This window comes from Cibotium barometz, chromosome 23, assembly GCF_041138505.1.
Source record: "Cibotium barometz isolate CiBa-2024 chromosome 23, ASM4113850v1, whole genome shotgun sequence".
NCBI lineage: Eukaryota > Viridiplantae > Streptophyta > Polypodiopsida > Cyatheales > Cibotiaceae > Cibotium > Cibotium barometz.
The window spans coordinates 12,863,344-12,935,432 of NC_141068.1; the positions used below are offsets into that span (position 1 = coordinate 12,863,344).

Sequence of the window (72,089 nt, forward strand, 5' to 3'; positions counted from 1 at the left end):
AATTATTTTAATGCTTTACTTTTTTGCGTAGGCTCGGACCGAGGTAGAGAGCTCTAGAGCTGAGGCACAGCATCATCAGATTATGGAGCGGATTGCCCAGCATAGGGCAGAGCAGTTGATGCTGCATGTTCGAGAGTTTCGCAGATCCTCGGACGTGACAGTGCCATACCTACCTTTATATCCATGGCCTGTCCTCACAGAGGTTTTTCGACGACCTCTCTCGCAGGATGCACCACCCTTCCTACGTGATGCGTGCTGCGCTTTATGTATCGAGGACATTGATAGTACTAGTGGATATGCCCTGGGATGTGGACATTTTTTCCATTTGTCTTGCATCACCCCCAAGAGCTAGTACGTTTCTCAACATGCCCCTCCTACCGTGCACGCGTCGACCTAGCGACATACAGAGTTCTGGGCATCGATGATCTTCACCCAGGCCTCATTCGAGTAGACGCTAGGACAGGTAGGCCTATTGATTTTACATCAACTATTTGACTTGGGATTCGACGCCTTCGACGATAGAGATCAGGAGCCTGAGGTGCCTCCAGAGATTGAGTGGAGCTCACATGAGTTTGATGCATACCAGAGAGTCCTACATGAGAGCCAGATCACAGCATATGAGCGCGTGGGTGGTGCTGGTCCTAGTGGCACCTCGGGTGATGGTACTAGCAGCAGTGCTGCTTCTCATGAGCAGTGTGTCCTTACAGAGCAGAGGAGCTTACATGAGCAGAGTGGCAGACACGTACTCTTGTAGATTATAGATTTTGGGTTTACAGACAGAGATGTCTTGCATTAGCACCACGACGTAGAGAGAGAGAGAGGGCTATAGCAGCTTTTGGGACTCGTGAGCTCCCGAGTACACCGGCACCAGCTCACGATCCTACCTTTGAGAGGCAGACCTCGCCGCAGACATTTGATGACCCCCGCAGCCGGCACAGCCTCCTCGACGTGCACAGCAGCCTCAACGCGCACGTCGACCGGCAGTTAGAGATGATGATTTTGATTGGGTTGCCGTTGATAGTGACTAAACTCAGACTAGCTGGGTTAGCTCACTTACATTGTACTTAGATTTTTGGACAGTGACTAATCTCAGAGTAGCTGGGGTAGCTCATTTTCATTCTGATGTACTTATTTGATGTTTATATCATTATGAGTTTTTTCATTATTGAGTATCATTACATTTTAGTTGATGTTCTTGATTTTATTATATTTTTTAACACTTTGGCTATCATATTGTTTGTTGAAAATCTCCATGCCATAGTACCCAAACATGCTCCGATGGGGACCAAACTTTGCAAGCATGGGGGGGACCCACCCCCACATGCGTGCAAAGTTTGGTCCCCATCGGAGCATTTTTGGATTGGTAATTAGCGCCCAGTCCGGATTTTTGAAGTCTCTTGGTGCTTAAGAGGCCAAGGAAAATCCGGGCCTTCCCCATACCATCGTACACCCAAACATGCTCCGATGGGGACCAAACTTTGCAAGCATGGGGGGGGACCCACCCCCACATGCTTGCAAAGTTTGGTCACAATCAGAGCATGTTTGGATTGGAAATTAGTGCCCAGTCCGGATTTTTGAAGTCTCTTGGTGCTTAAGAGGCCATGGAGAATCCGGGCCTTCCCCATACCATCGTACCCAAACATGCTCCGATGGGGACCAAACTTTGCAAGCATGTGGGGGTGACCCACTCCCACATGCTTGCAAAGTTTGGTCACAATCAGAGCATGTTTGGATTGGTAATTAGCGCCCAGTCCGGGTTTTTGAAGCCTCTTGGTGCTTGAGGCCATGGAAAATTCGGGCCTTCCCCATACCATCCTACCCAAACATGCTCCGATGGGGACCAAACTTTGCAAGCATATGGGGATGGGTCCCCCCCACATGCTTGCAAAGTTTGGTCCCCATCGGAGCATGTTTGGATTGGTAATTAGCGCCCAGTCCAGATTTTTGAAGTCTCTTGGTGCTTAAGAGGCCATGGAAAATTCGGGCCTTCCCCACACCATCGTACCCAAACATGCTCCGATGGGGACCAATCTTTGCAAGCATGTGGGGGGGTGGGTCCCTCCCACATGTTTGCAAAGTTTGGTCTCCATCGGAGCATGTTTGGATTGGTAATTAGCGCCCACTCCGGATTTTTGTAGTCTCTAGGTGCTTAAGAGGCCATGGAAAATTCGGGCCTTCCCCATACCATCGTACCCAAACATGCTCCGATGGGGACCAAACTTTGCAAGCATATGGGGATGGGTCCCCCCCACATGCTTGCAAAGTTTGGTCCCCATCGGAGCATGTTTGGATTGGTAATTAGCGCCCAATCCGTATTTTTGAAGTCTCTTGGTGCTTAAGAGGCCATGGAAAATTCGGGCCTTCCCCATACCATCGTACCCAAACATACTCCGATGGGGACCAATCTTTGCAAGCATGTGGGGGTGGGTCCCCCCCCCCACATGCTTGCAAAGTTTGGTCTCCATCGAAGCATGTTTGGATTGGTAATTAGCGCCCAGTCCGGATTTTTGAAGTCTCTTGGTGCTTAAGAGGCCATGGAAAATTCGGGCCTTCCCCATACCATCGTACCCAAACATGCTCCGATGGGGACCAAACTTTGCAAGCATATGGGGATGGGTCCCCCCCACATGCTTGCAAAGTTTGGTCCCCATCGGAGCATGTTTGGATTGGTAATTAGCGCCCGCCCAGTCCGGGTTTTTGAAGTCTCTTGGTGCTTAAGAGGCCATGGAAAATTCGGGCCTTCCCTATACCATCGTACCCAACCATGCTCCGATGGGGACCAAACTTTGCAAGCATTGGGGGTGGGTCCCCCCCACATTCTTGCAAAGTTTGGTCCCCATCGGAGCATGTTTGGATTGGTAATTAGCGCCCAGTCCGGATTTTTGAAGTCTCTTGGTGCTTAAGAGGCCATGGAAAATCCGGGCCTTCCCCATACCATCATACCCAAACATGCTCCGATGGGGACCAATCTCTGCAAGCATGTTGGGAAGGGTCCCCACATGCTTGCAAAGTTTGGTCTCCATCGGAGCATGTTTGGATTGGTAATTAGCGCCCAGTCCGGATTTTTGAAGTCTCTTGGTGCTTAAGAGGCCATGGAAAATCCGGGCCTTCCCCATACCATCGTACCCAAACATGCTCCGATGGGGAAAACAGTGTTGCACAAAATGTGCATCATGTGAACGATCATCACTGATATAGAAATGATGCTCTCGAATAATGACACGTGTCTCGAGGGTACTTGCTATCCCATCTACATGAGCCTCTGCATGTCGATAGCTAATGTGGACCATAATAGCAACCTGGTGAGGTAAGCAATACATACGTTTAGGACACAAAAAATCAAATAAGTAATGTAGCTCAAACATAAAACAAATATTACAAAATATAACCATTACCTGCTCTGAGAAGTAATACTCAGATTGTATCTCCTGAAAAGGTGTGAAAGTGTAGTTCTCTGCAAAATCAATCACAGAGACGACCACACCAATAGGAAACTCTGCTAGGTATGCGGCACAATGACTGTGCTGTATGTAGGGGTAGATCTGCTCCCTAAATGTGGCTGTGAAGTGACAACGTGGTGTATGTTTGTCCACGAGCTGCAACTTCCTGGACTGTCCACCACTCTGGAGCTGGTGTATCACATACTCATAACATTGCCATGCCACTATCTCTTGGTCACTTGCATCAAGATCTACCATCTGTAGATGTGCAAGTGAACCACATGATGTTGTAATTGCTCTCCACACAAGGCATCCTATGGAACTGGGCATCCTCCGTGCGTGCACATAAAAGAGAGTGGATGAAATCACGTGGACTACGAGGCAACTCTCTATGCCCACTAAGAGAACGGAACACATCATAAAAAAGTTTGAACTCAACATGGTAGCGACAACATGTGTCACGCTGACGTGAGTACCTCACAAACCAAGGCTTACACCCCTCAAATGACCTTTGCCCAATTTTAAGCTCTGGATACGAAGCCACAAACTGAGAATACAACTCAGTTTGGGTCATTTCAAGAAAGCAAGCACCGTGCTCAATGAACACTCCTCTTGTCACTCTCTTACGCAAAGCTTTCTTGAAAACTGGTGAGGCACGACAATTCTCCTCCCAAAAACTTTCTATCAAGGTTCTAGTGGTTTCATCTAGTAGGCGATCATGCCTAGCTATACGACCACTACTCGCCCACAAAGCACCAACCTCATTGGCATCTAAACTTTGTCGTCTAATAGACCCAACTCTAAGTGCGTGTGGTGCTATGGAAAGGATGCGAGATGTGGCACTAACCTTACCCTTCATTTGGGAGCTACTTATGGCTGCCACAATAGCCCCTCGAGCAGCCAAAGCGTCCGCAGAGTTCCTCTTCTTGTTAACTATATAGGAATGACGAACACTTTGTAGCACCGCCATGCCAGCTCTCCTCTCTCTTCAACCTCCAATGTCGGAAAGCGCCCTGCAGTTGCCCATGTTGGGCAGATCAATCAAAGCATCAAGCACACATGCCTGTGATGATGAAGGCGTGAGGTCTTTGAAATAGGAATGGAAGATTGCATGGGCACGACGATGTGCCCCCTGACTTTGATAGTTCTTTCCTATCCACACGAAGGGCACCCAAAGGAGGGGGTGGGTTCTTGTAGAAGAGAGGACTCAAGAAGGGCGAGTTCATGTGGATTATCTAAACTAAGGGGTAGTGGGGGGGAAGAGGGCGAAGGGAGAGGAAATGGAAGAGGAGGAGCAAGGCTTGGATCATCGCCAACGGAAGGTGTTGCTCGTTGATGAAGGCGTGAGGTCTTTGAAATAGGAATGGAAGATTGCATGGGCACGACGATGTGCCCCTGACTTTGATAGTTCTTTCCTATCCACACGAAGGGCACCCAAAGGAGGGGGGTGGGTTCTTGTAGAAGAGAGGACTCAAGAAGGGCGGGTTCATGTGGATTATCTAAACTAAGGGGTAGTGGGGGGGAAGAGGGCGAAGGGAGAGGAAGTGGAAAAGGAGGAGCAAGGCTTGGATTATCGCCAACGGAAGGGGTAGTGGGAGGGAAGAGGGCGAAGGGAGAGAAAGTGGAAGAGGAGGAGCAAGGCTTGGATCATCGCCAAAACGGAAGGTGTTGCTCGTTGACGTTGACTCAAGAAGGGCGGGTTCATGTGGATTATCTAAACTAAGGGGTAGTGAGGGGGAAGAGGGCGAAGGGAGAGGAAGTGGAAGAGGAGGAGCAAGGCTTGGATCATCGCCAACGGAAGGTGTTGCTCGTTGACGTGCTCTCTACTCTCTCTTTCTCTCACGAGCTACCCTTCTCCTCTCCTCCTCTTGAACTTGGTGGATGGGGGGGAGTCTAGTCCTATCACGTTTCCGACTTCTCCTCTCCTCCTCTTGAACTTGGTGGATCGGGGGGAGTCTAGTCCTATCACGTTTCCGACTCCTACGACTTTGAGAATCCATTCTCAAGGAAGCTAAGAGAGAAAATATTATAAAGGCTCAATGATGGGATAGTACTAGAGATAAGTGTGGGATAGTACTAGAGATGTGTGATTATATAGGAAAAATAGATTATCCACTTCAAATCTCATTGGATTTCCTATCTAAGATTGATTGGATAACTAAGATAAACATAAAGATAATTGAAGAAAAACTATTATCCACTTAAAAATCAATATTATTAATAATATTTATTAACAAGTCTAAATATTTATCATTACTAGATATATAAATATATCTTTAAAGATATCTTTTATTTTATAATTATATAACTACTTTTTTTAATAAAGTATTTTTTTCAAATTTTATTCAAAGGTTTATTCTACTTTAAAATTTTTTAAGAAATATTAAATTAAAAATTTTATTTTTTTAAAATTATATAAACTTTAATAATAATATTATTGATCTAATCCCAAAATATAATCCTTTAAAATTAGTGATTTTAAATTCTTTTATTTAATAAGTTATATATATTTTATTATTTAAAATTCTATATTCTATTTCTGTAAATTACTAAATTAACTTTTTCAAAAATATGTTTTTGAAAAAAGAGGGGAGGTGGGAAGGAGGTGCCACGTGCATGACACGTGGCATTCTCTTGACATGTGGCACTATTATGGTTGATGTGGCAATTCCATGATGTGGCACGCCATGTCACCAAGTGCAAGGTGGCATGCTATGTCACCAAGTGCAAGGTGGCATGCAAAGGTGGCAAGATGATGTGGCATTAATGATGACTAGGATGATGAGGTGGGGAGTCAACTAGGTTGACCATGTTGACATGGAGGGTGGAGGTGGCAAGCTGAGGTGGCAAGCTGCTTATGTGGATCCTCTCGATGCTCATGTGGACATAAAGTGGCATGCATATATAAGATTTGTGCCTACCCAAGCCTCACACATGGAATGAAACCTAAGCTGTGAAGTTTACCAAGCCTAGATTTCCAAACCTAACTAGGATTGGTTTTAGACTTGAAAAGGGAAGAGTGGACACAATATGGGAATTTTCACTTGGGAGGATTGAAAATGGACCTTCCCATACTCAAATCAAGCCAAATTTTTTTTAATAAATTCATGGCAAAAGAGTATTGATCCCTTGAGTTTTTAGATTGAAAGATTCAATATTTAATTTTCTAGAATTAAATTACTATTGATTTAATGGGTCTCTACTGACAGCTGACAATCATAATAAATTTTCCAAAGTAAATCTACAAAAATCCAACCGTTAGATTTGTAATTTTACCTTATACCCACATTATACTAATCTTTTCCAATCTAATCATCACTAGATCCATACAATTTGAGTATTTTAAATGGTAGATATGGTGGGAGGATAAAATAGTATGTTTTTAAACAATTCTAATACCTTTTAAATAATATAGAAAATAGTAGAACACATCAAAAATTACTCGATAAATCAAGTTAAGCTCTATGTTATTTGTATTTGTGATATGCAAAGTGGGAACATCATATGAGTAATAATGTAAAAGTTATAGGCAATTTACTCACATTCACTGTACCTGTCTAAACCTAGGACAGGGCCTGTATACAAACTTGGTTCCCAAAGAAAAGGGGATTTGCAATTATTGGATATTCGATCAGATTATAGTTTTGGGTGCCCAACTTTGCATATGATGTTTTGTTAGAAGACCTTGAAATGAAACTCCTTGGCTAACTATGAGAGATTGGCTATTCTTCTTGAAAAAAATGCCTGTTTTCCAGCTAAAGCCAAGGACGCCCACTACATGAAACTAGATAACCTCATCTTGCAACCACCCTCCTAAACTTTTAAGTGAGGATTTTCATTATTTTAAAAAGGATAAGCTCTTTTATATTTCTAAAAAACCCCTCTTATAAAAGCTATTTTTACTATTTCAAAATTTATTACATCACTGGGGGATTTATCAACCTCTAAACAAATGGAATCGTCTAGTTGGTCCCACAATTATAAACTTCTAATGAGGAAGGTACATACCTAAATGGTTCAATCTAGACAAATATTTGTATAAAGTATACTGGCATCTGTGATTCTTATAATCTTTAACTAAATTTATCCTTTCCATAATCATGGCTAGACATACGTTTGAAGCATAATAGGGTAAAAAATCAATGTCGATATCTATACTAAACTTTACTTCACTTTAATCCTAAACATATCTCCACATGAAATGAGGTTGATACAGTCGATAGCTAGAGATCTATTATTGGGCTAAATGTTAAAATGCGACCACAATAATATCTTGCTCTTATGTGGATGTCAAACTTTGAGAGCCATTACTTCACTTTTTAGTTACACATTTGAAATTTGCACAGAAATTCATGGACAAGGAAGAAAGATATTATAATATACTTTTATTATGTCAAGTTTGATTAGGTACAAATAGATGAATCTCATTATCAGTCCTAATCCTCTACCCTATCTTGATCTCTCTCCTCAATCCTCATCCAGATATCCCTATGATACTCTCTCCTAGACTAAGTCATGCCATGATAAACGTGGTCCATGACTCGAGGAGGGGCAAAAATCTAGGATTGGGGAATGAAGTAACTGAAAATACAAAAAGCTCACATAAAAGTCCTAAAATTCCTAGGCATAGGCCCATATAGTCTAAGTTGAGCTATGGTCCTCATCGTGAAACAAATCATAGCCAGAGAAATGTTCTCCTAGATCATCATGCCTTAACTCTAATAGGTGGTATGATGACGTTATGAGTGAACCAACAATGTCGCCACTCCACCCATGTCGAAAAATAAATCTCCTCAAAATGCTGAGCTAGAACAAGTCACTCGCCGCCGTCAACTAACAAAAACAACCAGATAGTAAATGCTCATCCTTCTCGGATAATACAAGTATCCTAGAAATACATGATCGGATCATCTACTACATCATTTGAAAAACAAACCCAGTAAAACAACCCAGTAAAACACTATAAGTTTCATTTTCATAATCATGCTCTAATACCAATTTTGAGGACCCTCACCCTTTATATTTATCAGTGTATGGCTATAGTGGAGGACTCATCTCTCGAGGGGGAGAGTCTCACCTGGGGGCTTCACACAACAATGACCTACCATTTGGATATCTAGCAAAACACACTTTACGCAGTTGCACTAGAAACTCCTCACACTAGGAAAAATGTATTGATTCCTCTTGATGCCATGTCTCCCTTATAATTCTCACAAGTAAGAGGCGATCGGTGGCTTACCTCGGCTCTCCACCAATGTCTTCCTCCTAGATTATAAAGGTGGCAGCCTCCTCGACGCATTCCGACTAACATTCCTACATTCTAATTCAATAATTTCCCAATTTATCCCAAGTCTTTAAAGTTTAAAGCATCTTTTGGTCTCATTTAGAAAGCACCTGTGTATTTTATCATTTTTTTACTTCAACCAGATCCATAGGCTTAGCCTAGATCCCACACAATCCCTATGGGCCTAGCCTATTGCTCTACCACTAGGCCTATAGAGCTGGCGAGAACTCACACACCCATAATTGATATTCCTTATTCATTACTCATGCGCCCAACTAAAAGTAGTAAAATGGTTCACGTATGCACTCCATGACATACTTTTCTTTTGAAAACCAAAAATTTATGCCGTACTAAAAAACATACATAGTGAAACTCTAGAATACAAATAAAACAATATCAAATATGTCTATATATCTCCTAGCACCACGACCATGATCCTCGAATGAAGAAGGTATGCACTATCGAGCCTAAACACACTCTAAGACCACTATGACATCTAGCGAGAGGAGCCCACAAGTCTCACACCTAAATCTTGAAGTCATCAAAAATCATATAGAGCTGCTTCTAAATAACCATAAAACTACCAAGGCAAGAACACTTCAGCCAACCAATGCACAAGAGCTTCGTAGTAGTGATAGACACTCCCTAGACACTCAATTGCCTAGTATAACGGAGCCACCTCTCATCCACCATCACACCCACCATGTCAAGAGCACACCCATCTCCTCCTGCCGAGATGGGTCAAGGTCGCGAATGAGAATCTTCACACAACACGATTCACCACTCATATGATATTTGTCAAATACATGTGTGGTACCTTCACAGGCTTCCATAATAATACATACAAAATAATCAATATAGAAAACATGATAAAATAGTGATACATCAAACATGCACTAAGACTTAGTAAACCTTTACAAGCTTGACGAGACATTCTATGCTCTCCATTAAATCTCCGAACAACATTTCTCTAGTTTTTCATGATCCTCTTCAATAACTTGATCCAGTATCATTTAAGTCCCATCCGGTGATTTGCTTCAAAAAGATAAGTTTCTAAGGTCTCACTCATAACTCTAAGGATTCTATTTTATCTTCAAGAGCTAATTCATCTCTTAAATTTTTGAACACAAACATTTGTTCTGTTTGAGCCTCACACAATCCTAATTTTGCATTTGTGGACAAAAGGATCACTTGAAATGCATTCAAAGGTAATTTCCTAAGTGCTGTTGACACTCATTGATGTTGGAAACACATGCATTTGAATAATTCGTAGAAGTGGCTCTTGCAACACTTTGGATCTAGTTTTAGTTAAATCTAAGAAGTTAATTTAGTTATAAATGCTCTAGACTAAGCCCAATTTGATGACATGCGTAGAAAGCCTATGTTGAGAGCTTTTTAAACAAGCCATCAACTACCCAATTTTGATACCTTTTGATGGTCAAATTACCAAAATTCAACCGCATGGGGATAACAGATAGAAGGGATGGATTAAACCTAAATTGACTGTAACATTATGTTACCCATTCCATTACTGCAACAAGATAAAGAGATTACTTCTAGAGTGAAATAAATATGCTCAATTTGGTGTCGCAACAAGTATAAAAAAATAGAGAGTAAACAGAGCTTCATTTGTGGAAGATCTTTATGTCTTTGTGAAGTTTATCTCAAGAGCTAGCTATCGGGCACTATAATCAGAGGTCATTTGCTTGGTGAAATTGCATGCCATGCCAAAAAGTATAAGGAAAACTCCTCTTTTGCCATCACTTTGGGAAAGAGGCAATGACAAATGTGGAGATGAGCACAGAAGTGATACATCATTGTAAAATAGATAAGGAGACAATGATAATTTGAAGGCTCAAAGAAAGGTAGCATGTATGAAACAAGCTCAAGTGAAAGTTGTGGATGGTGTTGCAAATGTGCCTAACACTCAATTGAGCAATGAGATGCAATATGTTGCAATGATATTTAGGTCAATAATGGATGGAGAGGTTCTAACTCAATAAAGAAAGCGATCAAAGGTGAATTTTCTTCTCATGGAGAAAAGATTGAGAGAATTATTCATGCTCATAATCATGTAGAAGGGAGGAAGAAATTACACATTGATGGGTCTTCAAAATAACCTAATGTCAACTTGAAGTCAACCCCAATACCACTATGCTTATGGATGATGATAAAGATGCCTATGCCATTAAAGATGGTCATGACAAATAAGGAGAATCAATCTCTTCATCACTAGAGATTTTGATCTTCATCTAGATATTCTTGAAGAGGCAAACAAGTGGTATTTGAATACATGCATTTAAATGGAAGGTTTGATAGACGTATAACAAGAGGGTGTGTTGGTGATGCTCATGACAACAATGATGATTTCAAGGGTATTAAATATAAAGTGGTGTTTACAAAGTTCAAGAGGGTGTGTTGGCAATGCTCATGAGAATAATGCTAAGTTCTAGGGTAAATTAAGTACATCAAAGGCCATGTGAAGGACATTAGGGCTGATGTTAATGCTCAAAGGCCAAGCACTCTTAAAGAAGCTATAATGTTGGCAAAGATATAGGAAGAAACGTGTGCTCAAAGGACATAAGGGCTAATGTTAATTCTCAAAGGCCAACTAGTCTTGAAGAAGCTATGATATGGGTGGAGATATATAAAGAAAACTATGCTTTGAAGGATGGTTATAAGGCTTCAAGTAGAGAGAATTTCCCCCATCTTCCTATGTGAAAACCATGAGAATTTCTCCTTCAAATATGGTCATTAGGTACCCTACCATTTATGGAAAGGAGGGAAACATAAATTTCTGATTGAGTAGTGACGCTTTAAAGGCTTCACAAGTGGGAATGGGAAGGCCTTTAATGGCAGAAGCAAGAGGAAGAATGTCAAAGAGGACCGACTCAATAAGCCTAGGAGAAAAATATTATGTTTTAAATGTGGTGAGAAATGACATAAAGACCATGCAAAGTCATGCAAGGCTAGAAATGCTCCTCTCAATGGCATACTCATCGAGATGGATGGAGAAAATCATGATAAAGAAACTTAATAAGTTTGTGCAATGCAATGAATCAACGGGAGGAGAAGAAGATCATGAAATTGATGGGGAATTGCCTTTTGATCCCGACGTACTTGATTTGGGGAAGTATGATGATGGATTCCCAACTATGTGTACTTTGGATGATTCATGTAAGGATACCACTTTGTGTACACTATCGTATGGTGCCTATGTGGGGTGCAAAAATGCTCAAACTTTGAGGCTTAAAGATTACATCAAGGGCAAAGTCCCACATATCCTTGTGGATAGTGGGACTATGCATAGTTTAGTGATTCATTATCAAGAATGTAAGCATTATCATTGGCCATATCAAAGGTGCACAAAGATTGGATTAGGGACATCCAGGAAGAGTACTTATTGGATGAGGAACCATCACTTATGATGCAAAGATTATAGCATGGTACATGTGAAGAGTTGCCTCACTTTTGCATGAGAAATGGTCTCATATATACTTCAAAGATAAATTCTCTCTTGTTTCCCACCTTGGCATTCAAGTAGATGGCAATGAAATGCATTCTTTGCCCATGCGGGTCATATTGGGAATCTACAAGATATATGATGCCGTGAGAAAGAGTTTCCATTAGAAAGGGCTATGGAAGGATATGCATGCTTATGTGTCCAACTGTTTGCCATCCAACAAAGACCCTACACACATAAAGAGGGTTGTTTGCTTCAACCCTTGCCTATTCTGGAGGACAAATGGATGCATATTGAAATGGATTTCATAAAATGAGTCTTCCTATCACCAAGAAAGGATGGGATATTATTTATGTGGTGGTTTGAATATGTTGACAGAGGCAGCCCACTTTATGGAAGAAAAAAAAGTGAGATATTCGGTGTCACAAGTGGCACATCAATTCATGGAGAATATGTTTAGATTGCATGGGGTGTCATAACAAGATAGATGAACAAACCAAAAAAGACCATATTAGGGAGTTTAAGAAAATCCCATTACTTTGGGAATTTTATTTTCAATATAATTTTTGGTGTATCTTCAGTATACCAAATCAAAAGTTATCGGAGAATGTGGACTTAGAACCTACTCTTCAAGAGATTTGCAACAACAATATTTTAGATGAGCTGGTTTTGACAAAAGTTTAAAAGGGTTCACCGTGCCCCCATTTTTTTATCTTGAAAAACGGGAATTAAGATTTTTTCACACTCCCTAATATGGTCTTAAATATTAAAATAGCTCTCATATCATTATGCACTTTTGAGATGACGAGATAAAGAACATTCCCACATTCTAGATAAAGCATCGACAAACACATTATCTTTTCCCTTTGTGTATGTGATCTCAAAATCATAATTTTTCAATGTGGCCAACCACTGCCTTTGCCTAGGAGATGAGTTTGGTTGAGAAAGGAAATACCGCAACACACTACTATGATTACTTCTTACATACAAATGACTCCCATAAAGGAAATGATGCCACTTCTTGATAGCATTTCCTTGTCATTCAAATTACGACTCTCATATAAGTAATCACACCATGATCTTGGTATAAAACTGCCCCAATTCCTTTCCCATATGCATCGGCCCTCACGGCGGTGAATGGCTTAGAGAAGTCCAAATAAATCAAACTAAGGACTAAATGAGCATCCTTTTTAAGTTCCTCAAAGCTCTTGTTTGATATTGCATCCAAAATAAGGCTTCCTTCTAAAGCTTGTCTATAAGAGAGGCTATAATTTCTACATATCTCTCAATAAACCTTCTATAGATAGAAGATAAATCCCCTTAGTTGAGTCACATTAGTAGGTGTAGGCCACCTCTTCACACATTTAACCTTTTTGGGATTTACCTTGATGCCTTCTTTGCTCACAATATGACCAACATATTCAACTTCATGACCCATAAAAGTATATTTTCTCTCCTTTGCATACAAGTGGTTGTTCCTCAACACCTCTAACACTTCTCTAACATGCATAAAATGTTCATCCTCATTCTTTCTATAGATGAGGATATCATCAAATAATACCAATACAAATTTGAAGAGGAAGGGCTGCAATACTTTATTCACAATTTGGAAAGTAGCGAGTGTATTGCACAACCCAAGTGGCATCATCACCAAGGAAATGAAATAGCCTTCCTTCTATTCTAAAAGTATTTTTGTATTAATCACCTTCCTTCATTCTAATATGATGGTACCCCAACCTCAAATCAACCTCAGAGAAGTACTTGGCATCCTTAAGTTCATCAAGATGATCATCCCATCCATACCACCCATCCATACGAGGTATTAGAAATCTATTCTTGATAGTGATCTTGTTGAGATCACAATATAGTCAATGCACATACAGAATGTTTAAACAAGGTATTAAAAATCTATGCTTGATGGTGATCTTGTTGAGATCACCATAGTCAATGCACATATAGAATGTTCCATCTTTCTTCTTCACCAAGAGTACATGTAAAGAAAATGGTGATTGACTTCAATCAATCCATCCCATATCCAAGAGTACATGTGAAGCAAATGGTGATTAACTTCGTTCAATCGATCCCATATCCAAAAGTTCTTTGATTTACCACATCAACAAGTGCATCAGGATTGAAGGGCGATCACAAGCGATCACAAGTCAGCCAATGAGACCAAAAAGATTCCCAAAAGGAGGTTGTAAAAAAATACCCGAAAGTAGGCCACATCGACGGAGCCTCCTTCCAAGAAATTTTTTTAAAGAACTTGTGAATATTTTCTTTTAAAAAAATACCCGAAAGGAGGCTGCACAGCCTTCCGGGCATTTTTTTTAAAGAACTTATGAATAGTAACTATACGTATATCGTTTGTCAAAATATATGATGGGAAAGTACCATCGGAGGGCGGCCTACCATTTGTAATCCCTTTGATTCATTAATAATCTAATCATGATGTATGGACTCTGGAGGAGAATATACATTCCAGAAACCCCATGGGTCCGCTTGCTCCATATATCACCAGCGTCATTAATCTATACATAACAAACTCTCCCAAAAAAGTATATATTATCAATTTGTAAATGTCTCCTTAAGATGTTATGTTGATCCAAACCTTGTTGGTATAGATGAAAGCCAACTCCCAAGTATCAACAACCTCAACAATCCCCAAAGGGAGGCCCCAAAGCAACTGCTTATGGGTGCCAAAAATCACCCTAAAAAGCTATCGTACTTACAATGCTAAGCCAAAACGTGGCAATAGCCCACAGCACTTAAGGACATTATCCTCAAGCCAAATCATGGCAAGTAGGGACCCTGAACACTAAAGCTAAACCTACACCAAAGCCCTGGTGGTGTTGATCCTAACAAAGCTATTAGAAGCCTAGGCTACTATGAAGAGAACCCTCACATCAAGGTCCCAAAGCCAAAAGTAACCTTGCCAAATAAACATCAAATCCCAAACTAAAGTCTATATCAAATATCAAACTTGAGATATAGTGGAGGCCCAAAGTTGTGCCTCCAACATCACCCCCAAAGCTTAAGCACGTGTGGAGAGCCAAGGCTACCGTTCTTACAAAGCCATAGGTTGAAATATTCCCCCTAGAGAAGTTGGAAGGTCTCCCAAGAACCAAGCATCATATGAGACTGACCAAAGTCCCCAATCGACGAGCCATTTAAGTGCCCACACCTAATTGCCCACTCCCATCACAAATAGATGAGCCACCAAGGTTGTCAAATCAATAAGTGTGCCAACTGCTAACCCAATTGGCACCACAAGCACCCCCAAGGCCAAATTTGATTTAGGTGTAACAACAATGGCATAAAAATTTATCATCATGGTTGAGCTCACAAGGTAACCTATAACTTCATTGTATGCATGTAACATATGTAACGTATCCTCTCCAACTTAAATTTACAAATAACATATACTTGGGAATGCTTATTTTTTAAAAGGAAAAAAAAAAGTCAAAGAGAGCGGAAGGGACGGAGCAAAAATGACAGAGGAGGTAGTAAATGTGATGGTGCCACAGTCCCTTCAAAAATGTCAAAGAAAACAAACTTGAGTGGGAGAAATACTGAAGAAAGTGGCTTAAGAAGAAAGAAGAAGTGTCAGAGAATAGAGTTGGAGAAAAGATCAAAGTCAAGGCCAAAAGTTGTCAAAAACTAGCCAAAAACAGTTGGCTCACATTGGATTTGAAATTTCATTCATGCCATATTCAATCAACTTTTACCCTTATGTGCCACATTCAATCATCTTGAACATGTATGTGCGACATCATCAAAACCATTTGGGGGTTATATTTCATTCATGCTAGTTTTGATCCTCCCTATCAATTCCCCATCAATTATAACTATGCCCAAGTCATCAAATTCTTCTCCATCACTTGTATGTTCTCCACACATCGAATTCCCCTATCAATTATAACTATGCCCACGTCATCAAATCCTTCTGCATCATTTGTATGTTCTTCACACATCCGATCCCCCCTATCAACTTTAATCCTTATGTGGAACATTCAATCATCTTGAATCTCTATGTGCCACATCAAAACCATTTGGGGGTTAAATTTCATTCACGCTAGTTTTGATCCCCCCTATCATTCCCCATCAATTATAACTATGCCCACGTCATCAAATCCTTCTCCATCACTTGTATGTTCACACATCCAAGCTAAGATACCTGGGGGGATTCACTTGAAAATATGTAAATATATCACATGAGTTCACTAGGATGAGTTTTTTATTTCATATTTTTAGGATAAATTTACTAAAAAAGTACTTACAAAAGGGTTTTTTTAATATCACATAAGTTTACTCAAAGGAGTTTTTCAATTCATATTTCTGGGATAAATTAACAAAATTGTACTTAAATGGGGTTTTAAACGAATAATTATAAAATTTAAAGTTTATATAGAAAAAGGCATCATTATACCTACTTAAAATTCATAGACAAAGGGATTATTAAAACACCTCTTGAATGCACGTGATATAGGTTTTCCATAGAGAAACAACCCATTGTTGCACCACTCTCATTGACAAAGGCTGAGTACAATGATGCATGCTTTACATCATGTGAGGCATTGTGGTTCAAGAGGATGCAAATTAGAGCTCACATGAAATAAAGCTCAGAGGGGACCTCTTAGGAAAAACTTTCATCCTTGAATTGGTTTCATGTGTGTAGGATCACTAAAACCCCTAATTATTTGAGGGGTATACATGTGGAAGCGTAGCTTTGAAGATTAGAGGTTTGACAGCTTAAGGGTATCCTTAAGGTCTATGAAAGTTTATGGAACCAAAAATTATTCAAGTATGGAGACAAAGTATGAGATTAAATTTTATGACAAATGGAGAATGTTGCATAGTTTCTTGTGAGCATACTCCAAGATAATTCAATGTAAGATTGCAGATTTACCAAATAAATACTTAAAGCATATTATTGGTTGTACATGATGATGTAGTGACAATGGTAGAGCCATGTCATGACCCCTTCAAGTTGGACCATTCTGAGTGGCCGACCATGAAAGTTAAGCAACGGTCAAGGCCTTGATCTACCTCATAGTTGACGAGTCATGGGTGAGCTCCTTGTGGGCCTTAGTAGGTGCACCGCTCGGGGGCCCGCACGAAGCAACACATGAGGGTGTGGGCTTATTTGTAAGCCAACTAAGTAAAGCAGCCCTTAGGTGTTGGGCTCGTTGGGTAAGGAACCTAGAATCATCCTTAGTAGGGAGAAGTAAGAGGGAAGTGCGAGGGAGGTCATGGTAAGCAAGGAACTTTCCTCATAGGTTCAAGATAAAGCTAACAAGCAAGTTGCCAAGGACAAGTCATAGGCTCTTGAAGAAGAATTTATGAAACTATAACTCTATAAATAAGAGATTTAAGTGAACCATATGACTGTTATTTGAGTGTGCTATTAAAGTGTAACGAGATGGAATTAAATTCAAAAATTAAGTGGTGAGTGAAGAGTGCATGTGTAAGGGATTAAAAGATTTTTTCTCGGACGTGTGAGTGAGTATGCAATCAAATGGGGTGTGTGAGTGAAAGAAAACGGAGAACTTATTCTCCATATAAGACTTCTTCCTGTGAACAAGGAAAATCAAATCCCTAAATCTGAAACTGAATTAAACCAACTCGAGGTGGAGATCTTTGAGAAAGAGATTAACTAATCAAATAAATCAAAAATTTATTAAGTTACCCTAAGAAAATGGCATAAAAAGGAATTAGAATGTTAGGGTACATTGCCAAGATTGCCCAAGTGGGGAGCTGGTAGGGACCCACTGTACTAAGTGAAATCCAACCCTTTAGCTAGATGTGGGGGTGGGGTCTTTACACGGCTAATTTAGTGGGGCTCCCATTGACCTGAGACGAAGGAGGGGGTCAATTGGAAAAAGATCTAAGAAGAGAAGGAGATGTGATTGCCTCTCAATGACAGCTTGCATGATAGTGGTCGCCCACACCATATGGGTTAAGAGGTACCTCTATGCTGCCAATAGTAACACCATGTCTAGAGGCTAAAGAGTGAACAAATGTATAGAGATCATTTCTATAACACATGTTTATGATAAAGAGTAACCAAATGTATAAAGATTATTTCTATACAGAGATGGAAAAAGGTGTGAATCCATAAGGGAAAATCTTTAACCCTTGGTACATCACGGTCTGGATGCAAATGCTCACGCCCATAGTCTTTGATACCATTGAGGATATCTTAAAGCTAGGGTACACAAGAAGCAACTAAAGTAGCATAGGTTAGTGGTGTAGCCACAGAGGCAATGGAGCTACCATTGAAGCATAGCAAGGAACTTAGCCTACAGATGGAGCTACCATTGAAGCATAGCAAGGAACTTAGCCTACAGATACAATGGTGTATTCTTGAAATGACACACTCTCGAACACAACACACCACTAAATGTGTCAAGAGATGTGGAGATGCATGTGTTCCTTACACAAAAAGGCAAGAAGGCAAAGGAGATCAAGCCTAAGCTAGAGAGGATCCAAGCTATCGAGTAAAAACAAGGTTGGTGAGGAGGGTACAACTTGCACCTCCTTCACCTTTGTCAAGGATCCTCAAAGACGTGCTAAGCCTGAACATACCACCTTGAACGCAAGCCCAAGATGGTATGTTACTACCTCTTATGAATCTAATGGGTATTTTGACTATTTTACTAGAGTGTTGCACACTTCCTTAATGATAGACCCTTCTTGAACACAATCACTCTAGATGATGCCAACCTAAAAGGTGCCGAGCAACAATTGATGAAGCTAAGACACTTGATGGAGCGGGCCACCAATCATGTATTTGATAGAAGGAGAAAGAAGGTAACCTCAATATAGGTAGAGCAGAAGTTATCTGTGAAGGAAAAAAAGTGGTCTCGAGCGAAGGCAAGATGGTTGGTAGCCAATCAAGAAGTGGATCTTGTCATTGGTTGGTTGGTGTGCAATAACATTTGTAAATCGACCTATTAAGTTTCCATAAGAATAGATTGTAAGTAAGGTCCTCAAAATACAAGGATGTATATTAAAATAGGCCAACAATAACCATAGGATGATTGGATATAGGGTAGGGTTGGCGAGATTATAACCCAAGGGATTGAGGGTGGTCCCCCATCATTGGCATGGCAATGAATTACTACCGCTGGTGTTAGTGTTCATTACCTACATCCCATTAAGAGTTGAGAAAGGTGCCCAAAAGGACACTTGAAAAGTTGAATGCTACTTGGTTTTGACATTAAAAAATAATTTTTAAATATTGCATATCATGAAAAGGGTGTACATTTGCCATGTGAATCAAGCCTTGATTTTGAAGGGTGAATTCTCTCTCTCTCTCTCTCTCTCTCTCTCTCTCTCTCTCAAAAGTGAAACCATAAAAAGACTTCCTTATGAGCCCAAAATGGGTTGGTCCAATTAATCTAGAAAGGCCTCGTGAGTCTTCTTTGCAAGATCTTTGCACCTCTTCGGCCACAATTTATACACTTTGCTCCTTTTGTGATAGGAAAATAATCAAAATATTCTGGGCTTAGGCTAGTCACATATAAATTTCAAATTATATATGCATTTCATGGACACATTTTGGACAACTATTATGGACTTAGGCTAGTCACATATAAATTTCAAATTACATATGCATTTCATGGACACGTTTTGGACATCACCCATAGCTTACTCACATCCTGCATCCATTATACTTGGTTAATTTAAGATATAGTTGGTTTGTCCTATGCACCTTACTACTGCGGACAGTATAAATGAGGTCTTCTTGTAAAGTAAAGATCGCTTCATTTTCTCTAGTATTGAGATGAAAGAATCACCCTATATAGGTATGCCAATTGATTTGACAAGTCTCCTTAGCTTTAGTTTGTTGTCTGGATTCTATAAGCATATCTTTCTAATAAATGATACTTTGATAGTTGATGGGTACTGGATAGAGATTGTTGGGGTTGACCAATTATTGTAGTTGCAAGTGCTAAAATGTAGGGGTGGGACGTGGGCCATCTCGGCTACAGTCTAGCAAAGGATGGTGCAAGTTGGAATCCCCCCCTCCCCCTGCTCCACAAGATGGAGGGGTGCGAGTAATGTGTCTCTTTGCAAAAAAAATTTAAAAGTGGTGAAATGTTGATAGAGGTGGAAGCCAATGGTGGTGATTTATGATGATGACTAAAAACACACACCAACCTACTGTTAAGAAAAGCATATTTTTCCCAAGAAGTAAAAATAGGGAAACTTCTTGGCCTTATGAGTAATGTGCCTCTTTGCAAATTTTTTTAAAAAGTGGTGAAATGTTGATAGAGGTGGAAGCCAATGGTGGTAATTTATGATGATGACTAAAAACACACACCAACCTATTGTTAAGAAAAGTATATTTTTCCCAAGAAGTAAAAATAAGGAAACTTCTTGGCCTTGCTCGGTTTTCCTTATAAAAATTTACACATCAATTAGTTTTATAATTAAAACTTTCAAAATCTAAGCCATTAATTTTCAAGGCAAGCCAAAATTCAACCGGTTCAATCTTATCCCCATGAAAGATACACTTTTTTTTCAAGCATTGCACCATCCTACCTTTCTTAGAAGACCTTGCTGTAGAGTTGAGAAATTATCATGGTAATTAAAGGAATACATTTTGTTAAATTTAAGTAAATATCCCAACAATTAGGTTAAAGGGCCCATGCTCGCAAGTTACACCTTACAAATTTAAGCTTATAAGCCCCTCTACCCTAAACCAAGTTAACCTTCTGCTTACTTCCCCGCGCCCCTTCTTCCCCTCCCAAAAAAAAAAAACCAGAAAGGGGGCACTATGACATAAACATAAATGGTTTATGCCTAGTAAAGTGTATGGATGTCACCTCCCTCTACCCACTCCCATAGTGGAAAGTGATGGCACCTAATTTCAGTACTACCCACTCTCTTTATTTTAAAAAAAAGAAAGGGGAGAAAACAAAAAGACTTGGTGCTGTCTTACGGTCAACCTGAATCGATCTTTATGCTTGCTTGTTGTTACCCTTTTACGTACTTGTAGGATTTCGTATCAAATGTTTTTTTTTTGCCAATAACTTTATTAAACAATGAGAATTAGCTTAATTAAAGGACAGTAGTAAAGACACAGTCTTGTCGAAAATCACTAGTCTCGACTCCCCTCGACAGCTCCACAAATTCCTGGCATTTTCTCCCGACAGACATCCATGAATTCGTTGGTGGTGCTTTGCATGTTGTGGGGCGTGGGCGCTGCCGTAGCAGAGTATAGCACCAAGCTTCCGGCAGGACGAGGCCGGACTCTGGCGGCGCGTCCCGGTAGCAACGAGGCTCTGCTTCTGCTGGCCTTTAAGGCGGCCGTCACCGGAGATCCTTCGGGCGCCTTGCTTAACTGGACGAACGCGACCACCAACGGGAGCACTTCATCGCCCTGCCTGTGGCGTGGGGTCACGTGCGACGCTCAAGGGTCCGTCGCAGCCCTCAATTTGTCCGGCCAAAAGCTGTCTGGCTCTATATCAGACTCTCTGTCCAGGCTGCCCCACCTGGCCTTCCTCAACCTCTCGGCCAACAATCTAACCGGCCCTATCCCGGTTACGACATTCCCTTCTCTCACAAGCTTGGACCTTTCCAACAATCTCCTCACAGGACCCCTGCCTGCAACGCTTTGCAATAATACGCTTAATCTCACCTTAATTGACCTCAAACAGAACAGCTTATCAGGCACAATTCCTCCCACTCTAGGTAATTGCACTTCTTTAGTTAGTTTATCACTCGATACCAATAGCTTATCAGGCCCAATACCCCCGGAGTTGGGCTCACTTTCCGAGCTACAAACCCTAGATCTCTCTTTCAATCAGCTTAATGGTACCATACCCACCATTATTTTCACTAATTGTACCAAATTAATCACACTTGCACTCTCTCTTAATAAATTGAGTGGTCCTCTCCCAAGGGAGATTGGTGAGCTCAAAAGCTTGCAGAGTCTGTGGCTCGGTAGCAATGGTTTCTCTGGAAGCATCCCTCATGAGATAGGAAATCTCACCAAATTGACACTTCTCCATTTAGACACCAATAATTTCACAGGAACAATCCCTCCATCAATAGGGCAGCTTGCCTCATTAACGGTACTCCTCAGCCTTTCAATAAATCAGCTGTCAGGTATGTAATTCTTGTTTTGAGTCTCTAATTTTGTTTTGGGTCTCTATGTTCGCCATAATCTTATTTAGCGTCTGTACTAATCTTGTCTATTTTTCCATAATCTTGTTCCGGGTCTGTATACGCTTGTCTGTTTAGTCATAAAATTGTTTTGGGGTCTGCATTATCTGGACTAATTATCCATAATCTTGGTTTTGGCCTGCATTTATTTGCCTATTTTAACCATGAAAGGATGAAGACCTGCCCTTTCGTTTGCAGGTCCCATACCACCTCAACTTGGCAACCTCAGCAATCTGAGAATAATGACATTGAGAGGGAACTCTCTTAATGGCACAATACCTGCAGAGTTGGGCAACATGCGTAGCCTTCAAGGGTTATTTTTGGAGGACAACATGCTGGAGGGCACCATACCAGTAGAGCTTGCAAATTGTACCACTCTGCAAAAGCTGCGCCTGTTCGGCAACCGCTTGAGCGGCTCCATCCCGGACACTCTGGGAAGCCTGCAGTACCTTTCCGAGTTCTATGTGCATGACAACATGCTACAAGGACTTATTCCTGGCAGGCTCGCCAACCTTTCCAGGTTGCAAGATCTCTCCCTTGGCTTCAATGCCCTCACCGGTCCCATCCCACCATCCATTGCAAGCATGACAACCATAGTATTCAACTTCTCCATGCCTCACAACTCCCTCAATGGTACCATACCCTCTGGGCTGGGACAAATGATCCATGTGGAGAACATCAATCTCTCATCAAACAATCTATCCGGAACTATTCCAGCAAACATAGGGGATTGTGTGAACTTGATGCAGCTCGATCTCTCCAACAATTCACTCATGGGTGAAATACCAGAAAGTTTTGGAAATCTAGGGCTTCTCCAAGTTCTCGATCTGTCGGAAAATTCTCTTTCTGGCACAATTCCATCGATTCTAGCTAGTCTAACACAATTGCAATACATTAACCTCTCTTCCAATAACCTCACAGGGCAAATCCCTACTTTTGGAGTTTTTGCAAAGATGAACGCATCCTCTTTTCTATCTAACCCAGGTCTATGTGGTACTCCTTTAACCCAGGCATGTCCCATATCAACGCCAGCACCTCAACAAAAAGGGGGCCTTAAGGTAGGCATCAAGATACTCATAATAATCTTGGGCTCCCTTTTTGGGCTTGTGCTTCTCCTCTTTCTCATGAGCTTTTTGAAGAGAAGAAACATGGTCTCAGCCTCACCCACCAGCATGTTCTCTGCATCAGCCTTGGAATACAGCAAACATCTCAAACAATTTTCTGCTCAAGAGCTTGGGGCTGCAACAGAGAATTTCAGTGAAGCAAGGCTTATTGGCACTGGGGGGATGAGCAAAGTTTACAGGGCAACAAGAGTGACCTTAAGTTTGGCACCTACAATCAAGCAAGTGGATGCAGCAGTGAAGGTGCTTTCCAATGATCACAGGCCAAGCTTCTCTGTAGAATTGGAGACATTGGGATCCATAAGACACCGCAATCTCGTGAAACTCCACGGCTTTTGTGATGATGGGAACCTCCGAGCCTTTGTGCTAGAGCTTCTCCCGAAAGGGTCCCTTCAAGACTGCCTACATGCAAGTGATGCCTACTACTTGAGCTTCTCCTTGAGGCTCCACATTGCCCTTGGTGTGGCTCATGGGCTTGCATACCTTCATCATGGTTTGTGGAAGCAGATAGTCCATCGTGATGTCAAACCCAGCAACATCCTCCTAGATAATGACATGGTGGCCAAGGTGGCCGACTTTGGGATTGCCAAGCTTCTAGGCCCCGATGAAGTTCACTCGAAGGCCAAAGGAACTCCGGGATACGTTGCACCAGGTATGTTTCTTTATTTGGAGAGGTTCGTTCCTTTATTTTTCATTGCAGACCTCTTGGCATTTTTTTTGGGGGGTGGGGAGTGGTGGTGGGGGAGGGGTGGTTGTGTGGGGAAGATTTGGTTGGAATATGGGGGGGTTGTGCGGGGAAGATTTGGTTGGAATATTTGAATGCTTTGGGCATGGTAACATCGATGCGTTGGGAAATACCAATGTCTGTTAATTGTGATGTGTAGAGTATGGAGAATCTACAAGGGTGGATGCAAAAGGCGATGTGTACAGCTTTGGGATTGTAATGTTGGAGATGCTGACCAGGAAGAAGCCCACTGATACCATGTTTGGCAACATGGGAGTTAGCTTGCCCAATTGGGTGAGAAGTGTATACCCTGATAGGTGCTCTGAAATTTTGGATCCAGAGCTTCTTGGAGATGAGTATGTCGTATCTGAGGATGAAGCCATCAAGGCAATGGTTGGGTTGGCTTTGGCTTGTACAGAGATGAAACCTGACAACCGGCCAGACATGGAGACTGTGGTAAAGAAGCTTACCTTCGTTGATTTGTTTCTCTCGAATAAAAGCTCTCTTGGACAAGAAGAAGCTGCCATTTTCAAGCGGGTACGACTTGGCAATCCACAACTTGCTAGAGATAAGAAAACAGATCACACATGATCCAAGAGGGATCTGTGACAGCACCAAAGTGGAATGTTGGGATCTGCTGAACCCAAGATGACATGTTAACAGACAGAGAGTCTTTTTTATTAAAAATATGACATGATTAACATTGCGGAGAGGGCATCTATTCAGTCCCAAAAAAAGAGTCTTGAACTTGGGCAATTTTCTGGTCTAAATCTCAGGGTGCCATATCTAGAATATCCAAAAAAATTGGCCCTTAAATTTATAGACAAGGCAAAAATGCAACTGATTTTTTCCAATTTTACTAAGACACTAAAGGATTGTTTTTTCTAGCACTTGTTGCTACAAACAAGGCCACCTTAAGTAAGTTTTCCTTTGAAGAATGTTTTTCTTGTAGCTATGCGTTGTTGGGCACATGCCAAACAGACGCACGTGTTATAGGCTGTGAGACATGTTCCTAATTAGCTCATAGACTAACACGATTTCATGCATGTATTGTCAGATGCATGAGGCCTCGTATACATGTCTCAAGGGTACTAAAGACATTACATAGGAGGTATTACAGGCCAATTTGCGCAAGCCATAATTGTTGAAATGGGTAGACAAAGATGCACTTTGATAGCTCATCCTGCAACTATACTTCCTCCTGAGCCTTCATAGATTAGCTATAGGTTTAAATGCAACAGCCATCCTCCTCAAGAATTTTTCCTTCCTCTGCAAGCACTGAAACTTTCTTGCTAGAGTCCTCTATACAAGCAATTTGGGCATTGCATTGTCTTTTCACAATTAGGGTCTGCATGTCTTCCTCCATCTTGTTCGTCCTTGACCGCGCTTCCCACATCTTGGGTTTGGCATCGGCCACCAGTTTCATTTGTACATCCAAGCTTTCTCTCAAGTTGGGCAAGACATCTATCTGCACATTATTAAACGCTTTCTGATTTCTCACAATCTAAACAGCCCATAGGAATTCTGCTCAAATGACATTCCACAATTTTGTAGGGCAATTTGGTGCTACTCCCAGAAGGATGTGCTGCCAGGTAAGATGGTCCTTGAAAACAAGTGAGATGCACATCTCTATCTCTCTATTATCTTAAGGAAGAGTTTCACAAAGCTGTCACGCTGCAAGAATTTGGAGGTTTGGGAAGGTTGGAGGAGGTTTGGGTAGAATTTTATTTTGAAAGCCTCAAAAGACGTGCAAAACACGGGTTCCCAACTAGTTTGCATAAAGGAAATGGCTCACATCCCATGAAGATGTGGACAAGGGATTCCTCTGCTTTTCCAAGTTTATTTCTGACATTGGTCCCATTTGTTCCTTGCATGTACATCTCATCATTCAACTAGTTTCAGCAATTGATGCCACGTCAATATTTTTTTTAAAAGTAAGCAAATACCTTTTTTTCCGTTTAATTTACTCATAATGTAAATAATAAATTCGTTATAAAAGAAAAAAAACGGGCCAGTGTTGCTTTGTCGGGCTGTCCAGGGACCCGTCAACAGCCCACGTGACTGGCATAGCGACGAACTGCTGCCGTTGGTGTTGCCGTTCGTCGCTCTCGTAGGCGGCCAGACTCCAAAGGACCTGCAGTGATGACCGCCTTGAAGGCCAGCAGCAGCAGCAGAGCCTCCTCGCTGCAGGAGCTCGCCGCCCAGGCATTGGAAGCTCAGCGCTATGCTCTGCTACGGAAGCGCCCACGCCCTGCATAATAGCACGGACAACGAAATCGTAGATTGCTGTAGGAACAAAGTACGAACTGCCGCTCTTTCCAATGGCCGAACATGTACCGACCACAGGCGTTGAGAGTATGTTTGTTTTTTTTTTTGTTTTTTTTATTTAAGGTTAAGGGTTAGACTCTTCCCTATCCAAGCGGTGGCATGCATGGTGGATGCTAATTCACACCTAATTTACTTAGGAAAACTTTTGATCCTTTTGATTAGAAAAAAGATTGGAGTATTTGGTGTTGATTCACAGCTAATTTGATAAGAAAAAAGAGAGGGGTATACATTGGTCGTGTAAATCAGGCCTCCCTTTTGAAGGCCAAGTGTTCTTCGGGAAATGGGTTCAACTTATCATCCAGTTGATTAAATATTGGAAATGGCCGATTAGACTCACACATCCAAAAGGAATTTAGTTGGCACAGATAAAAGATGAGATAATGAAATTGTGGCAAAATTCATAACTCATTACTTGATTTGTGGGTTTAATAAGAAGCCAACGTGAAATGTGTATGTTTCTTTCAAAAAAAAATAAAAAATCCTGAACATTGGTGCCAACTCCATTATTCCATTTGAAGGGCTACTTTTTTTCTAATAGGGCATCCTTAATTTTTTTTAAAGGGTTACTTGAGATGCCCAAGGTCCTCATCTGAGGTGGGACACACTTATACCAGCCTCTTCAGTACGCCAACACACTTTCCTCTAGACCGGATAGCTGTCACTCATTATATTTATAATCTCAATTGTAATCTAATGAATGATAATAAAAACCCGTGGGGTACATTGTGAAGAAAGTGTAGGAATCTCTTAAATCATGTGGAAAAAAACTAGCTCAAAAAAGGAAAATATTCCTGTCAATGTGAAAAGGATATCCTTGCTTTGAATGAAAATAAAATCTTGGGAGATGCTTCTAGAAGTGATCATGAAAAATGGTTAGAATTAAGGAAAAAGCAAAAGGAGCTTAAATTGATGCAAGTAAAGAAATTCCAAGCTCCTGGCTAGGAAACATTTTTTTAAAATTAATGACTGTGACCCGAAATTCTTTTTTGATGCCCTTAAAGTAAAATAAAGAAATGAATTGATTATTAAGGTTAAAGATGAGGATGGTAGAATTACACCAGAGCATGATCAAATTGCATAGACTATGCTGAGTTTTTTTTGGGTAGAATCATTAGCTTTGAGGAAGTGTAGTCTAAATAGGTACATAAGGCTTAAAAAAAGATGTTGAAAATATGTAGATGATGAAACACCTCAGTGGTTGGATAGAAATTTTTTTGATGCTGAGTGGTTGGATAGAAATTTTTTTGCTGCTGAGTGGTTGGATAGAAAAATTTATGCTGATGAATGTAGAGAGGCTTTGTTCTCCATGGGAAAAGACAAATCTCCTAGTTGGGATGGCATCACTATTAAATTCATGCAATGCTTTGGTCTCAATTGTCTTTTGTTGTAACTCATATAGCTAATATGATGTTTTGAGAGGGGGAACCTGAAGCTAGTATAAAACTGGGCTTAATCAAACTTATTTCCAAATTGCATGTATGCACTCAATCCAAACATTGGAGGCCCATCACAATGCTTACTGTGGTGTACAAACTGATAGCCAAAGTAATTACTAACAGGCTTAACCAAGTTATATCTCCTCATCAGCATGGCTTCATTAAGGATAGATCTATTTTTTATTGCATTATCACAATGTTGGGAGCTATTGATTATGCTAACATCTTTGCTCAAAACTGCATCATGTTGGAGAGCTAGCCATGGACAAAGCTTTTGATAGGGTAGCTGGTCTTACATTTATATCCATGCAGGCTATGGGCTTTGGTCCCTGCATCTCCAATATAATCTTCAATTTGTGTTCAAAGGTAGATTCCATGCTACTCTTTAATACAAGAATAGTGGGCAGCTTTACTTTGAAGAGGTCTATAAGGTAAGGTTTCCCTCTTGCCCCTTTACTTTTTGCCATTATCACACATCCCTTCATCTTAGCTCTTGAGGATTCTGCTACTACTAAGGGGTTAATTATAGGAATTAAATAAGATCGTGAACATATTCTAGCTAAACTCTTGGCTGATGATTCTGTGCTGTTTATGACAGTTGAACAAAGGATTCTTAGAGAATCTCTAACCATTGTGTAATGCTTTGCTATTGCCACTGGGTCCAAATGCAACATTGAGAAATCTAGGATCATTTCTTTGCCTAAAGACTGTTCTTTTGGTAGCTCATGTTGGACATGTAAAATAATTAAAAGAGGCACTATATTTAGACATTTGGGGATCCTAGGAGCATGTGTTGGAATCATTGACAAAAAGGATTTTGATTGGGTCTTTGAAAAAGTTGGTAGAAAATTTAGAAAATGGAACTTTGTATTCTTATCTTAGTAAGGAAAAGTTAAGGTCATTAACTTCATTTTGATTGCCTATTTCATGTTTTACCTTCCAATGCTAAGTATGAGAAAATGTCATTGGAAGGAATTTTGGAAACCAACTAAAAGATTCTTTTGGAAAAGAAACTTGAGTCAAGGAGATACATTTCTGGCGTGGGGGAGCTTGTCTGTTCTCCAAAAAAACTAGGTGGACTTGGAAGGAGATAGATTTCTAGCTTGGTGTAAGTGGGAGCTTGTCTGTGTTAGTATACAGTCAATGCCCGCCTCTCAGCATGTATCTCACTTTGATGTATAATGCACATTTGTTAGGCCCCCATTATGAGGAGTAGCCATGGTGCACACCCCAGCTTAGAAGCCGATGGGGTCATTATTGTGACCATTGATGATGGTTAGGAGATGGTCAGGGGTACGAGCGTTAGCTGGGGTCCGAGGAATATGAGGAATGAGGAATGAGGTTAGGGGTACGAGATATGGTTAGGCGACGGAATGAGGAATATTCCCTATAATATTTCCTCGGATACTAGGTCCATCATTAGTGGGCAGTGGTCGGTGGGTCGGTGGGCCGCGTTCTTGATATGCGAGCTGCGTTCATGCAGTGTAACCGCCCTCGTTGTATACGCATCTAACACACCGGTTATTACAGTACTATATATGGATGTGGTTGCCATGAGCTAAGGTATCCAATACTTGTGAGTATCTACCCCCTTCTACACCTCGTACATACTCCATCCAAAGTCTGTCTAGATTGCCATCTAAGCTCTACTTTGAGAGCGCACGGGTGGACAGCACCATGACTTGTACCTCTTTGGTATAATCAGAATTTTAAATTCTCTCCATTGTGTATCTATTGCATTGTCTATATCTTCCTTTTTGTGACAAAAACTTGATCAATGCATGGTGTTTTGTTTAAGCCTAGAACTACTAGTGGAATCCATTTTCCAAGAGGATCCATAAAGTAGTGCTTGAAGAACTTGCTTAGTAGTGTGTTCTTCTTAGCTGAGACTTGGAACTACCCTTATCTTCAAGGTATAAAAATCATGCATTTTAGTCATAATCTTGGTGTTTTATCTATTTTTTTAGTACAAATCTCGATGACTTGTTTATTTTGATTAGTTGGATTTTTTAAATTCCTATCGTTGTTGCCCCATGACCTCTATAGGTTTGTTGTGATGACTGATTTGACAAATGTTCTTGGCTCTAGTTTGTTGTCTTATTGTTTTTTTAATGTGAAGAAATTGTTATATTAGTATAAAAAAAGATACATCACCTAGAGGTTAAACCTTCAGCTTAACAAGCTTCCTAAAGATTGTCTCAGCAGCTTCCTTCTAATGTAAGCACCAGTGTTACTGGCTAGCTTACATGCTTGCAGGATGATGTCTTTGAATTGTTCTGCATTGAGAGAGGGGGCTGTACTCATACCATAGTGTGCTGCCAGATTCCTATATCTCCAGATCTCAGATATAATAAAGGCTCGGATTGAATGCCAAACAAGATACATAGCGGGGCATTCTTCCTTTACAACCAATTAGGGCTTGTCTCCAATTGATATGATCACGCACACCACAATCTCTCAGCATGTTGCTTGCCTTCCTCCAGATGGGGTGGATAGCCACACATTCCCACAATGCATGATACATTGATTCCTTTTTACATCTACACATCGATGCGGCTTTTCTAACTGGGAGTCTTATTGTTGTTGAGAGTAGAGGTTGACCAATTATTATAGTTGCAAGTTGTGGAAAAACAAAAGAACATGTGTAATGTTGATAGAGGTGGAGGCCAGTTGGTGGTGATTTATGATGGTGACTAGAAAACACATGCCAAACCACTTAAAAAATATATAATTTCAAGGTAAGCAAAAATTTCAACCAATCTTTTTAATCTTAGCACGGTGATTTAAACATTGCACGACTCTCTCCTTTCTTAGAAGAACCTCACATCTACAATACCCTAGAGTTGAGAAATCATGATAATTAAGGAATACACTTTGCTAGATTTAATTTAATATCCCAGCAAGTAGAGCAAAGGGCTCACGTTACAAAAATATGTTTATGGACATCTCTACCCTTCTAATAGTAAAACCCAGTTCACATTCAAAATTCAAAACCCCCCCACCACGGCCCACCACACCCCATGTGTGACCCCACCCCACTCACTCACCCACCCAAGGAAAAAAGAAAATACACCATGGTGTGTGGATGGTGGGGTTCCATAGGACGGTGGCCTTTTTTTTTGGAAAAAGGGAGCAGGGAACAACCTCCAAGGGGCGTTTTTTTTTGGCAAAAGGGAGCAGGGGAACAACCTCCAAGGATGTAGACATAACACTTATCTCGAAGAAGATGGTTAGACTCTACCTTGGCTTTACATTCTGATGTATCTAGGAGAAGACTTGTAAGAGAACTTTTTGTAAAGGGATGCCTTTGTTAATATTAATGTTCTCAAAAAAAACTATCCTTTCGGCATATAATTTTGTGAGAGTCACTCTCACAATTTTTTTAAATAGAAAGAAGACTATGGTTAAATAGTGGGTACATCTGGTCAACATGTATCAACTTGATTTCCAATTAAAAATCATTCATTTAAAATATCAAATACATACACGTGCTTTTTGAAGAATTTTGTTGAATTTCGTAATCTCTGAACTTTGAAGTTTATTCATGAAACAAATAAAAATTAGTTTAAGTGAAGGAGACGCGGTAGCGCGGTCGGTGGACAGAAAAGAGTCAACAGTTGAGAAATGCGTGTGCAACTTTACTAACTCGTCCCGAGTTCCCAGCCCCCGTATTTGTTTCGACAAGCTTGGCAAATTCCTGGCACTGTGTTCCGACAGACATCCATGAATTCGTTGGTGGTGCTTTGCATTTTGTGGGGCGTGGGTGCTACCGTAGCAGACTTTAACACCGAGCTTCCGGCAGGACGAGGCCGGATTCTGGCGGCGCGTCCCAGCAGTGACGAGGCTTTGCTGCTGCTGGCCTTTAAGGCGGCCGTCACCGGAGATCCGTCAGGCGCCTTGCTCAGCTGGACAAAATCGACGGACGACAATACCAACGGCAGCACTTCGTCGCCCTGCCGATGGCGAGGGGTCACGTGCGACGCTCAAGGGTCCGTCGCAGCCCTCGATTTGTCCGGCCAGAAGCTGTCTGGCACTATATCAGACTCTCTGTCCGGCCTCCCCCACCTGGCCTCCCTCAACCTCTCGGCCAACAATCTAACCGGCCCTATCCCCCTTACCACATTCCCTTCGACTCTCACAACCTTGGACCTTTCCGACAACCGCCTCACAGGACCCCTACCTTCAACGCTTTGCAATAATACCCCTAATCTTACCTTAATTAACCTAAAAAACAATAGCTTATCAGGCACAATCCCGCCCACTCTACGTAATTGCACTTTTTTAATCAGTTTATCACTCTATTACAATAGCTTATCAGGCCCAATACCCCCTGAGTTGGGCTCTCTTTCCCAGTTACAAACCCTAACTCTGTCTTTCAATCAGCTTAATGGTACCATACCCACCATAATTTTCACTAATTGTACCAAATTAATCACTCTTGCACTCTCTCTTAATAAATTCAGTGGCCCTCTTCCAAGGGAGATTGGTGAGCTCAAAAGCTTGCAAAGTCTATGGCTTAATGGCAATGGTTTCTCTGGAGGCATCCCCCATGAGATAGGAAATCTCACCCAATTGACACTCCTCCAATTAGACAACAACAATCTCACAGGAATAATCCCTCCATCATTAGGGCAGCTTGCCTCATTAAAAGTACTCCTCAGCCTTTCAATAAATCAGCTCTCAGGTGTGTAAATCTTGTCAGTTTAGCCATAATTTTGTTTTGGGTCTGTAAAATCTTGTCTTTATAGCGCTAATCTTGTTCTATGTTTGTATTATCTTGTCTATTTTGCCATAATCTTGTGTAGGGTCTGTATTAATCTTTTATATGCCATATGTCTATGTATTGAGGTCTGCATTATCTGGTCTAATTATCAATAATCTTGCTCTGGGTCTGTATTATCTGGCCTGATTGTCCATTATCTTGTCTTGGGTCTTCATTATCTTGTGTGTTTTAGCCATGAAAGAAATTTTGTTTGCAGGTCCCATACCACCTCAACTAGGCAATCTCATCAATCTGACAATATTGACGTTGAGAGGGAACTCTCTCAATGGCACAATACCTGCAGATTTGGGCAACATGCATAGCCTTCAAGGGCTTTTTTTGGAGGACAACATGCTGGAGGGCACCATACCAGCAGAGCTTGCAAATTGTACCAATCTGCAACAGCTGCGCCTGTACGGAAACCGCTTGAGCGGCTCCATCCCAGATGCCCTGGGAAGCCTGCAGTATCTTAACCAGCTCGATGTGCATGACAACATGCTACAAGGACTCATTCCTGCCAGCCTTGCCAATCTCTCCAGTTTGCAAGATCTCTCTCTTGGCTTCAATGCCCTCAACGGTCCCATCCCACCATCCATTGCCAGCCTTCCAACCATGGTGTTCAGCTTCTCCATGCCTCACAACTCCCTCAACAGCACCATACCCTCGGGACTGAGCCAAATGATCCATGTCCAGAACATCAATCTCTCATCAAACAATCTATCAGGAACCATTCCAGCAAACATAGGGGATTGTGTGAATTTGATGCAGCTTGATCTCTCATACAATTCACTCATAGGTGAAATACCAGAAAGTGTCGGAAGTCTAGGGCTCCTCCAAGTTCTCGATCTGTCGGGGAACTCTATTTCTGGCACAATCCCATCTATTCTAGCTAATCTGACACAATTGCAATACATTAACCTCTCTTCCAATAACCTCACAGGGCAAATCCCCACTACTGGAGTGTTTGCAAAGATGAATGCATCCTCTTTTCTATCTAACCCAGGTCTATGTGGTGCTCCTTTAACACAGGCATGCCCCATAGCCACGCCTGCACTTCAATCTTCTTTGCTAATAGGGGGCCTTGAGGTAGGCTTCAAGATACTCATAATAATCTTGAGCTTCCTTTTTGGGCTTGTGCTTCTCCTCTTAATTACGAGCTTTTTGAAGAGAAGAAAGTCAGTCGCAGCCTCGCCCACCAGCATGTCCTCTACATCGGCCTCGGAATATAGCAAGCATCTCAAACAATTCACTGCTCAAGAGCTAGAGGCTGCAACAGAGAATTTCAGTGAAGCAAGGCTTATTGGCACTGGGGGGATAAGCAAAGTTTACAGGGCAACAAGAGTGACCTTAAGTTTGGCACCTACAATCAAGCAAGTGGATGCAGCAGTGAAGGTGCTTTCCAATGATCACAAGCCAAGCTTCTCTGTAGAATTGGAGACATTGGGATCCATAAGACACCGCAATCTCGTGAAACTCCATGGCTTTTGTGATGATGGGAACCTCCGAGCCTTTGTGCTAGAGCTTCTCCCGAAAGGGTCCCTTCAAGACTGCCTACATGCAAGTGATGCCTACTACTTGAGCTTCTCCTTGAGGCTCCACATTGCCCTTGGTGTGGCTCATGGGCTTGCATACCTTCATCATGGTTTGTGGAAGCAGATAGTCCATCGTGATGTCAAACCCAGCAACATCCTCCTAGATAATGACATGGTGGCCAAGGTGGCCGACTTTGGGATTGCCAAGCTTCTAGGCCCCGATGAAGTTCACTCGAAGGCCAAAGGAACTCCGGGATACGTTGCACCAGGTATGTTTCTTTATTTGGAGAGGTTCGTTCCTTTATTTTTCATTGCAGACCTCTTGGCATTTTTGTTGGGGGGTGGGGAGTGGTGGTGGGGGAGGGGTGGTTGTGTGGGGAAGATTTGGTTGGAATATGGGGGGGTTGTGCGGGGAAGATTTGGTTGGAATATTTGAATGCTTTGGGCATGGTAACATCGATGCGTTGGGAAATACCAATGTCTGTTAATTGTGATGTGTAGAGTATGGAGAATCTACAAGGGTGGATGCAAAAGGCGATGTGTACAGCTTTGGGATTGTAATGTTGGAGATGCTGACCAGGAAGAAGCCCACTGATACCATGTTTGGCAACATGGGAGTTAGCTTGCCCAATTGGGTGAGAAGTGTATACCCTGATAGGTGCTCTGAAATTTTGGATCCAGAGCTTCTTGGAGATGAGTATGTCGTATCTGAGGATGAAGCCATCAAGGCAATGGTTGGGTTGGCTTTGGCTTGTACAGAGATGAAACCCGACAGCCGGCCAGACATGGAGACTGTGGTAAAGAAGCTTACCGTCGTTGATTTGTTTCTCTCGAGTAAAAGCTCTCTTGGACATGAAGAAGCTGCCATTTTCAAGCGGGTAGGACTTGGCAATCCACAACTTGCTAGAGATAAGAAAACAGATCACACATGATCCAAGAGGGATCTGTGACAGCACCAAAGTGGAATGTTGGGATCTGAACCCAAGATGACATGTTAACAGACAGAGAGTCTTTTTTGTTAAAAATATGACATGATTAACATTGCATTGAAGGATAGCTGGAGAGGGCATCTATTCAGTCCCAAAAAAAGAGTCTTGAACTTGGGCAATTTTCTGGTCTAAATCTCAGGGTGCCATATCTAGAATATCCAAAAAAATTGGCCCTTAAATTTATAGACAAGGCAAAAAATGCAACTGATTTTTTCCAATTGTTTTTTCTGGCACTTGTTGCTACAAACAAGGCCGCCTTAAGTAAGTTTTCCTTTGAAGAATGTTTTTCTTGTAGCTATGCGTTGTTGGGCACATGCCAAACAGACGCACGTGTTATAGGCTGTGAGACATGTTCCTAATTAGCTCATAGACTAACACGATTTCATGCATGAGGCCTCGTATACATGTCTCAAGGGTACTAAAGACATTACATAGGAGGTACTAAAGTCCAATTTGCGCAAGCCGTAATTGTTGAAATGGGTAGACAAAGATGCACTTTGATAGCTCATCCTGCAACTATACTTCCTCCTGAGCCTTCATAGATTAGCTATAGGTTTAAATGCAACAGCCATCCTCCTCCAGAATTTTTCCTTCCTCTGCAAGCACTGCAACTTTCTTGCTAGTGTTCTCTATACAAGCAATTTGGGCATTGCATTGTCTTTTCACAATTAGGGTCTGCATGTCTTCCTCCATCTTGTTCGTCCTTGATCGCGCTTCCCACATCTTGGGTTTGGCATCGGCCACCGGTTTCATCTGTACATCCAAGCTTTCTCTCAAGTTGGGCAAGACATCTATCTGCACATTATTAAACGCTTTCTGATTTCTCACAATCTAAACAGCCCATAGGAATTCTGCTCAAATGACATTCCACAATTTTGTAGGGCAATTTGGTGCTACTCCCAGAAGGATGTGCTGCCAGGTAAGATGGTCCTTGAAAACAAGTGAGATGCACATCTCTATCTCTCTATTATCTTAAGGAAGAGTTTCACAAAGCTGCCACTCGGCAAGAATTTGGAGGTTCTGGAAGGTTGGAGGAGGTTTGGGTAGAATTTTATTTTGAAAGCCTCAAAAGAAGTGCAAGGCACGGGTTCCCAACTAGTTTGCATAAAGGAAATGGCTCACATCCCATGAAGATGTGGACAAGGGATTCCTCTGCTTTTCCAAGTTTATTTCTGACATTGGTCCCATTTGTTCCTTGCATGTACATCTCATCATTCAACTAGTTTCAGCAATTGATGCCACGTCAATAGTTTTTTTTTAGTAAGCAAATACCTTTTTTGGGTTTAATTTACTCATAATGTAAATAATAAATTAGTTATAAAAGAAAAAAAACGGGCCAGTGTTGCTTTGTCGGGCTGTCCAGGGCGCCTCTAGACCCGTCAACGGCCCACGTGACTGGCATAGCGACGAACTGCTGCCGTTGGTGTTGCCGTTCGTCGCTCTCGTAGGCGGCCAGACTCAAAAGGACCTGCAGTGATGACCGCCTTGAAGGCCAGCAGCAGCAGCAGAGCCTCCTCGCTGCAGGAGCTCGCCGCCCAGCCATTGGAAGCTCAGAGCTATGCTCTGCTACGGAAGCGCCCACGCCCTGCATAGCACGGCCAACGAAATCGTAGATTGCTGTCGGAACAAAGTACGAACTGCCGCTCTTTCCAATGGCCGAACATGTACCGACCACAGGCGTTGAGAGTATGTTTGATTTTTTTTTTTTTGAGGTTAAGGGTTAGACTCTTCCCTATCCAAGCGGTGGCATGCATGGTGGATGTTAATTCACACCTGATCCTTTTGATTAGAAAAAAGATTGGAGTATTTGGTGTTGATTCACAGCTAATTTGATAAGAAAAAAGAGACGGGTATACATTGGTCGTGTAAATCAGGCCGCCCTTTTGAAGGCCAAGTGTTCTTCGGTAAATGGGTTCAACTTATCATCCAGTTGATTAAATATTGGAAATGGCCGATTAGACTCACACATCCAAAAGGAATTTAGTTGGCAGAGATAAAAGATGAGAATGAAAAATTCATACCTCATTACTTGATTTGTGGGTTTAATGAGAAGCCAATGTGAAACGTGTATGTTTCTTTAAAAAATAAAAAATAAAAAATCCTGAACATTGGTGCCAACTCCATTATTCCATTTGAAGGGCTACCTTTTTTCTAATAGGGCATCCTTAATTTTTTTTAAAGGGTTACTTCAGATGCCCAAGGTCCTCATCTGTGGTGGGACACTTATACCAGCCTCTTCAGTACGCCAACACACTTTCCTCTAGACCGGATAGCTGTTATTTTTCTCATGAAGCAATGTGGATACCTCATACCCTTAAGTGCTAGGTATCGTATGATCACGTGTTATCTGACCATTTTTCCCTGCGTGTTGACTTTCAGCAAACCAGCATTACTAATGTTTTCCCTATAGGAAGTAAAAGAAACCTTATTATCAATAAAATGAGCTACTTAAGGATGTTGAATTTAAAAATAGAGTCACTCAGCATATTTATAATCTCAATTGTAATCTAATGAATGATAATAAAAACCCGTGGGGTACATTGTGAACAAAGTGTAGGAATCTCTTAAATCATGTGGGAAAAAACTAGCTCAAGAAAGGAAAATAACCCTGTCAGAATGTGAAAAGGATATCCTTGCTTTGAATGAAAATAAAATCTTGGGAGATGCTTCTAAAAGTGATCATGAAAAATGGTTAGAATTAAGGAAAAAGCAAAAGGAGCTTGAATTGATGCAAGTAAAGAAATTCCAAGCTCCTGGTTAGGAAACATTTTCTTAAAATTAATGACTGTGACCCGAAATTCTTTTTTGATGCCCTTAAAGTAAAATAAAGAAATGAATTGATCATTAAGGTTAAAGATGAGGATGGTAGAATTACACCAGAGCATGATCAAATGGCATAGACTATGCTGAGTTTTTTTGGGTAGAATCATTAGCTTTGAGGAAGTGTAGTCTAAATAGGTACATAAGGCTTAAAAAAAGATGTTGAAAATATGTAGATGATGAAACACCTCAGTGGTTGGATAGAAAATTTTTTGCTGCTGAGTGGTTGGATAGAAAAATTTATGCTAATGAATGTAGAGAGGCTTTGTTCTCCATGGGAAAAGACAAATCTCCTAGTTGGGCTGCCATCACTATTAAATTCATGCAATGCTTTGGTCTCGATTGTCTTTTGTTGTAACTCATATAGCTAATATGATGTTTTCAGAGGGGGAACGTGAAGCGGGTATAAAACTGGGTTTAATCAAACTTATTTCCAAATTGCATGTATGCACTCAATCCAAACATTGGAGGCCCATGACAATGCTTATTGTGGTGTACAAAATGATAGCCAAAGTAATTACTAACAGGATAGGATTCCAACACATGCTGCTAGGATAGATCTATTTTTATTGCATTATCACAATGTTGGGAGCTATTGATTATGCTAACATCTTTGCTCAAAACTGCATCATGTTGGAGAGCTAGACATGGACAAAGCTTTTAATAGGGGTAGCTGGTCTTACATTTATATCCATGCAGGCTATGGGCTTTGGTCCCTGCATCTCCAATATAATCTTCAATTTGTGCTCAAAGGTAGATTCCATGCTACTCTTTAATATAAGAACAGTGGGCAGCTTTACTTTGATGAGGTCTATAAGGTAAGGTTTCCCTCTTGCCCCTTTACTTTTTGCCATTATCACACATCCCTTCATCTTAGCTCTTGAGGATTCTACTACTACTAAGGGGTTAATTATAGGAATTAAATAAGATGGTGAACATATTCTAGCTAAACTCTTGGCTGATGATTCTGTGCTGTTTATGACAATTGAACAAAGGATTCTTAGAGAATCTCTAGCCATTGTGTAATGCTTTGCTATTGCCACTCGGTCCAAATGCAACATTGAGAAATCTAGGATCATTTCTTTGCCTAAAGACTCTTCTTTTGGTAGCTCATGTTGGACATGTAAAATAATTAAAAGAGGCACTATATTTAGACATTTGGGGATCCTAGCAGCATGTGTTGGAATCACTAACAAAAAGGATGTTGATTGGGTCTTTGAAAAAGTTGGGAGAAAATTTAGAAAATGGAACTTTGTATTCTTATCTTAGCAAGGAAAAGTTAAGGTCATTAACTTCATTCTGATTGCCTATTTCATGTTTTACCTTTCAATGCTAAGTATGAGAAAATGTCATTGGAAGGAATTTTGGAAACCAATTAAAAGATTCTTTTGGAAAAGAAACTTGAGTCAAGGAGATACATTTCTGGCGTAGTGTAAGTGGGAGCTTGTCTATTCTCCAAAAAAACTAGGTGGACTTGGAAGGAGATAGATTTCTGGCTTGGTGTAAGTGGTGGGAGCTTGTCTGTGTTAGTATACACTCAATGCCCGCCTCCCAGCATGTATCTCACTTTGATGTATAATGCACATTTATTAGACCCCCATTATGAGGAGTAGCCATGGTGCACACCCCAGCTTAGACGCCGACGATGGGGTCATTATTGTGACCATTGATGATGGTTAGGAGATGGTCAGGGATACGGGCGTTAGCTGGGGTCCGAGGAATATGAGGAATGAGGAATGAGGTCAGGGGTACGAGATATGGTTAGGTGACGGTATGAGGAATATTCCCTAGAATATTTTCTCGGATACTAGGTTCATCATTAGTGGTCAGTGGTGGTCGGTGGTGGTCGGTGGGCCACGTTCTTGATATGCAGGCGGTGACTGCGTTCATGCAGTGTATTGTCTCCAATTGATATGATCACGCACACCACAATCTCTCAGCATGCTGCTTGCCTTCGTCCAGATGGGGTGGATAGCCACACATTCCCACAATGCATGATACATTGATTCCTTTTTACATCTACACATGGGGCACCATGTCCCCCCAATTTGATGTGGCTTTTCTAATTGGGAGTCTTATTGTTGATGAGAGTAGAGGTTGACCAATTATTATAGTTGCAAGTTGTGGAAAAACAAAAGAACATGTGTAATGTTGATAGAGGTGAAGGTAGTTGGTGGTGATTTATGATGGTGACTAGAAAACACATGCCAAACCACTTAAAAAATATATAATTTCAAGGTAAGCAAAAATTTCAACCAGTCTTTTTAATCTTAGCGCGGTGATTTAAACATTGCACTACTCTCTCCTTTCTTAGAAGAACCTCACATCTACAAACCCTAGAGTTGAGAAATCATGATAATTAAGGAATACACTTTGCTAGATTTAATTTAATATCCCAGCAAGTAGAGCAAAGGGCTCACTGGTCACACCTTACAAAAATATGTTTATGGACATCTCTACCCTTCTAATAGTAAAACCCAGTTCACATTCAAAATTCAAAACCCCCCACCACGACCCACGACACCCCATGTGTGACCCCACCCCACTCACTCACCCACCCAAGGAAAAAAGAAAATACACCATGGTGTGTGGATGGTGGGGTTCCATAGGGCAGTGGTGTTTTTTTTTGGAAAAAGGGAGCAGGGGAACAACCTCCAAGGATGTAGATATAACACTATGGCCCAGCTTTCTCCCTATCTCGAAGAAGATGGTTAGACTCTACCCTTTCTTTACATTCTGATGTATCTAGGAGAAGACTTGTAAGAGAACTTTTTGTAAAGGGATGCCTTTCGGCATATAATTTTGTGAGAGTCACTCTCACAATTTTTTTAAATAGAAAGAAGACTATGGTTAAATAGTGGGTACATATGGTCAACATGTATCAACTTGATTTCCAATTAAAAAATCATTCATTTAAAATATGTACATACACGTGCTTTTTGAAGAATTTTGTTGAATTTCGTAATCTCTGAACTTTGAAGTTTATTCATAAAACAAATCATAAAACAAATAAAAATTAGTTTAAGTGAAGGCGGTCGGTGGACAGAAAAGAGTCAACAGTTGAGAAATGCGTGCGCAACTCGTCCCCCCCGTATTTGTTTCGACAAGCTTGGCAAATTCCTGGCACTGTGTTCCGACAGACATCCATGAATTCGTTGGTGGTGCTTTGCATTTTGTGGGGCGTGGGTGCTACCGTAGCAGACTTTAACACCGAGCTTTCGGCAGGACGAGGCCGGATTCTGGCGGCGCGTCCCAGTAGTGACGAGGCTTTGCTGCTGCTGGCCTTTAAGGCGGCCGTCACCGGAGATCCGTCAGGCGCCTTGCTCAGCTGGACAAAGTCGACGGACGACAATACCAACGGCAGCACTTCGTCGCCCTGCCGATGGCGAGGGGTCACGTGCGACGCTCAAGGGTCCGTCGCAGCCCTCGATTTGTCTGGCCAGAAGCTGTCTGGCACTATATCAGACTCTCTGTCCGGCCTCCCCCACCTGGCCTCCCTCAACCTCTCGGCCAACAATCTAACCGGCCCTATCCCCCTTACCACTCACAACCTTGGACCTTTCCGACAACCGCCTCACAGGACCCAGGCTACCTTCAACGCTTTGTAATAATACCCCTAATCTTACCTTAATTAACCTCAAAAACAATAGCTTATCAGGCACAATCCCGCCCACTCTACGTAATCGCACTTTTTTAATCAGTTTATCACTCTATTACAATAGCTTATCAGGCCCAATACCCCCTGAGTTGGGCTCTCTTTCCCAGTTACAAACCCTAACTCTGTCTTTCAATCAGCTTAATGGTACCATACCCACCATAATTTTCACTAATTGTACCAAATTAATCACTCTTGCACTCTCTCTTAATAAATTCAGTGGCCCTCTTCCAAGGGAGATTGGTGAGCTCAAAAGCTTGCAAAGTCTATGGCTTAACGGCAATGGTTTCTCTGGAGGCATCCCCCATGAGATAGGAAATCTCACCCAATTGACACTCCTCCAATTAGACGACAACAATCTCACAGGAACAATCCCTCCATCATTAGGGCAGCTTGCCTCATTAAAAGTACTCCTCAGCCTTTCAATAAATCAGCTCTCAGGTGTGTAAATCTTGTCAGTTTAGCCATAATTTTGTTTTGGGTCTGTATAATCTTGTCTTTATAGCGCTAATCTTGTTCTATGTTTGTATTATCTTGTCTATTTTGCCATAATCGTGTGTAGGGTCTGTATTAATCTTTTATATGCCATATGTCTATGTATTGAGGTCTGCATTATCTGGTCTAATAGAGTCTGCAACAGAGAATTTCAGTGAAGCAAAGCTTATTGGCACTGGGGCTGTGAGCAAAGTTTATAGGGCAACAAGCATGACCTTAAGATTGGCGCCTACAATCAAGCAAGTGGATGCAGCAGTGAAGGTGCTTTCCAATGATCACAGGCCAAGCTTTTGTGTAGAATTGGAGACATTGGGATCCATAAGACACCGCAATCTCGTGAAATTCCATGGCTTTTGTGATGATGGGAACCTTCGAGCCTTAGTGCTAGAGCTTCTCCCAAGAGGGTCCCTCCACGATTGCCTACATGCAAGTGATGCCTACTACTTGAGCTTTTCCTTGAGGCTCCACATTGCCCTTGGTGTGGCTCATGGGCTTGCATATCTTCATCATGGTTTGAGGAAGCAGATAGTCCATCGTGATGTCAAACCCAGCAACATTCTCCTAGATGATGATATGGTGGCCAAGGTGGCCGACTTTGGGATTGCCAAGCTTCTAGGCCCCGATGAAGTTCACTCCAAGGCCAGAGGAAATCCAGGATATCTTGCACCAGGTATGTTTGATTTGAGTCAATCAATGGATTTTAGAAGCGAAATCAATGTGTAGCTATAGCGCCAAGAATATTTGAATGCTTTGGGCAGGGAAACTGCAATGCATTGGGAAACGCCAATGTTTCTTATTGTGATGTGCAGAGTATGAAGAATCTACACGGGTGGATGCAAAAGGGGATGTGTACAGCTTTGGGATTGTAATGTTGGAGATGCTGACCAGGAAGGAGCCCACTGATACCATGTTTGGCAACATGGGAGTTAGCTTGCCCAATTGGGCAAGAAATGCATATCCTGATCGATGCTCTGAAATTTTGGATCCGGAGCTTCTTGGAGATGACTATGTTGTACCCGAGGAGGAGGATGAAGCCATCAAGGCTATGCTGGGGCTTGTACAGAGATGAAACCCGACAACAGGCCAGGCATGGAGGCTGTGGTGAAAAAGCTTACCCTCATTGATTCCTCTGTCTCGAGTCTTGTGAAAGGGACTAAAATGTCTCTTGGACACGAAGGAGTTGTCGATTTCAAGTAATAGGACTTGGCAATCTACAGCTTGCTAGAGATAAGAAACCAGTCCACATATGATCCATATGACAACACCAAAGTGGAATGACTGGAGCGCATCCCATCTTTGCTAGTAAATTTTTCTATCCAGATATAAAAAGAAAAGTCTTGAACTTGGGCGTTTTGTCAGTCTAAATCTCGGGGTTTAATATCTTCTATATGGGCCCTTAAATTTACAAACAAGCCAAAAATGCAGTTGAAATTTTCCAATTGTAAGACACTAAAGGATTTTCTTTCTAGTATTTGCAATACACAAGGCCACCTTACTTAAAATATAGGTTCATTTTGAAGGGCTTAAAATTTCAGAACATACAAAGCAAAGTTTGAACCAGTTTTATTTTTCAAATTAGTTAGAGATTGTTTTTCTTCTAGCTGAGTGGTCGACGACAAACAGATGCAAAAACACACCACCACTTTGCATATGCTGTGAGACTTAATCCTCAGCTCATAGACTAACAAGATTTCACGCATGCATGGTCACATGCATGAGGCCTCATAGGCATGTGCCATGGCTCCTAAGACATTTTCCCCCCCAAGAAAAGATTCTTCCATTAGCTACCAAAAATACAACGAATTGGCTAAGTGCATAACCTAGTCTCAACGATGAATGGGAGACAATCGGGGACAGAGAGGAGCTCTTCCTTGCCGGCTGGCCGCTCTTGAAGGAAGGTTATCTCATGCAAGGGGGGGGGGGGGGGGGGGGGGCGGCAGGGGGCGGGGGGGGAGAGAGAGAGAGAGACAGAGAGAGTGGGGAGTAACCAAACAGGTGGCTTGTAAAGCCAAGTAACCTCCCTGTCTTTGACCTTGAGGTAAGGACCGTTGCTTGGCGCTTCTGCATATGCTCAAAGCCTCCTAGAAGCTTCTCCCACTAGCCATGCAGGGTGTATGATGTTCATCCATATGCTCTTGATGGACTCAACAGGTCGCATGGTAGTGCCCTCTATGGCCTTTCTGCAGCGAGCATGCCAAATGTGCCATGCTGATGTTGATCTCCCAACTCTGACAGGGGCCTATGGTCTTCCTCCCAACAGGGGCTGCACGCGTGGGGGTGCCTTGTGGGTGCTAGTGTGCGACTGCTTGTTGGCATACTATCCTCTACAATCTCAATCATGCGGCCCAGACGGACTGTGTATTCAAAGAAGGGGATGTCGAGAGCATCCCCTTCTTTGAGGGCATCCTTGGGGCTGAAGGGATCGTGCCATTGTCACTCACCAGGATGCATCAGTGGCCACCGTAATCTCCAAGATCTTTCTCTGGCCACTTCGGCCTATAGGTGGGTCAACGTGCCATTCTGGGGTCATGAAACGCAAATTGGCCCTCGAAGATTGGGCTAAGGCCGCGGTCAGAGATGCGGGCAATGAGATCATCCTCATCAAAGGGGTCTAGTGGGGGGAGATCTGTTTGAGCTTCCCTCCACCTTGTGAGACTTGGGTGAGGCTTTGTAGTCACAATCTATCATGATGCATAGATGTCCGAGGTGTTCCCTCATCCTATCACGTGCACACCCGTGCCATGGCTAACTCTCAGGATGAATAGTGGAATCCCCTGAGATTAAGTTAGCATTTAGAATCTCCTCTGTCTTAAGCATGTTTATTCAGAATCTTGTTCTTAATCAAGCTTAGGGATATGGATCAGTACAGCAAGGCTTGCATGCATGCAACATTGGTATCATAGCATTTAGGTTCAACCCACTAAGCATAGTCCTAAGGAAGGTGCACAGATCTAGCAGAAGAATGCAACAGGGTAGTAGATGGAGTGGCATGCAAAACAAGTGAAGCCAGAGGAAGCGTTCCCTGAGGGTATGCACGCATAACCAGTACTTCATTAAGCTCTCAGATAAGTTCCAAAGGCCTAACAACGGGTATGATCACTGACGGCAAGTGACCCACCACTATGTTAAGGGTAAGGGATAGTAAGCATGGGATAGCAACGGAATAGATGCTGAGTTCTGCAGCAAGACTTGGAAGTGGAGATTAGAAGTGGAAGGTGTTCATACAAAAATATCAAAGTAGAAGTCAAAGTAAGAAGTAGCAGGTCAAAGTCAATAATAGTCCAAGGAGGAACGATGATGGAGTGTCCACCTTGTCATTGAGTTTAGCAAGAGGGGATGTCACATGCATGCCTGTGCCATGGCTAATCCTCAGGGTGAAACAATGGAATCCCTGATTAAGTTAGCATTTAGAGCCTCCTCTGTCTTAATCATGTTTATTCAGCATCTTGTTCTTAATTAGGCTTAGGGCTGTGGGTCCGTACAACAAGGCTTCCATGCATGCAACACATCTTGTGCTTCATGTGGACCAACTCCACTTTGACTCAGCTATATCCATATACTGGGCTCCAACTATCACAGTAGAGGTATCTGTAGGAGGGGGAAGGGGAAGGGGGGCCGTTAACAATACATGAAGGTAGACAAAGAGAATCACATCCAAGCTAGAGCTCTTGAGCTCGCCATCTTGGTTCCCGTAGCCTAATGCTCCAAGCTCCATGCAGGTGAAGGACCAAAAGTGAGTGACGATGTAAGGCACAGGTCTGCTCTATCACCTGTCCATGAATAGTGGAGGAGACAGACTCTGGACAAGGCTCTCGCCCGACTGCTACACTCAATGGGAAGGAGAAGATCACTGCACTGCTCTCAAGAGTGGCCAATTTGGATTGGTGAAAGATAACATAAACTTTTTTTTTTTCGTACACACCCGGGGCCCACTCAAGTGGGTGGAGCCGATTTCCCCTTCCAACAATTAGCCAATTATCATGGTCGGGCAAGGGCCACGTACCATCGGGCAAGAGCCGCGAATTAGGCATCCCCCATGACCACTGCGATGAGTCGAGCGCTGGAACAACGGAGGGGTCTCGTATGGATCCTCCTATCTCGGATGATCTACCACCCGAGGAGGAGGAGTCACTCGAGTGTTCAAGGGGCAAGAGCCCGAGCAACCAAACACATCAAGCGAGCATAGGTGTCCCTTTGTAACATGAGAGAGCCTAATGGGGCTTGAACTCATAACCTAGAGGTTACAAGTCACAGGCTTGACCACTACACTAACTCAGTTGGGACAAGATAACATAAACTTGGAGAGGGGCTGAAAAGCTTCCACATCCATCGGCAGGCATCTGAAGAAACTATAGTCTAAGGGCTGCCCCATGACTCAGGGAGGACCACCTGAAGACTTTGGGGGATAGGGCTTTCACTGGGGAAGCAGTAAAACAGTCATCGCTATTCCTAGAAGTGATGTATCAATTTGCAGACGGAACCCGAATGGCAGCTCTTTAGGGGCTGCTGGGGGGTCGGTGGGATTGCACTGGAGAGCTTGGGTGGGGAGGGCAGCTCTGGAAAATCGTATCGAACCATTCTATGGGATCGGTCTCTAGGCTAAACCTGACGCTCGGACCCTCTCAAATGCAGGTGGAAACTCCACTCCAGAGGGGCAATCCTTAGATATATATATATGCTCGAACCGGTTCTCTGACACGACTATTACCACCTAGGTCTCGTCGGACTGTTGCCCTGGCAAGGCATCGGTGCTGTCTCCACCTCTAGTTGTCTGCCACCTATCCCATCCTCATCCTCGGGGTAGGGTGTTGGGGCTTTGCTTCATCGGAGGGGGGAGGTGGCGCTGGGGCGCTCGGTCCGCTCTCTCCACTCTGCGAGGGGAGAGGAAAGCTAGACGGGCGTGCGCCTGGACTTGCGATCAGAGCAAGCTCTTGCGAGGTGATCCATTTGACGGCAAACGAAGCGCTAAACGAAGCGCTGGCGAGGAAGATTTAAATACTCGACCTCTTGAAGGATAGGGTCCCCCAACCTCTTGAAGGATAAACCTCAGGACTAACTAACTGTCACCGGGTCTTAAAGACCCTTGTCAGGTGATATCAATGGATGGTATTGATCAAAAATCGCGACATCTTTTTTGGGCTGTCGAATAAAGTAAACTAGGTTACTAAGCGATCATCGTTTACTTCTTAGTTTACTAAACGATCATAGTTTACTTTCTAGTTTTTTAAGTGGGCATAGTTTACTTAGCAAATCATAGTTTACTTCCTAGTTTACATCATGGAATGAGGGTGAATTTAGGTTTGAGACTTAGAAAATTTTGGAGCAAGATGTTATGTCTAAAAGAGGATTTAAACTCGCGACCTTGGGACACCATTGGAAACATCTTACCACTACACTATACCTTCAAGGATCAAAACCATGTGGTTTCAAGCCATTATATTCTATGTAATCTGAAGCTACTGAGGTGTCGAACTTCACTTGGTAGTAGCTTCACCCAAGGGTATGGATATTTATGATCTTGTGCAGCTCGCTAAGGAGGTTAGTTGTAGCAAGTCGCGAAGGTGGCTATGTGTTGGGCGGCTACCCACAATCTTATATACAAGTGCTGAGGCTTTGAGGGAGGTTGATGATGATGCTAGGAGCTTCAAAGAAAAGGCAGCCTCAACGGCCTCAGTTGTTTGGGGGTGATAGAGTGGTTGTGTAAGATTCCTCCCCCACCCCCTTTTTGATGTCTAGTATCTTTCCCTATAATCAATCCCTCTTCAGAAATATAAAGACCTTGTTTCTAACTATTTTAACCTAGAGAGAGAAAATATTCTAGAGAGAGAATATTTAGATTTTGAATATTTTTGGATAGAAAAATATCTCTTATAATTAAGATGAATTCCCCTGAAACAGAAATTCAAAAAGAATTTTCCAATGTGTAATTGGAATTAATTGGAAATGTGTATAAAGGACCTTAGCCTAAGGGTCTAGATTTTCAGAAATTTTTGGATTATGGTCCAATTAAGGTTCCTATGGGCCAATAGCATCAATCCATGTGTAGGGAGGAGATAAATCCAATTTTGTAAAAGAAGATACCCAAAAATGAGTAAATGCTCACATAAGATGAAGAGTTGAAAATGTACAAGGTTTATTAGTAAAAAAAAAACTATGACACATATGTAAGGAAGAGGAGTTCTTTAAAGGAGGTGCATATTTCACATAAGATGAAGAGTTGAAAATGTACAAGGTTTATTAGTTAAAAAAACTATGACACGTATGTAAGGAAGAGGAGTTCTTTAAAGGAGGTGCATATTTCACATAAGATGAAGAGTTGAAAATGTACAAGTTTTATTAGTAAAAAACTATGAGCAATATTAAAAATATGAGATATTTGGGTATAATGATTCCATTTTGACACATATGTAAGAAAGGGGAGTTCTTTAAAGGAGGTGCATATTTCACATGCTTGAATGAGTTTTAAACTCATAAAAATTGAGATATTTTATCTCTCATCTCTCCTAATTCAAGTCTAGTTACAAAAAGTTAGCTCAACTGACCTAAAAATGGTCAAAAATTGACCAAACTGAGTTGAAAAATTCTAGAATCAGTTTGTTTGGTTAGGAGCTCAATTTTTCCTATAAATAGAAGCCTCCCCTTGTTGAAAAAAAAATATATAGTGTTTATGCATCGTTACTCTACTCCACCTAAGCCAAGAACTGTGAATTCATTAATAATTCACTAGTTTTGGAGCTTCCCTCTTTCTTCAATCCCCATTGGTGGCTCCATCAACATACTTAACCAATTGATTGGTTGGGGGCCTCTACCGTGAACAAAGAATCAAGCAATTTGTAAGGTAATTAGTGAATATTGATCTTTTCTATAATTTCTCAATGTTTCTCTCTTCTCAACCCCTCTCAAGCTTGAGAAGCTTAATTGGTATGGTTTTTTAAATGCTATTGAAGTTAATTGGTGAATAGTAGTGAAGAGTTACATAATTTGATGAATGCTATTGAAGTTAATTAATTAATGATAGTAAAGAATTACATAAATTTCTATTTATGTTTAAATTCTAATGGTTTTATGTAATTTCTCTCTCTCACTCAAGAAATGGTCATACTCATAACCCCTTCTCAATCCAAATGAAGCTTTTCATAAAGCTTTTCTTTAACCCAAGATTAAGCTATGCTTGAGGCCAAATTAATGGCTTTTTTCTATGTTTTTAGTTTATGTATATTGATGATTCAATCCATTATGGATTAATTATCCAATTAGAGAATCATTTTAATTATTTTCTTAATGATAAGCTTTATTCCTTAGAAAAATTGAGATTTATCAGTCATAGCAGAGCGGAGCTATGGTAAAAATTTTATAAAAATTATGTATAAAATAATTTTATTCAAAGCATAAAAAGAGGACTTCCTACCATATTCTAGGAATTATCATCCTAGATTAATTGAAAGAATCTCATTATAATCATGGAGAAATTAAATTTTAATATTATACATAAAGGATAAGTTTTTATATCAAAAGTGTTATTTTTACCATTTTTATTTCATGCATAGAAGTATGCATAATGGATAAATTTTTATATCAAAAGTGTTATTTTTACCATTTTTATTTTCATGTATAGAAGTATGCATAATGGATAAATTTTTATATCAAAAGTGTTACTTTTATCATTTTTACTTTCATGCATAGAAGTATGCATAATGGATAAATTTTTATATCAAAAGTGTTATTTTTTCATTTTTATTTTCATGCATAGAAGTATACATAAAGGATAAATTTTTATATCAAAAGTGTTACTTTTATCATTTTTATTTTCATGCATAGAAGTATGCATAAAAGATAAATTTTTATATCAAAAGTGTTACTTTTATCATTTTTATTTCATGCATAGAAGTATGCATAATGGATAAATTTTTATATCAAAAGTGTTACTTTTATCATATTTGAATTTCATGCATAAAGGTATGCATAAAAGTTGATTATTTTATTATAAAAGTGTGACTTTTATCATAATTGAATTTCATGCATAAAGGTATGCATAAAAGTTGATTATTTTATTATAAAAGTATGACTTTTATTATATTTGAATTTCATGCATAAAGGTATGCATAAAAGTTGATTATTTTATTTTAAAAGTGTGACTTTTATTATAATTGGATTTCATGCATAGAGATATGCATAAAAGATATTCTTTTATACTAAAAGTGTGATTTTCATCATAAATGGATTTTATGCATAACTTAGATGCATAAGAGAAATTCTTTTATTCTAAAAGTGTAATTCCTACCAAATTGAATTTATGCATAAGAAGATGCATAAAAGATTGATTTTTACTTCGAAAGTATTAATCTCCTTAAATAGAATTTATGCATAAATAAATGTGTAAAGAAATCTTATATCAAATATAAGAATTCTCTTGGATATGAGATGTGATAGGATGTGATAAGAGGTGTATAAGATGTGACAAGAGGTGATAAGATGCTTATGAAATAAGTTATGAGGTGATAAGATGAATTAAGATTTGATAAGATGTGTATGGGATGAGGTAAGAAGTGTATGTGATAGGATAAGATGTATATGGGTTGTGATAGGGCGAGAATGGATGTGATGTAAAAGATTGGATGTGAAGGCATATGGGATTATATGAATGGGAATGTGGAAATGGATGTATGTATGTAGATGTGTGGATGTATGTATGTGGATGTGTGGATGTGGAAATGGGAGTGTGGATGTATGCATGTGGATGTGTGGATGTGGAGATGGGAGTGTGGATGTATGAATGTGGAAAGGGATGTATGCATGAAGATGTATATGCATAGATGTGAATGTGGATGTAGATGTGGCTGTATAGATGTGAATGTGGAATGTGGATGTGGATGTAGATGTGGATGTATGTATGTATGTGGATGTAGATGTGGATGTATAGATGTGAATGTATGTATGTGGATGTATGTATGTATGTGGATGTAGATGTGGATGTATAGATGTGAATGGGAATGTGGATGTGGATGTATGTGAATGTGGATGTAAATGTAGATGTATATGAATGTGGATGTAGATGTGGATGTATAGATGTGAATGAGAATGTGGATGTGGATGTATGTATGTATGTGGATGTAGATGTGGATGTATAGATGTGAATGGAAATGTGGATGTGGATGTATGTATGTATGTGGATGTAGATGTGGATGTATAGATGTGAATGGGAATGTGAATGTGGATGTGGATGTATGTATGTATATGGATGTGGATGTATGAATGAGGACGTGATAATGGATGTATGCATGTAGATGTGGATATATGGATGTGAATATGAATGTGGATGTGGATGTGGATGTATGGATGTGGATATGGATGTGTATGTATGAATGTAGATATGGGAGGTGGATGTATAAATGAGGATGTGAAAATGGAGGTATGCATGTAGATGTGGATGTATGGATGTGAATGTGGATGTGGATGTGGAGGTATGGATGTGGATATGGTTGTGTATGTATGAATGTGGATATGGGATGTGGATGTATAAATGAGGATGTGAAAATGGATGTATGCATGTAAATGTGGATGTATGGATGTGAATGTGAATGTGTATGTGTATGTGAATTAATGTGTCGTCGATATGAGGAAATGGATGAGAATGAGTACACATTGAATGGAATGTGGAATAAGTAATGTGGACTAAGGAGGGATAATGTGGAAAGACGAGAGTTTGATTTAGAAACTGTATTTTGTGACTGTTTGTAAATGACTGTTTTATGTCAAGAATGCTGGGGAAGCATTTTGACCGTCTTGTGGATTAAAGTCATGAAGACCTAACTGTTAAAGTTGCAACTGACGGAGAGTCAATGGAGGACGTCTCGCGTAGCAAGGTCGACCGAGGTCTTGACCAGCCTCGGTTCGATTAAAATGGTGAGCTTCCGCGGTACGGTGGATGAGGGACCAAGGAAGCGGCCTATGAGTGAAGCGCTAGGTCACCTACGAGAAGGATCCTAGAGGGTGTTGACCATACGGTGCTCGGGCTCTGGGTCGCCTAGAATACCCACGCGTGCGTCGAGGAAGATATTGGAACAAGGAGTAAGAGTTGTTTTCTGAAACCGGGCATGGATCTGGTTGATTGACCTTGCTGGTCTTCAATGGATGAGTCCATGGCTCTTTTTATGGATCTGTTGGTTGATCTTGCTGATCTTCAACGAGAGTCCATCTTGATTTTTATAAGTGATTATATTGCCGAGTATTATGGGCTAGGAACTATTGAAAAGGCCCCTGAGTGGACAGGTGGTGAGCGTTCTAGTTGCCAATGATGCCATAGATACTCTGATGAAGGAATGATGGAAAATTATGAGTCAACCGGATAAATTGGAACATTGTGATCAGTGGTACTATGGTTTCATTAAAGGATTGTTTTAAAGTTATGGTTTCATTAAAGGATTGTTTCATATTGGGTGTGTAAGTGGTGTGGCTAGTTTTATGTTTGCATGGACTTCCGGCTAGGGGGCCTTGGAACTCTTTTCCTTGGTACCCGGGGCAAAACCTAACCAAATTCCAAATTGGATCCCATCACTATAGTGGTTGGCTAACCCATGGGATTGGATGGGCGGTTGGCTTACCCATGGGATTGGATGGGGTTAGGCTGGACTGATGGATCCATAAATCGAGACTCAACTTTTGTTATTACGATAGATAAAGTAAATCCCGGACAGTAATTGTTCTATGGATAGGAATCAACGGCTGTGCCTCTTGAATGGGGAAAAAAGCGTTGATCCCAATGATCCAAGTGCAAGTTTCTTCCTTGATCCGACCAAATATCTTATAGATGCAATTGGATCAGTTTGATCAGAAATGATCTTGACTACGTTAGAGTAAAAAGTTATCCTGGTGGAATTGCCCGTGCTTTCCGGTAAAGGAAGTTTTTTCCGGGTTCGGTTTTGGAACAACCGACGGATTAGTCTCTTATCCGGATATCCGTGGGTGAGGCCCCGAGTGTGGGACCCCTGTCCCGCACGAGAAGTGCTACTTCCGCTGCTAGTACCCCGAATCCGTTGCTCGGTGGGAACAAGGATCTCACAGTTGGTATCAGAGCATTTGGTTAATAAAGATCAACTGAGAAGACAAATATGTCAAAAATTTATCAAGAAACACAAAAAGGTTGTAATTGCGTGATATAAGTCATACAATTTGATATTCAAAAATTTATCAAGAAACACAAAAAGGTTGTAATTGCGTGATATAAGTCATACAATTTGATATTCAAACTAAAATTCATAATTTGGTAATTGGGTCTTCAGATGGAAGTACCGCAATTATATAGAATCCCTGACTTGCTTGAGGCCTAGATATGATGGTATTTACCTTATAATTCCAAGGGCCGTGACTACCCGTATATACCGAGAGTATACTGCAGCTCTTTACTGACAGTATATACGAGTAAAGCTAAGACTTGAAATTATAAGCGTGAATGCTATCCAAATGATGAATTCGAATGTGGTTGATATGATTTTTAATTCTGTTTGAGAACTGATGAAATTGATTTGGATTCTGATTGGAAAATGATGAATTCTGAAATTTAGTTGAAATGTAATAAGCTGAGTGAAACCACAATGAGGATGAATGGGACGAGTCCCTGTGATGATATTCATAACTGGGATGATGATAATGATTTCAGCATATCACTATGAGATTAGTGGATTGTGCTGTCAAATTGCTACTATTAACACTTGAGACGGTAGATTAAGTTAAGGGATGACAAATTGAGAACTTGCTTAACTGAAATTTCCGTGGTGGAGGAATGTTCCGAAGGAAACTTTTCGATCTAATGGACCATTATCATGTTAACGATATGAATGATATAATCTGAATGAATTGTTATTTAATGATGAGTTCTATATAAGGGATATTTATCCCAGTGTTTTGTTGGGTTGACCAGAATATAAGGAACCCCAGAATAAAATTGGATCTTAAGAGAAAGAGTTGTCCTCTACCTTGCGAGATGAGGACATCTCGCACTTTTTTAAGTGGGGTAGAATGTAAGATTCCTCCCCAGCCTTCGAGGTATACAGGAGTAAGAATCTCCCTTTCTGATCTTATAATTATTCCCTCTCTAAAATAAAAGAAAGTTTCTGTTTAAAAAAGGAAGACCCTTTCCCTAGAATACTTCTCAGGAGTCCCACCTGTTTTAAGGATTTAGAACAATGAGTTCAGAAGTGAAAATCGGTGTTTTGGATACCACGGTTTTGGTTTTCATTCGAGTACGGCCCAAAAAGAAGTTCTCTATCTCTTGGGGAGTATAAGAAGTTATCCCCAGATATTGTGAACCTTATCTGAATTCAATGAAAGTAGGTGACTTAGCCTACAAGCTTCTTTTATCTCCTCATCTCAAAGTTCTTAATGTCTTCTATAGAAAAATGTGCCAAACCCAAATCATGGAAAGACGGTAAAACTTCAGTGGCAAGTTATCGTTGGCTTCTAAGGTTACGCTAGCTCCTTCCTTTATATAAGTCGTAACTTTTACTTGTCGCTCACAATAATCTTACTTCCATCGATCTCCTTTCTTTCTCAATCTCTTTCATGGCTTGGCAACAAGAATTAGTTTTATCCATAATGATTCCTCACCTTCAAGACGCAAGTGAGTCTGTGAAGAAGGATTTTATAGAACAGTATGAGCGCTCACTTTTCCCTCACTTGGGAACTTCTGTAGCTCAGACCAAATGGCGGACCTATCAAGATATAACTAGGGTAACACCCTGGGGTCAGCAGCACTTTCGTAACAATGTCCGCTTAGCCATGGTTATTGAAGCTTTGGGTTTGGGTCCCCGATACTACTGCGTCATGAGATCAAGGCATCTTGGGTTTTCTGAGCGGGTCTTCTTACTGGCGTGTTTTCTTCCTCATGAGAAGATATGCCTTTACCCCGTTTTTGGCTTGCCTCTCAGAGGTCCTTTTGTTAGATCACCTCATACCACTGAGATAGGTGCGGCAATAACCAACAGAATTATTCCCATAGATGAGTTACCTTATACTTGTGCAGCTTGTGAGTGCTGCTTTTGTGACCATATGATGGACGGGCTTATGGAAGTGTAAAGAGTTCTTCTATCTTTACTGTATAAGTTCCGAGAATGAATAAAGTTTAAATCTTGTTCTTATCTTGCTCTCTTTAAGACTTTTCGTGGTGGTTAATCTTGATTAAAATTTTTCTCTAAGTCTCATATTCGTGCATCTTGCGAAATTACCCTAGTTTGCGAGATGAGGACATCTCGCGTTTTTTAAGTGGGGTAGAATGTAAGATTCCTCCCCCACCCCCTTTTTGATGTCTAGTATCTTCCCCTGTAATCAATCCCTCTTCTGAAATATAAAGACCTTGTTTCTAACTATTTTAACCTAGAGAGAGAAAATATTCTAGAGAGAGAATATTTAGATTTTGAATATTTTTGGATAGAAAAATATCTCTTATAAATAATATGAATTCCCCTGAAACAGAAATTCAAAAAGAATTTTCTAATGTGTAATTGGAATTAATTGGAAATGTGTATAAAGGACCTTAGCCTAAGGGTCTAGATTTTCAGAAATTTTTAGATTATGGTCCAATTAAGGTTCCTATGGGCCAATAGCATCAATCCATGTGTAGGGAGGAGATAAATCCAATTTTGTAAAAGAAGATACCCAAAAATGAGTAAATGCTCACATAAGATGAAGAGTTGAAAATGTACAAGGTTTATTAGTAAAAAAAATGTACAAGGTTGAAAATGTACAAGGTTTATTAGTTAAAAAAAAACTATGACACATATGTAAGGAAGAGGAGTTCTTTAAAGGAGGTGCATATTTCACATAAGATGAAGAGTTGAAAATGTACAAGGTTTATTAGTAAAAAAAACTATGACACATATGTAAGGAAGAGGAGTTCTTTAAAGGAGGTGCATATTTCACATAAGATGAAGAGTTGAAAATGTACAAGTTTTATTAGTAAAAAACTATGAGCAATATTAAAAATATGAGATATTTGGATATAATGATTCCATTTTGACACATATGTAAGGAAGGGGAGTTCTTTAAAGGAGGTGCATATTTCACATGCTTGAATGAGTTTTAAACTCATAAAAATTGAGATATTTTATCTCTCCTCTCTGCTAATTCAAGTCTAGTTACAAAAAGTTAGCTCAACTGACCTAAAAATGGTCAAAAATTGACCAAACTGAGTTGGAAAATTCTAGAATCAGTTTGTTTGGTTAGGAGCTCAATTTTTCCTATAAATAGAAGCCTCCCCTTGTTGAAAAAAAAAATATATAGTGTTTATGCATCGTTACTCTACTCCACCTAAGCCAAGAACTGTGAATTCATTAATAATTCACTAGTTTTTGGAGCTTCCCTCTTTCTTCAATCCCCATTGGTGGCTCCATCAACATACTTAACCAATTGATTGGTTGGGGGCCTCTACCGTGAACAAAGAATCAAGCAATTTGTAAGGTAATTAGTGAATATTGATCTTTTCTATAATTTCTCAATGTTTCTCTCTTCTCAACCCCTCTCAAGCTTGAGAAGCTTAATTGGTATGGTTTTTTAAATGCTATTGAAGTTAATTAGTGAATAGTAGTGAAGAGTTACATAATTTGATGAATGCTATTGAAGTTAATTAATTAATGATAGTAAAGAATTACATAAATTTCTATTTATGTTTAAATTCTAATGGTTTTATGTAATTTCTCTCTCTCACTCAAGAAATGGTCATACTCATAACCCCTTCTCAATCCAAATGAAGCTTTTCCTTAACCCAAGATTAAGCTATGCTTGAGGCCAAATTAATGGCTTTTTTCTATGCTTTTAGTTTATGTATATTGATGATTTAATCTATTTTATGGATTAATTATCCAATTAGAGAATCATTTTAATTATTTCCTTAATGATAAGCTTTATCCCTTAGAAAAATTGAGATTTATCAGTCATAGCAGCGGAGCTATGGCAAAATTTTATAAAAATTATGTATAAAATAATTTCATTCAAAGCATAAAAAGAGGACTTCCTACCATATTCTAGGAATTATCATCCTAGATTAATTGAAAGAATCTCATTATAATCATGGAGAAATTGAATTTTAATATTATGCATAAAGGATAAGTTTTTATATCAAAAGTGTTATTTTTACCATTTTTATTTCATGCATAGAAGTATGCATAATGGATAAATTTTTATATCAAAAGTGTTATTTTTACCATTTTTATTTTCATGTATAGAAGTATGCATAATGGATAAATTTTTATATCAAAAGTGTTACTTTTATCATTTTTACTTTCATGCATAGAAATATGCATAATGGATAAATTTTTATATCAAAAGTGTTATTTTTTTATTTTTATTTTCATGCATAGAAGTATGCATAAAGGATAAATTTTTATATCAAAAGTGTTACTTTTATCATTTTTATTTTCATGCATAGAAGTATGCATAAAGGATAAATTTTTATATCAAAAGTGTTACTTTTATCATTTTTATTTCATGCATAGAAGTATGCATAATGGATAAATTTTTATATCAAAAGTGTTACTTTTATCATATTTGAATTTCATGCATAAAGATATGCATAAAAGTTGATTATTTTATTATAAAAGTGTGACTTTTATCATAATTGAATTTCATGCATAAAGGTATGCATAAAAGTTGATTATTTTATTATAAAAGTGTGACTTTTATTATATTTGAATTTCATGCATAAAGGTATGCATAAAAGTTGATTATTTTATTTTAAAAGTGTGACTTTTATTATAATTGGATTTCATGCAGAGGTATGCATAAAAGATATTCTTTTATACTAAAAGTGTGATTTTCATCATAAATGGATTTTATGCATAACTTAGATGCATAAGAGAAATTCTTTTATTCTAAAAGTGTAATTCCTACCAAATTAAATTTATGCATAAGAAGATGCATAAAAGATTGATTTTTACTTCGAAAGTATTAATCTCCTTAAATAGAATTTATGCATAAATAAATGTGTAAAGAAATCTTATATCAAATATTAGAATTCTCTTGTATTCTATAAATAGATATGAGATGTGATAGGATGTGATAAGAGGTGTATAAGATGTGACAAGAGGTGATAAGATGCTTATGAAATAAGTTATGAGGTGATAAGATAAATTAAGATTTGATAAGATGTGTATGGGATGAGGTAAGAAGTGTATGTGATAGGATAAGATGTATATGGGTTGTGATAGGGCGAGAATGGATGTGATGTAAAAGATTAGATGTGAAGGCATATGGGGTTATATGAATGGGAATGTGGAAATGGATGCATGTATGTGGATGTGTGGATGTATGTATGTGGATGTGTGGATGTGGAGATGGGAGTGTGGATGTATGAATGTGGAAAGGGATGTATGCATGAAGATGTATATGCATAGATGTGAATGTGGATGTAGATGTGGCTGTATAGATGTGAATGTGGAATGTGGATGTGGATGTATGTATGTATGTGGATGTAGATGTGGATGTATAGATGTGAATGGGAATGTGGATGTGGATGTATGTATGTATGTGGATGTAGATGTGGATGTATAGATGTGAATGGGAATGTGGATGTGGATGTGGATGTGGATGTGGATGTGTGTGAATGTGGATGTAGATGTAGATGTATATGAATGTGGATGTAGATGTGGATGTATAGATGTGAATGGGAATGTGGATGTGGATGTATGTATGTATGTGGATGTAGATGTGGATGTATAGATGTGAATGGGAATGTGGATGTGGATGTATGTATGTATGTGGATGTAGATGTGGATGTATAGATAAGAATGGGAATGTGAATGTGGATGTGGATGTATGTATGTATATGGATGTGGATGTATGAATGAGGACGTGATAATTGGCAACTAGAATGCTCACCACCTGTCCACACAGACGTATATGAGAAGAGTTATGATGTGATCAGATGAGTTAGGATGTGATAAGATGAGTTAAGATGTGATAAGAGATCTATGGGCTGAGTTAGGATGTGATCAGATGAGTTAAGATGTGATAAGATGAGTTAAGATGTGATAAGAGACCTATGGGATGAGTTAGGATGTGATAAGATGAGTTAAGATGTGTATGGGATGAGATAAGAAGTGTATGAGATGAGATAAGATGTATATGGGTTGTGATAGGGCGAGAATGGATGTGATGTAAAAGAATAGATGTGAAGGCGTATGAGGCCATATGAATGGAAATGTAGAAATAGATGAATGTAGATGTGGATGTATGAAGGTGAAAGTGGATGTATGCATGAAGATGTATATGCATAGATGTGAATGTGGATGTAGATGTATGCATGAAGATGTATATGCATAGATGTGAATGTGGATGTAGATGTGGATGTATAGATGTGAATGTGAATGTGGATGTATGCATGAGGATGTATATGCATAGATGTGAATGTAGATGTAGATGTGGATGTATAGATGTGAATAGGAATGTGGATGTGGATGTATGTGAATGTGGATGTGGATGTATGTGAATGTGGATGTGAATGGGAATGGGAATGTGGATGTGGATGTGGATGTATGTGAATGTGGATGTAGATGTGGATGTATAGATGTGAATGTGGAATGTGGATGTGGATGTATGTATGTATGTGGAATGTGAATGTGGATGTGAATGGGAATGGGAATGTGGATGTGGATGTGGATGTATGTGAATGTGGATGTAGATGTGGATGTATAGATGTGAATGTGGAATGTGGATGTGGATGTATGTATGTATGTGGATGTAGATGTGGATGTATAGATGTGAATGGGAATGTGGATGTGGATGTATGTGAATGTGGATGTAGATGTGAATGTATAGATGTGAATGTGGGATGTGGATGTGGATGGATGTATGTATGTGGATGTAGATGTGGATGTATAGATGTGAATGGGAATGTGGATGTGGATGTGGATGTATGTATGAGGACGTGATAGATGTGAATGGGAATGGGAATGTGGATGTGGATGTGGATGTGGATGTGTATGTATGTATGTGGATGTGGATGTATGAATGAGGACGTGATAGTGGATGTATGCATGTGGGTGTGGATGTATGGATGTGGATATGGATGTGTATGTATGAATGTGGATACGGGATGTGGATGTATAAATGAGGATGTGAAAATGGAGGTAAGCATGTAGATGTGGATGTATGGATGTGAATGTGGATGTGGATGTGGATGTATGGATGTGGATATGGATGTGAATATATGATATGTGATGTGAAGGAATTTTAAGTGAAGAGATGAAAAATGATGTGATTGGATGAGTACATATATAAATGGAATGTGGAATAAGTAATGTGGATTAATGAGGGATAATGTGGAAAAATGAGAGTTAATATAGAAACTGTATTTGTAAACTATTGTAAATGCTGTTTGTAAATGGCTGTTTTATGTCAAGAATGCTGGGAAAGCATTTTGACCGTCTTGTGATTAAGGTCATGGAGACCTAACTATTAAAGTTGCAAAACTGCTGATGGAGAGTCAATGGAGGACGTCTCGCGTAGCAAGGTAGGCCGAGGTCTTGACCAGCCTCGGTTCGATTAAAATGGTGAGCTTCCGGTAGTACGGTGGATGAGGGACCAAGGAAGCGGCCTATGAGTGAAGCGCTAGGTCACTTGCAAAGGATCCTAGAGGGTGCTGACCATACGGTGCTCGGGCTCTGGGTCACCTAGGATACCCACGCGTACGTCGAGGAAGATATTGGAACAAAGAGTAAGAGTTGTTTTGTGAAACCGGGCATGGATCTGGTTGATTGACCTTGCTGGTCTTCAATGGATGAGTCCATGGCTCTTTATATGGATCTGTTGGTTGATCTTGCTGATCTTCAATGAGAGTCCATCTTGATTTTTATAAGTGATTATATTGCCGAGTATTATGGGCTAGGAACTATTGAAAAGGCCCCTGTGTGGACAGGTGGTGAGCGTTCTAGTTGCCAATGATGCCATAGATACTCTGATGAAGGAATGATGGGAAATTACGAATCAACCGGATAAATTGGAAGATTGTGATGATCAGTGGTACTATGGTTTCATTAAAGGATTGTTTTAAAGTTAGCTGATGCTAAGAAAAAGGCAATTTCATATTGGGTGTGTAAGTGGTGTGGCTAGTTTTATGTTTGCATGAACTTCCGGCTAGGGGGCCTTGGAACTCTTTTCCTTGGTACCCAGGACAAAACCTAACGAAATTCCAAATTGGATCCCATCACTACAGTGGTTGGGCGGTTGGCTAACCCATGGGAGGCTGGACTGATGGATCCGTAAATCGAGACTCAATTTCTGTTATTACGATAGATAAAGTAAATCCCGGATAGTAATTGTTCTATGGATAGGAATTAACGGCTGTGCCTCTTGATGGGGAAAAAAGCGTTGATCCCAATGATCCAAGTGCAAGTTTCTTCCTTGATCCCGATCGAGTATCTTTATAGGTGCAGTCGGATCAGCGCGATCAGTAAATAATGATCTTGACTACGTTAGAGTACAAAGTTATCTTGGTGGAATCGCCCGTGCTTTCCGGGTAAGGGAAGTTTTTCCGAGTTTGGTTTTGGAAAAATCGACGGATTAGTCTCTTGTCCGGATATCCGTGGGGACGAGGCCCCGAGTGTGGGTCCCTACCCCGCGCATGAAGTGCTACTTCCACTGCTAGTACCCCGAATCCGTCGCATGGTGGGGACAGGGATCTCACAGTTGGTATCAGAGCGAATTGGTTAATAAAGATCAACTGAGAAGCCAAATATGTCAAAAATTTATCAAGAAGCACAAAAAGGTTGTAATTGTGTGATATAATTCATACAATTTGATATTCAAACTAAAATTCATAAATTGGTAATTGGGTCTTCAGATGGAAGTACCGCAACTATATAGAATCCCTGACTTGCTTGAGGCCTAGACATGATGGTATTTACCTTATAATTCCAAGGACCGTGACTACTCGTATATTCCAAGGACCGTGACTACTCGTATATACCGAGAGTATAACTGCAGCTCTTTACTGACAGTATATACGAGTAAATCTAAGACTTGAAATTATAAGCGTTAATGCTATCCAGAGGATGATTTCAAATGTGGTTGATATGATTTTTAATTATGTTTGAGAATTGATGAATTGATTTGGATTCTGATTGGAAAATGATGATCCCTGAAATTTGGTTGAAATGTAATAAGCTGAGCAACACCTCAATGAGGATGAATGGGACGAGTCCCTGTGATGATATTCATAACTGGAATGATGATAATGATTTCAGCAAATCACTATGAGATTAGTGGATTGTGCTGTCAGATTACTACTAATAATACTTGACCGTTAGATCAAGTTAAGGGATAGAAAAGATCAATATTCACTAATTACCTTACAAATTGCTTGATTCTTTGTTCACGGTAGAGGCCCCCAACCAATCAATTGGTTAAGTATGTTGATGGAGTCACTAATGGGGATTGAAGAAAGAGGGAAGCTCCAAAAACTAGTGAATTATTAAATGAATTCACAGTTCTTGGCTTAGGTGGAGTAGAGTAACGATGCATAAACACTATCTATTTTTCAACAAGGGGGAGGCTTCTATTTATAGGAAAAATTGAGCTCCTAACCAAAACAAACTAATTCTAGAATTTTCCAAATCAGTTTGGTCAATTTTTGACCATTTTTAGGTCAGTTAAGCTAACTTTTTGGAACTAGACTTGAATGAGGAGAGAGGAGAGATGAAATATCTCAATTTTTATGAGTTTAAAACTCATTCAAGCATGTGAAATATGCACCTCCTTTAAAGAACTCCCCTTTCTTACATATGTGTCATAATGGAATCATTTTAATATTGCTCATAGTTTTTTTACTAATAAACCTTGTACATTTTCAACTCTTCATCTTATGTGAAATATGCACCTCCTTTAAAGAACTCCCCTTCCTTACATATGTGTCATAATGGAATCATTTTAATATTGCTCATAGTTTTTTACTAATAAACCTTGTACATTTTCAACTCTTCATCTTATGTGAAATATGCACCTCCTTTAAAGAACTCCCCTTCCTTACATATGTGAAATATGCACCTCCTTTAAAGAACTCCCCTTCCTTACATATGTGTCATAATGGAATCATTTTAATATTGCTCATAGTTTTTTACTAATAAACCTTGTACATTTTCAACTCTTCATCTTATATGAAATATGCACCTCCTTTAAAGAACTCCCCTTCCTTATATATGTGAATCATTTTAATATTGCTCATAGTTTTTTACTAATAAACCTTGTACATTTTCAACTCTTCATCTTATGTGAGCATTTACTCATTTTTGGGTATCTTCTTTTACAAATTGGATTTATCTCCTCCCTACACATGGATTGATGCTATTGGTCCATAGGAACCTTAATTGGACCATAATCCAAAAATTTCTGAAAATCTAGACCCTTAGGCTAAGGTCCTTTATACCCATTTCTAATTAATTCCAATTGCACATTGGAAAGTTCTTTTTGAATTTCTGTTTCAGGGGAACTTATTTTAATAAGATGAGATAATTTTCTATCTAAAAATATTAAAAATCTGAATATTCTCTCTCTAGAATATTTTCTCTCTCTAGGTTAAAACAGTTAGAAACAAGTTTTTTATATTTCTGAAGAGGGATTGATTACAGGGGAAGATGCTGGACATTTTGAGAGGCTGGGGAGGAATCTTACATTCTCTTCCACTTGAAAAACGCGAGATGTCCTCATCTCGCAAACTGGGGTAATTTCGCAAGATGCACAAGTATGAGACTGAGAGAAGATTTTTTTAATTAAGATTAACCACCAATTAAAAAAAGTCTCAAGAGAGCAAGATTCAAGATAAGAACAAGATTTAAACTTTATTCATTCTCGGAACTTATACAGTAAAGATAGAAGAACTCTTTACACTTCCATAAGCTCGTCCATCATATGATCACAAAAGCAGCACTCACAAGCTGCGCACATATAAGGTAACTCATCTATGGGAATAATTCTGTTGGTTATTGCCGCACCTATCTTAGTGGTATGAGGTGTTCTAACAAAAGGACCTCTGAGAGGCAAGCCAAAAACGGGGTAAAGACATATCTTCTGATGAGGAAGAAAACACGCCAGTAAGAAGACCCGCTCAGAAAACCCAAGATGCCTTGATCTCATGACGTAGTAGTATCGGGGACCCAAACCCAAAGCTTCAATAACCATGGCCAAGCGGACATTGTTACGAAAGTGCTGCTGACCCCAGGGTGTTATCCTAGTTATGTTTTGATAGGTCCGCCATTTGGTCTGAGCTACAGAAGTTCCTAGGTGAGGAAAAAGTGAGCGCTCATACTGTTCTATAAAGTCTTTCTTCACAGACTCTCTTGCGTCTTGAAGGTGAGAAATCATCATGGATAAAACTAATTCTTGTTGCCAAGCCATGAAGGAGATTAAGAAAGAAGGAGATTGATGGAAGTAAGATTACTGTGAGCGACAAGTAAAAGTTACGACTTATATAAAGGAAGGAGCTAGCGTAACTTAGAAGCCAACGGTATCTTGCCACCCCACTGAAGTTTTACCGTCTTTCCTTGATTTGGGTTTGGCACATATTTCTATGAAATACATTAAAAACTTTGAGATGAGGAGGTAAAAGAAGCTTGTAGGCTAAGTCACCTACTTTCATTGAATTCAGATATAAGGCCCACAATATCTGGGGGATAACTTCTTATACTCTCCAAGAGATAAAGAACTTCTTTTGGGTCGTACTCGAATGAAAACCAAAACCTTGGTATCCAAAACATCGATTTTTACTTCTGAACTCATTGTTCTGAATCCTTAAAACAGGCGTGACTCCTGAGAAGTATTCTAGGGAGAGGGTCTTCCTTTTTTTAAACAGAATCTTTCTTTTATTTTAGAGAGGGAATAATTATAAGATCAGAAAGGCAGATTCTTACTCCTGTATACCTCGAAGGTTGGGGAGGAATCTTACATTCTACCCCACTTAAAAAAGTGCGAGATGTCCTCATCTCGCAAGGTAGAGGATAACTCTTTTTCTTAAGATCCAATTTTATTCTGGGGTTCCTTATATTCTGGTCAACCCAACAGAATACTGGGATAAATATCCCTTAGAACTCATCAACAATTCATTTAGATCATATCATTCATATCCTTAACATGATAATGGTCCATTAGACCGAAAAATTTCCTTCTGAACATTCCTCCATGAGAATTTCATTCAAGTAAGTTCTCAATTTGTCATAATTTCTCAATGTTTCTCTCTTCTCAACCCCTCTCAAGCTTGAGAAGCTTAATTGGTATGATTTTTTAAATGCTATTGAAGTTAATTGGTGAATAGTAGTGAAGAGTTACATAATTTAATAAATGCTATTGAAGTTAATTTCCATTCATGTTTAAATTCTAATGGTTTTTATGTAATTTCTCTCTCTCACTCAAGAAATGGTCATACTCATGACCCATTCTCAATCCAAATCAAGCTTTTCCTTAACCCAAGATTAAGCTATGCTTGAGGCCAAATTAATGGTTTTTTTTCTATGCTTTTAGTTTATGTATATTGATGATTCAATCCATTATGGATTGATGATCCAAATAGAGACCATTCTAATAATTTTTCTAATGATAAGCTTTATCTCTTAGAAAAATTGAGATTTATCAGTCTCATAGCAGCGGAGCTATGGCAAAAATTTTATAAAAATTATGCATAATATAATTTTATTCAAAGCATGAAAAGAGGACTTCCTACCATATTCTAGGAATTATCATCCTAGATTAATTGAAAGATATTCATTAGAGAAATTGATATTATGCATAATTGATTTTCATGCATAGAAGTATGCATAAAAGATTATTATTTTAACATAAAAGTGTTACTTTTATCAATTTTCATTTTCATGCATAGAAGTATGCATAAAGGATATTTTTTTTAATATTAAAAGTGTTACTTTTATCATTTTTAATTTTCATGCATAGAAGTATGCATAAAAGATTTTTTTTTATAGTAAAAGTGTTGCTTTTATCACATTTGAAATTATTGCATAGAGGTATGCATAAAAGATGATTATTATATTGTAAAAATGTTACTTTTGTCATAATTGGTTTTGATGCATAGGGTTATGCATAAAAGATATTTTTATACTAAAAGTGTGATTTTCATCATAGATAGATTTTATGCATAAATTAGATGCATAAGAGAAATTCTTTTATTCTAAAAGTGTAATTCCTACTAAATTGAATTTATGCATAAGAAGATGCATAAAAGATTGATTTTAATTCAAAAGTGTCTTTCTCATCTAAATTGAATTTATACATAAGAAGATGCATAAAAGATTGATTTTAATTCAAAAGTGTCATTCTCATCTAAAATGAATTTATGCATAGGAAGATGCATAGAAGATTGAATTTTAATTCAAAGTGTCATTCTCATTTAAAATGAATTTATGCATAGGAAGATGCATAAAAGATTGATTTTTATTTCGAAAGTGTTAGTATCCTTAAATGGAATTTATGCATAATTAGATGCGTAAAGAAATTTTATATCAAATATAAGAATTCTCTTATATTCTATAAATAGATATGGGAAGGGATAGGATGTGATAAGACGTATATGAGAAGAGTTATGATGTGATAAGATGAGTTAGGATGTGATAAGATGAGTTAAGATGTGATAAGAGATCTATGGGCTGAGTTAGGATGTGATAAGATGAGTTAAGATGTGATAAGAGACCTATGGGATGAGTTAGGATGTGATAAGATGAGTTAAGATGTGTATGGGATGAGATAAGAAGTGTATGAGATGAGATAAGATGTATATGGGTTGTGATAGGGCGAGAATGGATGTGATGTAAAAGAATAGATGTGAAGGCGTATGAGGCCATATGAATGGAAATGTAGAAATAGATGAATGTAGATGTGGATGTATGAAGGTGAAAGTGGATGTATGCATGAAGATGTATATGCATAGATGTGAATGTGGATGTAGATGTGGATGTATAGATGTGAATATGAATGTGGATGTATGCATGAGGATGTATATACATAGATGTGAATGTGGATGTAGATGTGGATGTATAGATGTGAATGGGAATGTGGATGTGGATGTATGTGAATGTGGATGTGAATGGGAATGGGAATGTGGATGTGGATGTATGTGAATGTGGATGTAGATGTGGATGTATAGATGTGAATGTGGAATGTGGATGTGGATGTATGTATGTATGTGGATGTAGATGTGGATGTATAGATGTGAATGGGAATGTGGATGTGGATGTATGTGAATGTGGATGTAGATGTGAATGTATATATGTGAATGTGGGATGTGGATGTGGATGGATGCATGTATGTGGATGTAGATGTGGATGTATAGATGTGAATGGGAATGTGGATGTGGATGTATGTATGTATGTGGATGTGGATGTATGAATGAGGACGTGATAGTGGATGTATGCATGTGGGTGTGGATGTATGGATGTGGATATGGATGTGTATGTGTGAATGTGGATACGGGATGTGGATGTGAAAATGGAGGTAAGCATGTAGATGTGGATGTATGGATGTGAATGTGGATGTATGGATGTGGATATGGATGTGAATATATGATATGTGATGTGAAGGAATCTAAAGTGAAGAGATGAAAAATGATGTGATTGGATGAGTACATATATAAATGGAATGTGGAATAAGTAATGTGGATTAATGAGGGATAATGTGGAAAAATGAGAGTTAATATAGAAACTGTATTTGTAAACTATTGTAAATGCTGTTTGTAAATGGCTGTTTTATGTCAAGAATGCTGGGAAAGCATTTTGACCGTCTTGTGATTAAGGTCATGGAGACCTAACTATTAAAGTTGCAACTGCTGATGAAGAGTCAATGGAGGACGTCTCGCGTAGCAAGGTAGGCCGAGGTCTTGACTAGCCTCGGTTCGATTAAAATGGTGAGCTTCTGGTGGTACGGTGGATGAGGGACCAAGGAAGCGGCCTATGAGTGAAGCGCTAGGTCACCTGCAAAGGATCCTAGAGGGTGCTGACCATACGGTGCTCGGGCTCTGGGTCACCTAGGATACCCACGCGTGCGTCGAGGAAGATATTGGAACAAAGAGTAAGAGTTGTTTTGTGAAACCGGGCATGGATCTGGTTGATTGACCTTGCTGGTCTTCAATGGATGAGTCCATGGCTCTTTATATGGATCTGTTGGTTGATCTTGCTGATCTTCAATGAGAGTCCATCTTGATTTTTATAAGTGATTATATTGCCGAGTATTATGGGCTAGGAACTATTGAAAAGGCCCCTGTGTGGACAGGTGGTGAGCGTTCTAGTTGCCAATGATGCCATAGATACTCTGATGAAGGAATGATGGGAAATTATGAATCAACCGGATAAATTGGAAGATTGTGATCAGTGGTACTATGGTTTCATTAAAGGATTGTTTTAAAGTTAGTTGATGCTAAGAAAAAGGCAATTTCATATTGGGTGTGTAAGTGGTGTGGCTAGTTTTATGTTTGCATGAACTTCCGGCTAGGGGGCCTTGGAACTCTTTTCCTTGGTACCCGGGACAAAACCTAACCAAATTCTAAATTGGATCCCATCACTACAGTGGTTGGGCGGTTGGCTAACCCATGGGATCGGATGGGATTAGGCTGAACTGATGGATCCGTAAATCGAGACTCAATTTCTGTTATTACGATAGATAAAGTAAATCCTGGATAGTAATTGTTCTATGGATAGGAATTAATGGCTGTGCCTCTTGATGGGGAAAAAAGCGTTGATCCCAATGATCCAAGTGCAAGTTTCTTCCTTGATCCAACCGAGTATCTTTATAGGTGCAGTCGGATCAGCGTGATCAGTAATGATCTTGACTACGTTAGAGTACAAAGTTATCTTGGTGGAATCGCCCATGCTTTCCGGGTAAGGGAAGCTTTTCCGGGTTCGGTTTTGGAAAAATCTACGGATTAGTCTCTTGTCCAGATATCGTGGACGAGGCCCCGAGTGTGGGTCCCTGCCCGCGCATGAAGTGCTACTTCCGCTGCTGCTAGTACCCCGAATCCGTCGCATGGTGGGGACAGGAATCTCACAGTTGGTATCAGAGCGAATTGGTTAATAAAGATCAACTGAGAAGCCAAATATGTCAAAAATTTATCAAGAAGCACAAAAAGGTTGTAATTGTGTGATATAATTCATACAATTTGATATTCAAACTGAAATTCATAAATTGGTAATTGGGTCTTCAGATGGAAGTACCGCAATTATATAGAATCCCTGACTTGCTTGAGGCCTAGACATGATGGTATTTACCCTATAATTCCAAGGACCGTGACTACCCGTATATACCGAGAGTATAACTGCAGCTCTTTACTGACAGTATATACGAGTAAATCTAAGACTTGAAATTATAAGCGTTAATGCTATCCAGAGGATGATTTCGAATGTGGTTGATATGATTTTTAATTATGTTTGAGAATTGATGAATTGATTTGGATTCTGATTGGAAAATGATGATCCCTGAAATTTGGTTGAAATGTAATAAGCTGAGCAACACCTCAATGAGGATGAATGGGACGAGCCCCTGTGATGATATTCATAACTGGAATGATGATAATGATTTCAGCAAATCATTATGAGATTAGTGGATTGTGCTATCAGATTGCTACTAATAATACTTGACCGTTAGATCAAGTTAAGGGATGACAAATTGAGAACTTACTTGAATGAAATTCTCGTGGAGGAATGTTCAGAAGAAAATTTTTCGGTCTAATGGACCATTATCATGTTAAGGATATGAATGATATGATCTAAATGAATTGTTGATGAGTTCTAAGGGATATTTATCCCAGTATTCTGTTGGGTTGACCAGAATATAAGGAACCCCAGAATAAAATTGGATCTTAAGAAAAAGAGTTATCCTCTACCTTGCGAGATGAGGACATCTCGCACTTTTTTAAGTGGGGTAGAATGTAAGATTCCTCCCCAACCTTCGAGGTATACAGGAGTAAGAATCTGCCTTTCTGATCTTATAATTATTCCCTCTCTAAAATAAAAGAAAGATTCTGTTTAAAAAAAGGAAGACCCTCTCCCTAGAATACTTCTCAGGAGTCACGCCTGTTTTAAGGATTCAGAACAATGAGTTCAGAAGTAAAAATCGATGTTTTGGATACCAAGGTTTTGGTTTTCATTCGAGTACGACCCAAAAGAAGTTCTTTATCTCTTGGAGAGTATAAGAAGTTATCCCCCGGATATTGTGGGCCTTATATCTGAATTCAATGAAAGTAGGTGACTTAGCCTACAAGCTTCTTTTACCTCCTCATCTCAAAGTTTTTAATGTATTTCATAGAAATATGTGCCAAACCCAAATCAAGGAAAGACGGTAAAACTTCAGTGGTGGCAAGATACCGTTGGCTTCTAAGTTACGCTAGCTCCTTCCTTTATATAAGTCGTAACTTTTACTTGTCGCTCACAATAATCTTACTTCCATCAATCTCCTTCTTTCTTAATCTCCTTCATGGCTTGGCAACAAGAATTAGTTTTATCCATGATGATTTCTCACCTTCAAGACACAAGAGAGTCTGTGAAGAAAGACTTTATAGAACAGTATGAGCGCTCACTTTTTCCTCACCTAGGAACTTCTGTAGATCAGACCAAATGGCGGACCTATCAAAACATAACTAGGGTAACACCCTGGGGTCAGCAGCACTTTCGTAACAATGTCCGCTTGGCCATGGTTATTGAAGCTTTGGGTTTGGGTCCCCGATACTACTACGTCATGAGATCAAGGCATCTTGGGTTTTCTGAGCGGGTCTTCTTACTGGCGTGTTTTCTTCCTCATCAGAAGATATGTCTTTACCTCGTTTTTGGCTTGCCTCTCAGAGGTCCTTTTGTTAGAACACCTCATACCACTAAGATAGGTGCGGCAATAACCAATAGAATTATTCCCATAGATGAGTTACCTTATACGTGCGCAGCTTGTGAGTGCTGCTTTTGTGATTATATGATGGACGGGCTTATGGAAGTGTAAAGAGTTCTTCTATCTTTACTGTATAAGTTCCGAGAATGAATAAAGTTTAAATCTTGTTCTTATCTTGAATCTTGCTCTCTTGAGACTTTTTTTAATTGGTGGTTAATCTTAATTAAAAAAATCTTCTCTCAGTCTCATACTTGTGCATCTTGCGAAATTACCCCAGTTTGCGAGATGAGGACATCTCGCGTTTTTCAAGTGGAAGAGAATGTAAGATTCCTCCCCAGCCTCTCAAAATGTCCAGCATCTTCCCCTGTAATCAATCCCTCTTCAGAAATATAAAAAACTTGTTTCTAACTGTTTTAACCTAGAGAGAGAAAATATTCTAGAGAGAGAATATTCAGATTTTTAATATTTTTGGATAGAAAAATATCTCATCTTATTAAAATAAGTTCCCCTGAAACAGAAATTCAAAAAGAACTTTCCAATGTGCAATTGGAATTAATTAGAAATGGGTATAAAGGACCTTAGCCTAAGGGTCTAGATTTTCAGAAATTTTTGGATTATGGTCCAATTAAGGTTCCTATGGACCAATAGCATCAATCCATGTGTAGGGAGGAGATAAATCCAATTTGTAAAAGAAGATACCCAAAAATGAGTAAATGCTCACATAAGATGAAGAGTTGAAAATGTACAAGGTTTATTAGTAAAAAACTATGAGCAATATTAAAATGATTCACATATATAAGAAAGGGGAGTTCTTTAAAGGAGGTGCATATTTCACATAAGATGAAGGGGAGTTCTTTAAAGGAGGTGCATATTTCACATAAGATGAAGGGGAGTTCTTTAAAGGAGGTGCATATTTCACATAAGATGAAGAGTTGAAAATGTACAAGGTTTATTAGTAAAAAACTATGAGCAATATTAAAATGATTCCATTATGACACATATGTAAGGAAGGGGAGTTC

At 39.8% G+C, this 72,089-nt stretch overlaps 2 protein-coding genes and 1 pseudogene across 3 annotated transcripts; all 3 read left to right on the forward strand.

Annotated features, from left to right (window-relative positions):
- Positions 1–21,282: 21,282 nt before the first annotated feature.
- Positions 21,283–25,092, forward strand: LOC147625648 (uncharacterized). The gene is made up of 3 exons (XM_086817173.1): positions 21,283–22,303; positions 22,559–24,133; positions 24,366–25,092. The coding sequence occupies exons 1-3, from the start codon at positions 21,355–21,357 to the stop codon at positions 24,794–24,796; spliced, it is 2,955 nt and encodes a 984-aa protein (XP_086673299.1). The 5' UTR covers positions 21,283–21,354; the 3' UTR covers positions 24,797–25,092.
- Positions 25,093–31,559: 6,467 nt separating this feature from the next.
- On the forward strand, positions 31,560–35,533 carry LOC147625649 (uncharacterized). The gene is made up of 3 exons (XM_086817172.1): positions 31,560–32,653; positions 32,949–34,532; positions 34,765–35,533. Exons 1-3 carry the CDS (start codon positions 31,693–31,695, stop codon positions 35,193–35,195), a joined length of 2,976 nt encoding a protein of 991 aa, XP_086673298.1. The 5' UTR covers positions 31,560–31,692; the 3' UTR covers positions 35,196–35,533.
- A 5,631-nt stretch (positions 35,534–41,164) lies between these two features.
- LOC147625650 (uncharacterized) lies at positions 41,165–43,566 on the forward strand (annotated as a pseudogene). The gene is made up of 4 exons (XR_015268789.1): positions 41,165–41,609; positions 41,668–42,168; positions 42,278–42,892; positions 43,032–43,566. The product of XR_015268789.1 is annotated as an uncharacterized LOC147625650 (transcript).
- The last annotated feature ends 28,523 nt before the right edge of the window (positions 43,567–72,089 follow it).

Coding starts and splice junctions, on each gene's coding strand:
- LOC147625648 (XM_086817173.1), top strand. CDS start 21,355: ATGAATTCGTTGGTGGTGCTTTGCATGTTGTGGGGCGTGGGCGCTGCC. Junction 22,304..22,558: donor TTCAATAAATCAGCTGTCAG/GTATGTAATTCT, acceptor TTTCGTTTGCAG/GTCCCATACCACCTCAACTT. Junction 24,134..24,365: donor TCCGGGATACGTTGCACCAG/GTATGTTTCTTT, acceptor TGTGATGTGTAG/AGTATGGAGAATCTACAAGG.
- LOC147625649 (XM_086817172.1), top strand. CDS start 31,693: ATGAATTCGTTGGTGGTGCTTTGCATTTTGTGGGGCGTGGGTGCTACC. Junction 32,654..32,948: donor TTCAATAAATCAGCTCTCAG/GTGTGTAAATCT, acceptor TTTTGTTTGCAG/GTCCCATACCACCTCAACTA. Junction 34,533..34,764: donor TCCGGGATACGTTGCACCAG/GTATGTTTCTTT, acceptor TGTGATGTGTAG/AGTATGGAGAATCTACAAGG.